We start from the raw sequence: 72,089 nt of genomic DNA on the forward strand, positions 1-72,089 counted from the left end.
TATAGAAATTCCTTGGCACATTCTTATCTCCCTCCCCTTCTGTCCCTGGCAACAAAGCTTTGGCAAACAGTGGTGGCAATTGTGGCACAGCATGTGGCCAAAGTTGATACTGGATAGAGAAGGTTAACCCACTAGTGGCAAGAAGCTACTAAGCGGGTTCCCTAAACTGGGTCCAATCCATTTTGAAAGCCCTTGATAACACTTGTGTCTCCCTCCCCTTCCGCAAAATCCTGGGGAATGAAGCCTTGCAAGTAGCTTGAGCCAGTGATGCTAGTCACTTGGGAAAAGTGGAAACAGGGTTTGCACTGGGAAGGTTCAGTACTCTGGCTGGCAGAGACTCCTAACTGATTCCTGTCCCTTTAGATACCCCCCTCCAGTGTGGTGTAGTGGTTAAGGTGTTGGACTACAACCTGGGAGACCAGGGTTCAAATCCCCACATAGCCATGAAGTTCACTGGGTGACCTTGGGCCAGTCACTGCCTCTCAGCCTCGTGAAAACCCTACTCATAGGGTCGCCATAAGTCAGAATCTACCAGAAGGCAGTACATTTATATTTTTTCTTGTTTTTCCTTTTGAGAGTCAATCTGGCAGGAGAAGCTGGTGGCAACAGCTTTCCTCATGAGTGACTTGATTCAGGAATGTGGCATTTGAAGGTGGCTCATCCCTGAACTTATTTTGAGACTAGGCGTGGTTGTTTGTGTGTGCAATGTTGTACTCTTTGTATTTTGCTTTTGGTGTTAGAGACTTCTAAGCTATGGCAAAAAAGGCAGCCGTCGAGGGAACAAAATGCTTTATGTGTCCAGTAGAGCGCCTATCGAAAATAGAGAAATGATTGATTAAGAAAGGAAGGTTTGTGTGGGGTGATCATTGTTTTAAAATGGATGACCCTATAACAGCATTGAATGATGCATATGAGAGATATTGTAAAGACTACAAGCCTTCAAAATCAAAGAAAAGTACTGCAGCTGCTTGGGGACTTTATAATGCATATCATGATTTGTCAGATCTGTTAAAGGAAGACTGCAAGAAATACCAGGAGTCAAGGAGTAAGTTGGCTCAGGCAGAGGAGGCATTTGATCAGGAAAGAGAGGCTTTTGCAAGAGAGCTAGCCAGTTTGAATGAGAAATTTGAAAGAGAGAGCATCTCTTTGACTGAAGCATTTAAAAAGGAATGTGTGGACTTGAATGAAGGGTGGAGAAATGATTGTGATCATTTTGCCCATGAACGAATGAATGTGGTAGCAGAAAATATCTTTAAGACAAATGGAGAGGGAGCAAGATGAGGTATCAGCCCAGGCTGAGGTGGCGTGTCAGGGTATGAAAGAGAAGGAGGAGGAATGTACAAGGGCTAAACTAGCAGCAGAACATTTGGTGCTTCATATGAGACAGCAGAATGAGACAGTCAGCCATGATAAGTGCCAGGCTCAAATTAAGGAACTGGAGAAAAAATTACAGACTTAGCAAGGCATAGCAGCAGTGGTCCACCTTCTGGGTGGTGGGCAGTTTTGGGGAGATTCCTCTCTCTTCCCAGTCTCCCGGAAGATGCTGTATCATCTGCTCCTTTAAATCCTGAATGGAAGGAGTCACAAGTACTTGCACCCATTATGATGAAAAATGTGGTAGAAACCACTGGGAATGGGCCAGCTCATAATAAAATTGTCCAAGAAATTGTATGTTGGTCCCCTCCCCAGACAAATGCAGTGGCAGATAGTTTAGGTTCTTTGAATAAGGACACAGTTTTGACTTGGTTAACTAGGGCAGATGAAATGTATCCTACTGCTGATGCTCAAGATCTAATGCAGGTGGCAAGATATTGTGCCACTGAGCACAATGCAGCTTCCATTGAAGCAACTTTCAGAATGGTGAATGCAAGGAATGTTTATGATGGGATGAGAATTGTGATTAAGGCTCTGTTGCCTGGGATGAATGTGTTAAACGCATATGTGATGGAGAGTCGAGGTGTAGAGGAAAGCCCAGAGGTTTGTGTGAATTGGAAGAAATTTCTTGCACATTTATCAGACCATGTGAGACTATGACAAGTTGGACAGTATGGGTATAATGACAGAGAATTTCTGGAAGCTGTACACATGGGGTTAAATGCTCAAACAAAGTTAGCAATAGGGAGAATGGATCTTGAAGGTGTTACTTGATGGGAATTAAGTGTGGCTATTTTGCAATTCTCCACTACACAGAAGTTTCAGCTTGAGCCAATTCAAACTGTCACATATACCAATCAAGGACCTCATTCATCTGTTGTACCCAATTCAAATCAGGGACCCCAGGGAAGAGGAAACTACCATCCTTTCTTGGCCTCTGGTTCCAATCAGGCTAATTTAGCCTCAACAGGGGTAGATAGGAGACCTGGGTTCAATAACTCCAGCAGCAATCACAGCAACTTTTCTCCCTCCCAACAAGGCCATGCTCAGACCTGACAGGGGAATGAAGTGGTGGATTTTGGGGGTCTCTTCTGTAATCAGCTTTGGTACATGCTTAGAAATTTGGGAGAAAATATGGATCAATATCACAAGCAACCCACTGAAGTTTTGCTGAATGCTTTAAACAGGAGAGCACAGGCACAGGCTCCTGGTATGGCCCCCTCCACCTCCTCTTCTGTTTCCACCCCCACTGCCCCTACTGCCGCTATCCAGCTTCGCTTATGGCAAATCAGGCCATAATTGGCCCTACAAAACAAAACATTAATGTCCGGAAAGAGAAGCATAACAAAACGTCCTCTGATGGTGCAGGCCCTCATTTAAATGCTTCAGATTTCCTTGAAAACACACAAGATGTGCCTACTTCCATGGAAAGAAATACTGATTTGGATGTTTCTCTTGGGTCTACTAAGCCACAGTTTCTTGCTAATGACATTCTTTTCCTAATGAACAATCTGTTGCTTGCAAACAGCCTTTGGATCAAAACAAAACTAGAAGTATAGAGCTTCTAGCTTCAGGAACAGTCTATCTGGAATTTGAATTTACTTTGAAAATTAATACAATTTGGCTTTCAAAACAGCAGCTGATTTCTGATGCCATCTGCATGAGAATGGACCAGTTGCAAAGCCCTTATTCAAACAGGAAACTCTTTCTTCATTGTCACCCTTTGTGTGTGCAAATTCCGGCATTGATGCAAATGTGTTATGCATACAGTCTGCAGGTGGGGTAGGGGGAACTGGGCAGGACTAGTGAAGAGCGTTAGCTGGGGAGAGTCCTGAGGCCTAGGTGCAGCTTATTTGGCCGCTGGTCCTGAGGTTCCCCACCCCTGATGTAAATGAATAGAAGCACAATAAAACAACACAAATACTGTAAATAAATAAAAAAGAAAAAGAGTGGTAGATCCATGCTATGCCATGGACTTTGATTCTTCCCTTTACCTCTTCATTATGTCGTACATGTACCTAAAATCGGTGAAATCACATATTCCCATATTCCCATCCCAACTCATTCCTTTTGGATGAGAAGTAAAACACATTTATGTATTTATTTTCTTTCATTTACAATATATCCCACCCGTCCTCCCAGCAGGAGCCCAGGAAGGAAATGCAAAATGAAACCCCACAGCATCCCTTTTCAGACCTCCTGACCAACATGCACAAGATCTGCATTCATTCCATACAAGGCTCACTTCTGTAACTCCGGCACTCCTTGTACTCTAATTTAGATAAGAGAGAATACCAATGGAGGCTTTGTGTGTGTGTATGTGTGTGACAGAGAGAGAGAGACTGTGTGTACTTACGGATGTTACTTGAAGACTGAGCTAAAGGAAGAGTGTCAGGAAGAGAAGAAAAGTCAGCTAGGTCCTCTTCAAAGGCATGGTTGGGAAAAACTTCCCATGGACTTTGATTCTCCCCTTCATCTCTTCAGTATGTAGTACATGTACCTAAAATCTGTGAAAACACATATTCCCTTCTTCCCATCCCAACTCATTCCTTTTCGATGAGAAGATGAACAAGTTTATTAATTAATTTTATTTCATTTACATCCCACCATTCCTCCCAGCAGCAGCTGGGAAGGAATCTGGCAAAATTAAACCCCAAGGGTCTCATGTTTGCATTTTATTGAGGATGGCAAAGATTACTGAGGCTTTGCATGGAAACATCACTGTTCATCTTTATTGCTTTCTGCATACACAGACACCCTTACAAGACATGAACAAAATCTCTATAAGAATAAAGGTTTTCTTAAACAATGTGGTAAAATTACCACAAATCCAAAAACAATGAGAACTTTCACACACACAGTGCTTCAATAAATGGTACCTTGAATTAAGTGTCTATTAAGCCAGGGCTTTTAACTTCATGAGTCTTAATGAGAAAGTCTGAAAAAATGAAATGAACGGCCTTCAAGTCAATTCTCACTTATGGCGACCCTATGAATAGGGTTTGCATGGTAAGCAGTATTCAGAGGGGGTTCACCATTGCCTTCCTCTGAGGCTGAGAGGCAGTGACTGGCCCAAGGTCACCCAGTGTGGCTAAGTGGGGATTCAAACCCTGGTCTCCCAGGTCATAGTCCAACACCTTAACCACTACACCACACTGGCTCTCTTTAATGACAGAGTTTAGATTAAAAGATGGATAAATAAGCCACATTCACACCATACATTTATTCCACTACTATTCCACTTGAAATGTCATTGCTTCTCCCAGAGAATCCTATATTCTGTAGTTTGTTCAGAATACTGAGAGTTGTTAGGAAACCTTTATTCCGCTCACAGAGCTACAACTCGTAGAGTGGTTTAACAGCCAGACCCTTTTCCCAGAGAACTCAAGGAATGGTAGCTATATCAGGGAAATGGGTATCTCCTAACAACTCTCAGTATTCTGAACAAACTTCAGTTCCCAGAATCATTGGGGGAATCCATAACTCTTTAAACTGGAATAATAGTGGAATAGATGTATGGTGTGAACATGGTGAAAAAGAGAAAGATGAGCACTTGTAGGCTTCTTGTGGGGATTAGGCTGGCACTGAGCACATGATACTGGATTAGATGGGCCCTTGGCCTGATCCAGTACAGCAAGTCTTATGTTCTCCTCTTTTCTTATGAGCCTAGTGAAGATGCTTGAGGACTGTAATTTTTGCACTTCCAATATGAACTGACCTGATCTGAACTGAGGAATGCTTGAGGAATTCCGTTGATATGAACTCCAATGTAAACTACTCTAAACTGCAGACTGAAACATAGTTATCTTTCAGATTTCACCATTCTCCAACCTTTACAAAGCAAATACAGCTCACAGTTCCAGAAAGTACAAAGGTATATTACAAATGTGCATTTTAGGAAAAAAACTACTTTCAGAAAACTGTACATTGAGATGAAACATTCATTTAAATACTGTTCAATGATCCTACTGCTATTCCCACAGTAGAGAAGAGAAGGGGGAGTATCATTTGTGCGATGGGGGATGGCATGGTGGGACTTAAGGTCCCCCATTCTGGCAAGGTTGGGCCGGGGGGAAGAAGCTGGGAATATGCTTTGATTTATGCTTCCTCACACACACCCCAACCATTGACCACCACCCATGTAAGCCTTGAACTAAATGGAGCAGAGAGCAGGGACATTCCTGTTAGGTGTTAGAGATATACCAAAGCATCTTGTTGCAGGTTTCTGCTTGCTGTATTCTTCTTCTTGTTCCATTATCATTGCCCATGGCCCTTGGAGTATCATTTTCAAAAGACTGGATCCCAGGCCAAAGCAGTGTTCATCATTTCTCAATGAGAAGGGATGGACAAATCTGTCTTATTTATGGCCCATGCCAACTTTGCATATTTTTTATACATGATTCTATTGCATTTTCACATTAGTTTGAATTTTTTTAAAAAAAATCATCACAAAACATATGACAAAGTATCCCTCCCACCAGTATATGCTTTCACAGATGGGTTTTTAACCACTGAAAAGTGGGTCACAGTTGGAAAAGTACAACATCTACTGAATACCTAAATTCAAATCTGAACGTTAGTCTGGACTGGATTAAACAAATATTGAATTCCTCAAGCATCTCAGATCCATCAAGACACTGTGATGCTATGAAACCCTGTTTGGATCCAGTCATTTTATAGAGGAATTCACAAATATTGGATCCTCAAGTATCCCTGCTGATGGCAACGCCTTTCTTATTAGTTCATCTATATTTCTGTAAGCTTCACCAGATCCATCAAGGTATTGTGAAACTATGAAACCCTGTTTCTGAATTTTCTGAACGATTTGGACAGAGCTTCCTTCACCTCTCTGTTTCTCAAACTGTATATGAGGGGGTTGCACATGGGAGTCAAGATGGTGTAGAAGAAAGAGAAGGTTTTATGTAGCTTCTTCAGTGTTTCTGTTTCTGGGATGACATAAACAAAGACTAATGACCCATAGAAAACTGTCACAACAATCAGATGAGAAGAACAAGTGGCAAAGACCTTCTGCTGTGCGGCTTTGGATTTAATTCGCAAGACACTGAGAATAATACAGACATAAGAAGCCAAGGTCAGTAGAAAAGGGGGACCTGTTCCCATTAACCCTACAATAAAAGTTGCAAGTTTTACTAGATGGGTATTGCTGCAGGAGAGGTTTGCCACAGGATACACATCACAAAAGAAATCATCAATTTCATTGGACCCACAGAAAGTTAGTTGTACCAAAAAAGAAGTTACAATAATGGTGGTCAATAGTCCGCTTATCCAAGATGTGACTGCTAACTGGATGCAAAGTCTAGCATTCATAATAGATGTGTAGTGCAAAGGTTTGCTTATTGCCAAATATCGGTCAAAAGACATCATTGCCAGAAGATAGCATTCTGAGGCTGCCCAGAAACAAAAGAAATAGTATTGTGTGATGCATCCCATAATAGATATGGACCTATCCCCAGTGATGAAACTGCCCAGCATCCTTGGAAGGATGGTTGAAGTGTAGCAGATCTCTAAGCAGGCCAAGTTCAAGAGGAAAAAATACATGGGGGTATGAAGATGCTGCTCAACTACAATCAGCAAAACAATTAGGAGATTTCCAAAAATTGACAAAGCATAGATGACAAGGAACGATATGAAGAAGAGAATTCTCAGTTCAAAGTGATTGCCAAATCCCAGAAGGATGAACGTTGAAGGGTTTGACTGATTTTTTCCCATTACTGTTTCCAGTAAATCAGATGGTCATCCTGAAATACAATTTGAAGAATATTAGTGAGCTAGGAAACCGACCCCACCCCTTTCCCCTTCCATTGATGCTTGAAACTAATATTGACAGTGAAAGGGGGCACCCACTCTTGTTCTCTGTGTTCTGTACCACTTAATTGTCAAGGGAGGTTCAGATATTTCAATCAGGGCTGTGTGGTGGCTAAGTATGGGGGAGAAATGTGACTCAGTTCCCATTGAAACCAATTGAATGGGCTCTCTTGTAAGCGTACAGGATTGACAGTTCTTATGGACTCCACCTGTTGACTAACCAGTTTACTTAGGTGTTAGTCGTCATGCTCACCTAAGCTTGTACTGTCACCAACTGCAGTTAGTCTGAACAGGCAGGTTAATCATCAGAGATTCCACTCAAACATTTACATAGGACTGAGCATATATCACCAAAAAGGGGAGTTCGAAAACAATAATTTAACAAGTATTATGCTATTTTTTTCATACATCTAATCCATAAATACGGTTATCAATGGCTGTAGCCAGAGGATCAGAATCTATGATCCTACACATCAAAACATAAATCATGTTACCATTCATCACAGAGCATATCATACATTACTGTCTCAAATACAGTAGGTAATGGACTTGTCTCACCCTTGGTGCATGGATCAGCAGTGAACAGCAATCTCTGAGCAGCCATAAAACACTGGTGAAATGTATTGGGCTTTCTGCCTTTTTAATTGTTCTTTCTTAGGAAAAGGTTGCATCTGTAGATCTCAGAAGGATGGTGTATGCTTCTATGCGTGACTCTACACAAACCTCAATGAGATAATCTTCTGGACTCCCCTTGAGATAACAGGATTAACTAACTGTTGACATACGTACACCAGTCCAGACACTCTTGCTTTCTGGAATAGGCTGCAAACCTGTGTGCTGCTGAAGACACAGCTACAGCCTGCAAGGATAGGTCTCAGGGACAGCTAATAATTGGCAGACTTCCCAGCTTCTTTATCTTATGTTAACTTTAAAAGTGGGCACGCTGGCTGACTTCCTAGAAATGGAGAAATTGGGAGAAAAAAGAAAAAAGTTTTCTCTTTATAAAGGACCTTTTATGCCACACCAAGAATTATCATATATATTATGTTACATCAGAGAACACACAAGGGCCAATAAAATGAGGTCTATAAAATGAGAACAGCCCATAACCTAGTAACATTTAAAGCCACATCTATCATATTTGTACTTTCTGAAACAATATGAGAACTGAAACACAGCCAACCTTTGAAATTCAAACTTTTACAATGCAGTTCTCCAAATAAACGATATTTACAAAAATGCATATTTTAGGCACAGAGTGCATCAGAATGGATGTATTTGTGAAAACAACATATAAAATGCCTTTGTACATTAATAAAATGCTTTTTTACTTGGAAAAATCTTACAGTACTCAAAACAGCATACAGAAATGTGTTTATTATGAGAAATTCACACTAAAATGCTGAAGAATTTTCATGAGGATTTAAAAAAAAGAAATATAAATTACTGCAGAAATGTGGAGAACTGAGTTTAAGACTAGAAACATGAGAAATTGAGATAACCGAAATTAACAGACCCTTCCATTCCTAGTGCTAGCCCTCTGTGGGGTCTGAAACATGAGGCAAATCAGGGTAGTAAAGGCATCTCTTCCCCCTCACAATTCAAAGTATGATGTCAATAATCCCCCCCAAGGTTTTATATCAGGGCCCCCACAAATCTTCATGTTGCTCTGTTTTAGTGTACTTTTTGAACTTTTCTAACCATATAGCTCTATGTTATCCTGTATTCCATTTTTTTCTCTAGGTTCTTGGTCCTTGCTGTCTAAAATGTTGTCCGCAGAGCAGTGAAGAGCTCTGATTTGATTTGATTTGATTGCTAAATCACAGCAGCAAAATAATTTTTAAAAGTTAAAGGCTTCATTTAAGTTATTTTTTTTTTAAATCCTACACTGTTCTGCTTTTAAAAGAACACCACATAGCTTTTCAGAACCCTGTAGGTAGCATTCTTGGTAGTCTCATGTTGTAAGGCCAGGCTTGAAAGGTCTATTGGAGGAGACAAACAAGCACCAGAGAAGTCAGTGTGAAGCTGAAAAGTACTTTAAAATGTACAAGTACGAATACACACCACTCAGCTACTTCTTAATTCTTTCAGTATGAGAAAGAAGAACAGATAACACCTCTGTAAGGGATTACTGAGAGAATGAATCCCCTTTACTCCCCACCCGAAAAAAAATATCTCCAGGATTTATTTGTCTAATTTTTCAGGTTTAATTCAATCTGGAGGGGCTCCAGATTATATCCCTGTAAATTTTATCCGCTTCAGGCAAAAGAGGGGCAGAGTTGTAGCCATTTTTATATCCCCCATTAGTGTGACTGGGTAGCAAACAGCGTCATATTATATAGAGTGGATTAGAACCTCAGAGACAAAAAAGCAGGAGCAAACAACTGAGATTAGCATTTAAAAATAACTCACACATTCAGATACAAGGTGAATCGTGTGGCTCATGCAACAACAATTTGAAAGCTCTGCCACATTTTCATTTAAACATGGGGAAGGCAGATTCAGTGATGTCAGACAATTATTTTCTATTTTTCCCTGAATATATATAGAAAAACATGTAGGGTTGCCTATACTCTTACTTTGCAATCTTGTGTACATCTGCTCATCATAAGGAAGCCACACTGATTTCCATAGGACGTTCTTCCAGATAAGCATATGCGTAAGCCTGAACTTCCCACCCTATTCCAAATCCTGTTTCTGTATTGGAGTATCCCAACATCTTCACTAATAAAGCTCAGATTTGATTGTATTTCATCTAGAGAGTATAATAATGCAAGACAAGGAGAAGGGAAAACTGATAGTAGTAGTAACAGTAGTTGTAGTTGTTGCAGTAATATAGCAGCATAAACACTTAAGAGTTCTGCTGTCTCAGACCAGATCTATGGATGGCACAATCCTACACTTCTTTACTCATATGTATGTCCCATTAAATTAGGGTCCCAAGTAAGGGTCATAGGATTACATAGATTCGTTTTTCTCCAGTTGTCAACCAGTGGAAAGCCAACAGCTGGTATTCAGTTGTCTATTGACTCTGAAGCTGGAAGATTTCTATATCCATCATGATTAGAAGCATCTGATAAACTATCTCCCATGAATTTGTCTAACCCCTTTAAGCTCCTCTTGTCTAATGTTTCCCTCCCAATTAACTTGGGGCAGACATTGAGTTCCATAGATTAATGATATAGAAGTACTCCCTTTTGCCTCTCCTGAACTTCCATTCAAACATTTTCAGTGAATGAGTCTGAGCTCTTATAAGAGAAGGAGAAAAAATGTCCACCCACTTTCTTCATGCAGTTTTAGTTTTATAAAATAAATAGACAATGGTTTTATTGATGGCCTGCGGCATGATCTGAGGGGAGATGATGCAGCCACATTGCTAAAGTTAAGCAGGTTTGGGTCTGTTGAGTGCCTGAATGCAGAACTGCTGGGAACACCATAGACACCATCTTGAATTCCAGAATGGAAGATGAAATAGACATTTCCAAAATGAAATAAGAGAATATTTTTCTCTCTGGAACACATATTCTCTGAAATCCAAAATGTTGCTCCCAAGATCTCAAAGACCCTCACATTAATTGGCCCACTGATTTAAAAAAATCATTTCATTTCTTGCATGCATACCAGATAAATCTGCGTCTTTCCTCATAAAGCTTGGGACTGACCTACAGAAAGAGGAAGACAAAGATCACATCGGTCAGATTTACTAACTTCCACTTCCTGTCAGCCGATTTACCAAGGAAGTTGTATTCCTGGTCCGTGTGCATATCAAATAAATAAAACTCATAAAAATGGGGGGGGGAATACACTGCCCCAAATGAGCACAAAAGGCTAGCAGGATGGGTACATAAATATTTACCTCTAAAATGGTTATATTTCTGGCTGGAAACTCTGATGTGTTCCATTCAGGTTCCATATGTAGGATGAAAGTTTTTCTTTACTATCCCTGCTGTGCTCCAAACATGTCGTTCCAATGGTGGTCCTGGAGTCTTGTTTCCCTTTCGTAGCAAAATATCAAGATGCTCGCTTATTTAAAGTACAAGCAGCCTCATTCTCATTCAGTAGCAAAATAGCAGAATGTAAACTTGTTTAACGTGACTAGATGATGAAGAACAGACCATTTTTTTAAAATGGATATTCACAATGCCTGGGGAAAAGAACTAAACTGTGTTTGGCTTTCTGTATTTGTAGTACTAGGAGTTATGCCAAACATGGTAAACTATTATCATAGGCAGGCTCATCTAATAGGACACCAGTGACATTACAGATAAACCAACAGGAGAAATGTTTTCCAACAAGGAAGGCTACATGCTCAGGGGAATTCATTACACTCTTCCAAAGTCAAGGCAATTAATGTCTCCTCACTGATATTAAAGTACTCACAGATTGTCCTCAACAGCTTGAACAAGGGTTTTTCTAATCATGGCCTTGTGGATTTGCAGGCAAAAAAGTTTCATATCAAAATATCACACTTCGTCATGCTTAAAGCATGGATGTAGTCATCCAGGGTCTCAGGGGGTCTTAGAGGAACAGGGTCCCTATGTCTCTAGCATCCTGCAAGGCAATCAGCATGAAAGGAAAGTGTGTTAGCCACTGAGAAGAGTCTTCTAACATGCTTCCTTGTCCTTTCCTGTTGATTGAAGCCAATCAGAGAGAATATAGATGAGTCAGCCACTGAGAATACTCTTCTGAGTAGCTAACATTCTCCTCTTTCATGCTGATTGGCTTCCAGGGACATCTTTTGTTGTGGGAGAAGGCATTAACAAGGATCTCATTCTCAACACCACAGCAAAAAAGGGGGAGGGGCTGGTTGTGCTTGTGAGTAACATAAAGGGACCCTGTACTTTGGAATCTGGCACTGCATTACTGGCTTAAAGTTGTCAAATATAATTTTATATGCACACTATGGGTTGGGTCAGGACTAATCCTGCAATCTAACACACACTTCCCTAGGTGTAAGTCTCACTGAACTTAAGGGGACTTATTGCTTAGACACGTACTGTGTTCGGTTGTGGCTGAAACTGTAAGTTACACCTATTTTTCAGTCCCAATGCAAAACAATTGGACTTAAGTTAGTCATCTCTAATTCATTCGCCAGATTTCTTACCTGTCCTTTAGCACAAGATCCCAGGGTGGGTTACAACAGTACAGTATACAGTTATAAAAACAGATAAAACCATTACAATTATAAAACAAGTAAAACCATTCCAAACAGAACATTAGAGTTTTCAGGTCAAGTAAAAAGTGGGTCCCACAAAACAAAATATTTTAACTGTCAAAGGTGAACATGAAGAGGTGTGTCTTCAGCATATGGCAGAAACTGTACCATGAACATGCTAGATGCACTTTTGTGAAGAAAAGAGTTCCACAATGTTGCAGCTGACACAGAGAAAGATCTTTCCTGGGCCACCATTCCCCACATTTCTGAAGGTGGCAGATCTACCAAGAGAGCCCCCTCTTGCCAATCTTAACACCTGAGCAGTCTAGCTGTTTGTACTGACTAAAAACTAAAAACTAAATATGAATAACTTAATCTGGTCCAATCCTATGTTAGGTAGTTCTATATTCACCACTCTGTTAAGTGACAGTGTGATATATCATCACCTCTTCTATACTCAGCCAAAGATAATTTATCTTGGTATGGAACCTCACCCATGATTTTCACGAAAATCTTTGTTCTCTGCAAAAACATGCAGGTGGTTTCTTCCTGCCTTTTTTTGTGCAGAGCAGAAGAAGCTTGAAGGCATTTTGGAGTGTTCAAAAGGTTCATTTACTTTATTAAAAGTATGTAGTGGCCCAGTGGTCTCTTTTACTGTTTATGGAGAAGACCCTTTCTCCTATCCACATGTATTGCACGGTGGGACTCTTTAGTCACCAGCAGTGCTTTCTGCAATGATCCCATGAACACATGATGTCACATGGTTGTGTGATCATTGTAGGAACCCTGCCAGCGACTGAAGCCGTTGTCAAAAGTTCCCAGCTGCTCTGTCTGACCCCAGGACTTCAGCCAGACTCCTCCCCAACCCTGACTTGATAATGCCTCTTCCTTGCCTGGATACAGAAATGTGTAGGGAGATAGGAGTGTGTGGAAAACTCCAACTTTTTCATAGCTGAAACATAGCCTACTATACTAGGGTTAAGTGTTGCGTCTTTTATTCAGTACACTATTACCTCTGGACCCACCCACACCTGGCATGAAGCTTCTGGAAGTTTTCCCATAGGAAAATATGGCTCTGAGACTGAGAAGGGTTCCAGATTTAAAATATCAGCAACATAAACAAAAACAAATAACAGGCCCATCAAGACAGGGGGATAAGGTTTCAATTGCTCTCTGTGTCTCACGCACATCTGAACAAAGCAGGTTGTGAGTTTTTTTAATCAGACATCTAAAGATCAGCAGAGACGGGATGATGGAATGAGAAGGCCCTTTCCTATATTTCCATTGAATACACTGGTCTGTGATGGTACATAGAGCCATGTCAGGATAATGTGGGAGAAGATGGTCCTCTGGGATATCCTGGTCCCAAACCCTTTTGGGATTTAAACAGAATGATCATCCCTTTGGAGTGGACTCAGAAGCAGACGAGGAACCAATGAAAGTTGTACAATATTTCAGTTGTATTCTGGGGGGGGGGATATCAAAACTGTGGCTGTAGCATTTTGTACCACCTGAAGTTGCCTAACATATTTCCCCCAAAGGGAGCCTCACTTAGAATGCACTGCCAAAAACCAGGTTAGTTTCAACAAATTTGTTCATTTAAAAAAAAAAAACATGACGTGGATTGTTGGCATGACTGTGTCAGAGTATGAAAAGAAAGATATGAGTATGACTGAAAACTAAAAAAAAGAATGTATGAATGAAAGATCTTAGTAACCAAAGAGTGAGGCAAATTCTCATAATTCATTGTCAACAAGAAAACAAGCCTTTTCAGTGGTGGCTCTCTGATTATGGAATATTCTCCTCAGGGAAACATGATTGGTGCCAACATTGTCAGCCTTTAGGTGCTAGGCAAAACCATTCCTGTTTACTCTGGCTTAATGACGCCCCGCTCGCCGCACAGCTGACGGGCGGGGCATAATTGCAGATGGGGGCGAAGCTGCTGCCTCCATCTTTAAATGGGGCAAAGTCGCACGTCGCACCTATGTGTCATGGCCCCGTCAGAGGACTCCTCAGATGAGGACGACTCGGGAGTAACAGCAGCAGACCCAGGAGCAGCAGGAGACACGGAGGAGCCTCCTGAGAATCCAGCTCCTTCTGCCCCTCAGCTGCAGAGCACCCCAGGGACAGCAGAGGCCCTGCAGCCAGACACAGACAGTGAACAGGATACTCCCCCCTCACCTGCAGAACGTAGACAGCAGAAGGTCAGGCAGAAGAGAGGCAGGCCTGTCTCCTTAAGGCCCAAACGCTGAGGGCTCACACCTGCTGTCCATCCTGTTCTTTATAAGGCACACCTTGGCTGCAGCTTGTTGCTGACTGCAACGTCAGATGTGGCTTTGTGTAGACCTAGTTTCCCTGCAGCATCTCTTTGACTGACCTCCTTGGCAATTGATCCCGGACCTCCACTGACTTCGCTTCTGGACTTCTGACTCGGCAAGTACGCTTCGGATCGGCCTGGCAGATTTACAACCCGACTGCTGGCTAAGGACTTTCCTTCCCTGCCAAAGACCCAGGAATTTCCAGCCCCCCCGACACTGCTGATGCAGTGTAGAGCTGACAGTTTGCAGTCAGCCCAAACAAAGCAGGCAACAAAGGAGTGGGGGAAGTGCTGACCATGCAGCAACTCCAGCAGGAAAACTTGCTCCTGCGCTCACAAGTAGACCAGCTGCTGTTGGCCGTCCAAGGCTTGCAAACCCAGCTAGCAGCAGCCCCACCCCCTCTCCCTACAGGGAGAGCCAAGTGCCCTGTGACTCTCCCAGAGAAATTTACTGGGGCTTCCGACCAGCTCTCAGTCTTCTTGGCCCAGGCCCAGCTCTTCATGGAGTTACACCCAGAGGCCTTCCCAGATGATAAGACCCGGGTGGGATTCTTGATTAACCTCTGCACCGGGGCGGCAGCTAGATGGGCCACGCCCCTGCTCCTCGAGCGGAGCCCCGTGCTCAATGACCTAGCCGCCTTCACCAGAGAACTGAACGTTATGTTCTTTTTTTTTACAATAATTTTTATTCAAATTTTCATAAAACATAGAAAACAAAATCATAAAACATTCAAAGACAAAAAACAAAACAAAACAAAAATGATTAAACAAAAAAATAAAATAAAATAAAATGTTGACTTCCCATTTGTCACATATCAAATCAGTTATAGGTCTACAATATATAACAATCCTGTCTCTTAAATCATATTATAAAATCACTTTCCTCCAGTAGTTATCTTAATTAATCATCAAATCTCATAAACATTACTTTATTCTTTCCACAAAAAGTCAAAGAGAGGTTTCAATTCTTTAAGAAATATATCTATCAATTTTTCTCCAAATAAACATGTCAATTAATCCATCTCGTTAATAATTATAATAAACTTATTGTCATAACCATAGTCCAAATAAACATTTCGATTAATCCATCTCATCAGAATCTGTTAGGTCCAATAATTTCAATAGCCATTATTCCATTATCCCTATTAGTTCCATCTTCCATCTTCAATAGTCCTGTTAAGTCCAGTAATTTCAGTGTCCAATCTTCCATTATCAGTATTCCATAATAATCTTGCTGTTGTAGCCATAGTCATATAATAAGAGTCTGATGGGAATTTCCTCTATCCCAAATATTTTCTTGCCATCCATTCTAAATAAGTTGCTGAAATACTGTTGTAAAGTCATATCTGTGTTCTTCTTTTTTACAAAATGCACTGGCTCATCTCTTAAGAGTTTTTCCATTGTCACATGGCTGCAGTTAATTCCATAGATTTTCTCTATATTAAGCTCCATCACATCATTCCAGTCCAGAAGATTATCCAAGCCATTGATAACTTTATCTCTAATATCTTCATTAATTTCTTCAGAGATAATGTTAAATTCCAAACAGTAGATTTTATTTCTAAAATCCATAAACTCCAGATCTTTTTCCAATTCCACATTTGTTCCAATCTCCAGGGCTTGTATCTTCCCTTTATTTTTTCTTTTCTCATCTCTGATCTCATTCTCCTCTCTCACAGGATCCCCTATTTCTTTAAGCTCCTGCGTCATTTTGCTCAGTTCAATTTTCAGCTCCTTACTACCCTGTCGCAGGGTTTGTTTCGTTATCTCAATCTCATCCATTATTTTCTGAAACATAATTACTTCCAGATTCTCAGCCACTTTCTTGATTGCCATTTTTAAAACCACGAAAACAAAGCAAAACAAAAATAAAGAAGAACCACTTCTTATTTCAGCAACAATTGGGTTAATATTCCAGGCTTGATGACATCACAGTATAAACAGAGCAACCTGCCTTATCTCTCTTGTTCAAGAATGCAAAACAAATTTAGTTCCCAGCATCAAAACAGTTAGTGGCGTCGTGAAGAAGCAGATTCGTCAAAATAAAATAGACCAAAAAGAGAATAGTCCCAAACAATATAATATTCCTCGGAATAGAAATCAGGAATAGAAATCCCTCTTCTGTTTATTATCTTTAGAATGCACTTCCAGGACAGCTTTTTGCGACAGAAACAGAGATAAGCTGTTAATTTCGTGAATAACAGAGAAGAGCTATATCTCACCCAGAAGTTGTCCAAAGCCGATCAATCTGACAAATCTCCTTTTGCTGCAACAATTTAAACCAAGTAAAAAAAATAATAGAAAGAAGGGTGCTTGCCTGTTAGTCCGTTCTCTCTTTGAAGAAAAGATAAACGTATCGCTTAAGCAGATAGAGCTTGTTAGAAAGTCCGTCCGGCATTGTTGGCTGGACCTTATCTCATAAATTAATGAAATCCAGTCCTCCCAACAAAAACAGGCTTTGAGGTTGATCTCTACGTTTCTCCCTGCCCGGGAGAAATTTCATCAGTCAAAAAAAAAAATGTTCTGACTGATTTATATCTGAATAAGCTTCTTTTGAGGTGGGAGCCCGTCCCAAAAGCAGGCACAAGCGAAGTCACCCTTCCCGGAAGTCCCCAGAACTGAACGTTATGTTCAAGGACCCAGTCCAATCTGCCACAGCCAACCGCCGGATACGCAGGCTGCGGCAAGGCCGACGCCCCCTGGGGGAATATGTAACAGACTTTCGTCTATTGCAACAAACCCTGGGCTGGAACGAAGCCGCTCTCATGGACCAGTTTCAGGAGGGGCTGTCGGATGAGCTCCTGGATGAGCTAGCTAGGGTGGAGCGCCCTGGAACCCTGCAAGCCCTCATACGCCTGTGTCTCCAGATTGACGGGAGGCTGGAAAGCAGGCGTGCTGCCAACCGACCCCAGCCAGTCTACAGAGCATCAGCCCCAGTGGCTGGGCCCTTGGAGCCTGTCGGCAAGGACCCTACACCCCTGGCAGAACCAATGCAGCTGGGAGGGGCTCAGCCACGTCTCTCTGCGGCCGAAAAGCTGCAACGCCGGCAACAGGGCCTCTGCCTGTATTGCGGGACCCCGGGACATTTTGCAGCCCAGTGTTCCACGAAACGACCCACAGCCCCTGCCTCGGGAAACGCCCATGCCCCGGGCTTCACAGGCCCCTGAGCCGGGGCACCCTCATGGTTCAAGGGGCCTGCCACCTCAGTTCCTCACCGCCCAAGCATCTGACCGTGTTGATCACACTGACAGTCCCCGGAAGGGGGACCCTACAAGTACCCACCATGCTGGACTCAGGATCCACCAGCAATTTTATGGACGTGTCCTTTGCCAAGCTCCACCGGGTTCCTAGTCAACCCATTCACCACCCCCTCCTGGTGGAGACTATTGATGGCCGGCTTCTCGCCTCGGGCCCTGTAGTACAGGAGACAGTGCCGCTCGACATGGCCCTGGGGGAGCACGAGGAAAGCCTCCAGTTCTACCTGGCTGCCGCACCCCACTTCCCGGTCGTGCTGGGCCTGGCATGGCTCCAGCGGCACGACCCCATCATCCAGTGGTCCATGGGCCGACTGACCCTCGGATCCCCCCATTGCCAAGCCAACTGCTGGAGGCCGAAGGAGCGCATCCTGATGACCCAGGAGGCAAGCTCCGTGCCTGAGGCCTTACTGGAACAGTACCGGGAGTTCGCGGATGTGTTTGGGAAGCAAGAGGCAGACCAGTTGCCGCCCCATCATCCTTACGACTGTCCCATTGACCTGCTCCCTGGAGCCAAGATTGCCGTGGGCTGGCTTTATTCCCTGTCAGAACCCAAACTGGCAGCCCTCAGAGAGTTCCTCGACAAGAACCTGCGCTGAGGGTTCATTCGCCCTTCCACGTCCCCTGCAGCCGCCCCTGTCCTCTTTGTCAAAAAGAAATGTGGGGAACTCCGGTTGTGCAATGACTACCGCACCCTCAACCAGATTACAGTTCGGAATCGCTACCCTCTGCCCCTGCTCCCAGAACTGTTAGAGCGGCTGCGGGGCGCTCGCATTTTCACCAAACTAGACCTGAGAGGGGCCTACAACCTGGTGCGTATGCGGGAGGGCGATGAGTGGAAGACGGCCTTCCGCACCCGTTATGGGCACTTTGAGTACACCGTGATGCCATTTGGCTTGTGCAACGCCCCTGCCATCTTCCAGCACTTCATGAACGACATCTTCCGGGACCTCCTAGACCGCTTCCTGGTGATCTACTTGGATGACATCTTGATCTACTCGCGGAACCCCTCGGAACATAAGGAGCACGTTCGAGCGGTGCTGCAGCGCCTGCGGGAGCACCGCCTCTTTGCCAAGCTCGAAAAATGCTCCTTTGACCTCACGACCGTGGATTTCCTAGGCCATCGGATCTCGCCCTCGGGTATCCAGATGGACCCCGCCAAAATTGAGACCATCCTCCACTGGGCAGCTCCGTGAAGCCCCAAAGATGTGCAGCGCTTCTTGGGCTTCGCCAACTATTACTGCCGGTTCATCTCCCACTTCTCCGAACTCACCACGCCCATATCAGACCTGCTTCGAGGCAAAGAGAAGTATATTTGGACTGAGGCCGCTCAACAGGCCTTCCGGCGCCTCCAACACGCCTTTACATCTGAACCCATCCTCTGGCAACCCGACCCTACCCGACCTTACATAGTGGAGGCCAATGCATCAGATAAGGCAGTGGCAGCGGTCCTACTTCAGCCGGTGGGGAGCAAGCAGTCCCTGCTCCCCTGTGCGTTCCACTCCCGGAAACTCAACGCTTCGGAACAGAACTACACCATTTGGGAGAAGGAGTTACTAGCCATCAAAGTAGCCTTCGAGACTTGGCGTCATCTCCTGGAAGGGGCACGCCATCCGGTCCAGGTACGAACAGACCACCGAAACCTGGAGCACCTGCAAAGCACCCGATGGCTGAACCAACGCCAGATCCGGTGGTCCCTGTTTTTCTCCCGGTTCCAGTTCACGGTCACCTACCTCCCTGGCTGCCAAAACACCCTAGCAGATGCGCTCTCTCGCAAGCCAGAATACCGAGCCGAGCAGGTCGATCGCCCCCTTCGCCCAATTCTTCACCCAGAGAACTTCGCTGCTACCCACCAGCTGCAACCCCTCCTGGACCGGGTGCAGGAACAGCAGCAAAAGGACCCCTATGCCCTGGCCCAGCAGCGAGAGCTCCAGTCAGGGATGCCCGCCCGGGACAGCCCCTTTTCCTTGCAGCAGGGCCTCTTGTATCACCAGAACCGGTTGTACGTTCCCCCAGGAGCTCTGCGGGGAGAGGTGCTCCACCTCTGCCATGACAGCCAGCCGGCAGGGCATTTTGGAATGTATAAAACCCTCCACCTGGTCCTACGGGATTTCTGGTGGCCCCGGGTCCAAGCGGACGTCAAGGACTATGTAGCGGCCTGTGATACATGCCAGCGAGCCAAGAGCCACCCCGGCAAGCCCCCGGAGCTCCTGCTCCCACTGCCTAACCCCCCGGGCCCTGGTGCTCGGTCTCCCTGGATTTTATCACGGACTTACCGGCCTCCCGGGGAATGACCACCATCCTCGTAGTCGTAGACCTGTTCACCAAGATGGCCCATTTCCTCCCCTGTGCCGGCCTACCCTCTGCCCCAGAAACTGCGCAACTGTTCTTGACCCAGGTTTTCCGGTTACACGGCCTCCCCGACCACCTGATCTCTGACCGAGGAGCCCAGTTCACCGCCCGGTTCTGGCAGGCCCTGTTTCGGGCCCTGAACGTCCAGATCCTCTTGTCCTCCACCCACCACCCTCAATCAGATGGACAAACAGAACGTACCAACGCCACCATCGAACAATACCTGCGGTGTTACACCTGCTTCCAACAGGACAATTGGGTGGATCTGTTACTGCTGGCGGAGTTCGCGTATAATAACTCCGTGCATGCCTCCACGCGCCAGACCCCGTTCTTTGCCTCTTACGGCTACCACCCCCGATTCTTCCCCTCAGTGCGACCCCCGTCGCCGGTCCCCGCTGCGGATGTCATGCTGCAGGAGTTGCAAGCCCTGCAGGCAGTCCTGAAGGAGCAGCTGGAGCAGGCCAAGGACGCGTATAAGCGCTTTGCTGACCGCCACCGCCAACCAGGCCTGCTGCTGAAGGTAGGCGACCGGGTATGGCTCTCAACCAAATTCCTGCGTTCGCAACGGCCGTCTCAGAAGCTAGAGGCTCGGAAGGCAGGTCCCTTCCGGATCACCCAGCAAATTAACCCAGTGGCATTCCGGCTCCAACTCCCTGCCTCCTTCCGCATTCACCCTGTCTTCCATAGATCACTGCTGACTCCCGCTCTCCCACCTCACCCCTTGGGTAGTCAACCATGGCCCCCACCACCGATACAAGTCAACGGGGAAGAGGAATTCGAAGTGGCGCAGATCCTGGACTCCCGGAGGCATCGGGGCCGCCTCCAGTACTTCATAGACTGGCAGGGGTACGGCCCTGAGGAACGCTCATGGGAAGATGCGGCGCAGGTGCATGCCCCTCGTCTGGTCCGGCGCTTCCACCAGCGCTACCCGGATAAGCCGGGCCCCGGCGGGAGGCGGAGGGTTGGTCGTGGGGCAGGGGATAGTGTCATGGCCCCGTCAGAGGACTCCTCAGATGAGGACGACTCGGGAGTAACATCAGCAGACCCAGGAGCAGCAGGAGACACGGAGGAGCCTCCTGAGAATCCAGCTCCTTCTGCCCCTCAGCTGCAGAGCACCCCAGGGACAGCAGAGGCCCTGCAGCCAGACACAGACAGTGAACAGGATACTCCCCCCTCACCTGCAGAACGTAGACAGCAGAAGGTCAGGCAGAAGAGAGGCAGGCCTGTCTCCTTAAGGCCCAAACGCTGAGGGCTCACACCTGCTGTCCATCCTGCTCTTTATAAGGCACACCTTGGCTGCAGCTTGTTGCTGACTGCAACGTCAAGCGTGGCTTTGTGTAGACCTAGTTTCCCTGCAGCATCCTTGGCAATTGATCCCGGACCTCCACTGACCTCGCTTCTGGACTTCTGACTCGGCAAGTATCGGCCTGGCAGATTTACCACCCGACTGCTGGCTAAGGACTTTCCTTCCCTGCCAAAGACCCAGGAATTTCCAGCCTCCCCTGACACTGCTGATGCAGTGTAGAGCTGACACTATGACGCAGTGCAACTTGGCTGAAGGGAGGGGCGAGGCTGGAGGACTTATTTAAGCCCAGCTGCCCCTCCTACATTCCTCTTTGGAATTGCGACAGTTGGCTCAGGCAGAGGAGGCATTTGATCAGGAAAGAGAGGCTTTTGCAATAGAGCTAGCCAGTTTGAATGAGAAATTTGAAAGAGAGAGCATCACTTTGACTGAAGCATTTAAAAAGGAACGTGTGGACTTGAATGAAGGGTGGAGAAATGATTGTGATCATTTTGCCCGTGAATGAATGAATGTGGTAGCAGAAAAAATATTTAAGACAAATGGAGAGGGAGCAAGATGAGGTATCAGCCCAGGCTGAGGTGGCGTGTCAGGGTATGAAAGAGAAGGAGGAGGAATGTACAAGGGCTAAACTAGCAGCAGAACATTTGGTGCTTCATATGAGACAGCAGAATGAGACAGTCAGCCATGATAAGTGCCAGGCTCAAATTAAGGAACTGGAGAAAAAATTACAGACTTAGCAAGGCATAGCAGCAGTGGTCCACCTTCTGGGTGGTGGGCAGTTTTGGGGAGATTCCCCTCTCTTCCCAGTCTCCCGGAAGATGCTGTATCATCTGCTCCTTTAAATCCTGAATGGAAGGAGTCACAAGGATCGCCCTGGTGCGCCCTCTCCTCTGCAGAGCTCAATTGGCTCCTTGGTATACCTCAGAGCTAAGAGTGATGAAGCAAGATAGGAGACGGCTTGAGTGCAAATAGAGACGAACTCCCAACGGCTATAATCTTGCACTTGTGAAGGTCTCTACCAAGCTCTATGTGAAGGCGGTGAGGGCAGCAAAGAAGCAATACTTTGCTGCCTCCATGCAGTCATCTTCTAACCGCCCAGCAGAACTTTATAAAATTGTCCGGGGACTTTTACACTCTGGTCCTCAGGACGCAATAATACCATCAATAGCCCGCTGTAATGAGTTTGCGAGACATTTCCAAGGCATGATCATGACCATCCGCCGGGACCTTGACTCCAACATTGTTGCAGTTGAACCTAATGAGGTGTCCGGAGCACAGTCTTGTCCTGTTTTATTTGATGAATTTCAGTTGGTACAGCTCAAGGATGTGGACAAGGTGCTTGGACAGGTGCGGGCAACCACTTCTGCTCTGGATCCTTGCCCCTCGTGGCTAATAAAAGCTAGCAGGAATGGAACAGCTGGCTGGGCCAAGGAGGTGATCAATGCCTCTTTACGAGAGGGAGTGGTCCCACTCTGCCTAAAACAGGCGGTGGTGAGACCGCTCCTAAAGAAACCCTCCTTGGACCCCGACAACCTTGACAACTATAGACCGGTAGCAAATGTTCCATTCCTGGGCAAGGTCCTAGAGCGCGTGGTCGCTCGCCAGCTCCAAGCTCTCTTGGATGAAACTGATTATCTGGATCCATTTCAATCGGGCTTTCGGCCGGGGTTTGGTACAGAAACGGCCTTGCTCGCCCTGTATGATGACCTCTGTCGGGAGAAGGACAGAGGGAGTGTAACTCTGTTGGTTCTCCTTGATCTCTCAGTGGCTTTTGATACCATTGACCATGGTATCCTTCTGGGGCGACTTGCGGATTTAGGAGTTGGAGGCACTGCTTGGCGGTGGCTGTGCTCCTACCTCAAGGATCGTCTCCAGAAGCTGGTGCTTGGGGAGCATTACTCGAGTCCCTGGGTACTCCAATATGGGGTCCTGCAGGGTTCAGTTCTGTCCCCCATTCTCTTTAATATCTATATGAAGCCGCTGGGCAAGGTCATTAGGAGTTTTGGAGTGCATTTCCAGCAATATGCTGATGATACGCAGCTCTACTTCTCCTTTTCATCTTCTTCAGGTGAGGCTGTCAATGTACTAAACCACTGCCTGGTCGCGATAATGGACTGGATGAGAGCTAATAAACTGAGACTCAATCCTGACAAGACTGAGATGCTGTTGGTGGGGGGGCTCTCTGCCCAGATGGTTGATGTTCGACCTACCCTAGATGGGGTTACACTCCCCCTAAAGGAGCAGGTCCATAGTTTGGGGGTCTTATTAGATCCGCTCCTGTCACTGGAGGCTCAGGTAGCTTCGGTGGCACGGAATGCGTTCTACCAGCTTCGGCTGGTAGCCCAACTACGACCCTATCTGGAGAGGGAGAACCTTTCCTCAGTTATCCATGCTCTGGTAACCTCTAGATTGGACTACTGTAATGCACTCTACGTAGGGTTACCTTTGAAGACGGTTCGGAAACTTCAGCTGGTGCAGAATGCTGCGGCCAGAATTCTTACTCGGACTAAAAGATCTTACCATATAACACCTATCCTGGCCCAACTGCACTGGCTACCAATACGTTTCTGGGCCAGATTCAAAGTGTTGGTTCTTACCTATAAAGCCCTTAATGGCATCGCACCGCAATACCTGATGGAACGCCTCTCCCGCTATGAACCTACCTGTTCGCTGCGCTCGACGTCGAAGGCCCTTCTCCGGGTCCCAACTCATAGGGAGGCCCGGAGAACGATAATGAGATCTAGGGCCTTCTCAGTGGTGGCCCCCGAATTATGGAATGCCCTCCCTGACGAGATACGCCTGGCGCCTTCTTTGTTATCTTTTCGGTGCCAGGTAAAGACCTACCTCTTTGCCCAGGCATTTTAATCTTAGTTTTAATTTTAATTTTATATTTAATTATAATTGTAATTATATTAATTTTGTTTTAATCTTGTTCTTAATAGTGTTTTTATAGTTATATATTGTAACCCACACTCGCTTGTATTATAAATGTGGTTTTATTCTGCTGTACACCGCCCTGAGAGCCTGTTGCTAAAGGGCGGTCTAAAAGTGCAATAAATAAATAATAAATAAGTACTTGCACCCATTATGATGAAAAATGTGGTAGAAACCACTGGGAATGGGCCAGCTCATAATAAAATTGTCCAAGAAATTGTATGTTGGTCCCCTCCCCAGACAAAGGCAGTGGCAGATAGTTTAGGTTCTTTGAATAAGGACACAGTTTTGACTTGGTTAACTAGGGCAGATGAAATGTATCCTACTGCTGATGCTCAAGATCTAATGCAGGTGGCAAGATATTGTGCCACTGAGCACAATGCAGCTTCCATTGAAGCAACTTTCAGAATGGTGAATGCAAGGAATGTTTATGATGGGATGAGAATTGTGATTAAGGCTCTGTTGCCTGGGATGAATGTGTTAAACGCATATGTGATGGAGAGTCGAGGTGTAGAGGAAAGCCCAGAGGTTTGTGTGAACTGGAAGAAATTTCTTGCACATTTATCAGACCATGTGAGACTATGACAAGATGGACAGTATGGGTATAATGACAGAGAATTTCTGGAAGCTGTACACATGGGGTTAAACGCTCAAACGAAGTTAGCAATAGGGAGAATGGATCTTGAAGGTGTTACTTGATGGGAATTAAGTGTGGCTATTTTGCAACTCTCTGAGCTCCTTGGAGAGGTTGGAGGAAGGCAAAAAGCAACCACTACACAGAAGGTTCAGCTTGAGCCAATTCAAACTGTCACATATACCAGTCAAGGACCTCATTCATCTGTTGTACCCAATTCAAATCAGGGACCCCAGGGAAGAGGAAACTACCATCCTTTCTTGGCCTCTGGTTCCAATCGGGCTAATTTAGCCTCAACAGGGGTAGATAGGAGACCTGGGTTCAATAACTCCAGCAGCAATCACAGCAACTTTTCTCCCTCCCAACAAGGCCATGCTCAGACCTGACAGGGGAATGAAGTGGTGGATTTTGGGGGTCTCTTCTGTAGTCAGCTTTGGTACATGCTTAGAAATTTGGGAGAAAATATGGATCAATATCACAAGCAACCCACTGAAGTTTTGCTGAATGCTTTAAACAGGAGAGCACAGGCACAGGCTCCTGGTATGGCCCCCTCCACCTCCTCTTCTGTTTCCACCCCCACTGCCCCTACTGCCGCTATCCAGCTTCGCTTATGGCAAATCAGGCCATAATTGGCCCTACAAAACAAAACATTAATGTCCGGAAAGAGAAGCATAACAAAACGTCCTCTGAAGGTGCAGGCCCTCATTTAAATGCTTCAGATTTCCTTGAAAACACACAAGATGTGCCTACTTCCATGGAAAGAAATACTGATTTGAATGTTTCTCTTGGGTCTACTAAGCCACAGTTTCTTGCTAATGACATTCTTTTCCTTTTTTTTTTTTAATAATTTTTATTCAAATTTTTCCAAAAACAAACAAAACAAAGTAAAAAAAAACATAACAATACAACAACAAAAAATGAAAATAAAATAGTTGACTTCCGATTTGTCGCAGATCAGTTATAAGTATATAATATACATCAAACCTGTCCCTTAATGTATACATACAGAATCCCTTTTCTCCATAGGCTGTCTTAATTAATCGTCAAATCCCAGTATCATCATTTTATTTTGATCTTTCAACAAAAAGTCTGAGAGGCTTCCATTCCTTAAGAAATGTATCTGTCGATTTTTCTCTAAGTAAACACGTCAATTTATCCATTTCTACTAAGTCCATTAATTTCAATAGCCATTCTTCCATTGTTGGTGTTGATTCCATTTTCCACTTTTGTGCATATAATAATCTTGCTGCCGTAATCATATATAATATTATTCTTCCATATTTCTTTTCTATTTGTTTATCCATAAAACCCAATAAAAAAAATTCTGGTTTTGACTGAATATTTATCTTTAGAATTTTTTGCATCTTCCTACCTATCTGTGCCCAAAATGATTTTGCCTTTTTACATAACCACCACATATGATAAAATGATCCTCCTTGTTGTTTACATTTCCAACAAACATTAGAAACATTACTATACATTTTTGACAACTTTTCTGGAGTCATGTACCATCGGTACATCATTTTATAAAATTTTTCTTTAAGATTATAGCATAGTGTAAATTTCAAACCTTTTTTCCACATATTTTCCCATTGATCCATTTGTATATTATAACCAAAATTTTTTGCCCACTTTACCATACAGTCTTTTACTTGTTCTTCCTCCATATCCATTTTCAATAAGAGTTTATACATTTTCGCAATTATATTTTCATCATTTGTACACAATCCTATTTCAAAATCAGATTTACTTATTTCAAACCCATACATTTTCTTGTCCATTTTATATCTTTCTAACAATTGTAAATAGGCAAACCATTGAAAACTATATCCTTCCTTTGTCAGTTGTTCTCTCTCTTTCATTGTATATTCTCCATGTACATTTTCTAATAGTTCTTGATAAGTTAGCCATTTCTCTTTTCCAGCCATTTCTCTTCTATAAAACGCTTCTTGACTTGAGACACATAATGGTATTTTCGAATAAAACCTTGGTTTATATCTATTCCATATTTTCAACAGAGGACGTCTTATAAAATGATTGTTAAAGTCTACATTTACTTTTACTTTGTCATACCATAGATATCCATGCCATCCCCACTTCAAATTATGGCCCTCCAAATCCAATAGTCTTTTATTCCTCAATAAGATCCATTCCTTTATCCAGACTAGACAGCAGGCAGCAAAATAAAGTCTCAGATTTGGTAATCCCAGTCCTCCTCTTTCTTTGGCATCTTGTAGTAGTTTAAATTTAACTCTTGGTTTTTTTCCTTGCCATACAAATTTAGAGATATCTTTTTGCCATTGTTTAAAAGGTAAATCAGAGGATATTACAGGTATTGTTTGAAACAAAAACATCATTCTCGGTAATACATTCATTTTTATCACAGATATTCTACCCATTAATGACAGTTGTAGTTTATCCCATTTTAGCAAGTCTTTCTTAATCTCTGTCCATAATTTTTCATAATTATTATGAAACAACTTTGAATTTTTATTTGTCATAATAATACCTAAATATTTCAACTTTTTCTCTATTGTAAAATCTGTCTTGTCCATTAACTCTTGCTGTTCCCTTAAAGTTAAATTTTTCACCAACATCTTCGTTTTTTGATTGTTGATCTTAAATCCTGCTAACGGTCCAAATTCTTTTAATTTGTCCATCAATACATTAATTCCTTCCAAAGGATTTTCTAGTACAATTATCAAATCATCAGCAAATGCTCTCAATTTATATTCTTCTTTTTTTATCTTTAATCCCGAAATTCTTTTATCTTGCCTTATATCTCTAAGCAGCACTTCTAAGACCAGAATAAATAAAAGGGGAGATAAAGGACATCCCTGTCTTGTACCCTTTTGTATTTCACATGAATCCGTTAAATCTCCGTTAACAATTATCTGAGCCTTCTGAGATGTATAAATCGATCTAATCCATTTTATAAAATTGTCTCCAAAATCCATTTGCTCCAAAACCTGAAACATAAATTTCCAATTCAAATTATCAAATGCTTTTTCAGCATCTAAAAAAATCAAAGCTGCTTGTTTATCATTTCGTTGTTCTAAATATTCCAAGACGTTCAAGACATTCCTGACGTTGTCACGTAATTGTCTTTTAGGTAAAAACCCTGATTGATCTTCCTGAATAAATTGTTGCAATATTATTTTCAATCTTTCTGCCAAGATCATTGTAAAAATTTTATAGTCATTATTCAATAGAGATATTGGTCGATAATTTTTTGTTTTAGTTAAATCTTGCTCCTCTTTAGGTATTAATGTTATATTAGCATTTTTCCAACTATCCGGTATCTTTCCCTCTTGCAAAATAAGATTCATTGTAGACTGTAAAGGTAGTAAGAGTTCTTCCTCCAAACATTTATAATACATTGCAGATAACCCATCTGGTCCTGGTGCCTTTCCTAATTTAATTTTGTTTATAGCTTCAGATATCTCTCTTGACGTAATAGGGCTATTAATAGCTTGTCTCTGAAAGTCTGTAATTTTAGGCAAATTCTGTTTAGATATATACTCTTCTATTTTTTCAGATGGAATTTCCTGACATTTGTACAATGTTGAATAATATTGATGAAAAATCTTTTTAATTTTTACATTATCTGTCAACGTCTCATCTCCTTCTTGTATCTTTAAAATGATATTTTTTGACGTTCTTTTCTTAATTTATATGCTAACCATTTCCCAGGTTTATTTGCAAATTCAAAAGTCCTTTGTTTAGCAAAATTTAGTTTTCTTTCAATTTCTCTAACTGTCAGCATTGATACTTGCTTCTGTAACATTTTGATTTGATTTACAATAGAAACTTTAGTTGGATTCTTTTTCAATTCTTCCTCTTTTTGTTTTATTTCTTCCAAAATTAATTGCATTTTCTGTTGTTTCTTTTTTTTTAATTCAGAGTTACATTTAATAAGATATCCCCTCATAAATGCCTTACTTGTATCCCAAACGATATTTTCACTTGTTCCTTTATGTAAATTATGTTCAAAAAACTCTTTTAATTTCTTCTTACATTCTTGTACTACTTTGTCATTCTGTAATAAAGATTCATTTAGTCTCCATCTAAATCCAAGATTTTTCTTTTTTAAAGTTAATATCACAGGGTTATGATCCGAAAAAGTTTTTGGTAATATATCCATTTTAAAAGTGTCCTTCGCTAAAATTTTAGACATCCAAATCATATCAATCCTCGAGAATGTTTTGTGTCTTTCTGAAAAATAAGTAAATTCCTTTGCATTATCATTTATATATCTCCAGGTATCCACCAATTCTAAATGTTCCATCAGTTCAAAGCAAATCTTCGGTAATTTACCCTGTGTCTCTTTGATATTTTTTTCAGAAAGCCTATCAACTTTTGGTGAGATTACCCCATTCCAATCACCCATAACGCACCAATGGTCATATGAAAACTCTGACAATTTTTCCATAAGTCCTGTGTAAAACCTTGTTTTATCTTCATTGGGGGCATAGATACCCACTATCAAAATGTTTGTACCCTGTAGAGTAATTTCAACCCCCACAAATCTACCACTATCATCCAGTAATACCAATTTAGGAAGCAATTGTGGGTTAATGTAGAGAACAACTCCATTTTTTTTTTTTGGTCCAGCCGAAATAAATTCTTCACCCAAATTTTTACAAATCAAATATTTGGAATCTTTCTTCTTAATATGAGTTTCTTGTAAACAAATTATATCCAATTTTAATTTTTTCAAATAATGAAACACTTTCTTTCTCTTCTGCGCCGTATTGGCTCCATTTATATTCCAAGTTAGATATTTGTAATCCATCTTTAAGCGTGTATTTTAAAATGTGCCTGATGCTCCTTTTAATCCATCATCTTCCTTCCCTTCCTCTGCATATCTTTGTTGACTTTGTTCCCCAGGAATTATATCCATATCTTTGAGTTTATCTTCATCCATATCTTTTGAAGCTTTTCTCAAGAAGTCCCTTGCTTTTTGAACAGTATTCAATCTATATTTCTGTTGTCTGAATGTAAAGATCACTCCTTCTGGAACATCCCATCTAAATTGAATTTTGCGTTGCTTAAGTTTCTCTGTAAGGAAAGCATATTCTTTTCTCTTACGTAAAAGTCTAATAGGAATTTCTTTCATCACCAGTATTTCCTTACCATCAATTTTAAAGGTATTTTTAAAGTGTTGCTGTAATACCATATCTCTGGTCGTCTTCTTTATAAAATGAACAAGCACATCTCTTGGAATTTTATTCATTGTTGCATATCTGGAATTAATTCTATACACTTTGTCTATTTCAAATTCCATCCTATCTTCATTCAAATCCAGAAATTTTGCTAGAGCATTAACAATTTTATCTCTGATGTCTTCACCTGTTTCCTCAAGAATTGCACGGAATCTCAAACAATGTTCTTTATTTTTCATTTCAGTCACAGCCATGTAGTCCAAATTTTTTTCTAATTCCAGATTTAATATATCTGTTCTATTCTCCAAGATTTGTACCTTTTCTTTAGTGTTTTTTGCATCCTCCTTTATTTGCCCAATTGTCCCTTTAATCTCATCCACTTGTGTTTTAATATAGTCTTTTATATCTGTCAATTCAGTTTTCATTTCCTGTTTTATATCATTAATCCCTTCCATTATTTTTTGAAATATATCTGGGGGTATAGCCCCTTCCTGTGGATCAGTAGAACCTCTTCGCTCCTGGGCCTTAGTTGCTTTTTTAGTTGTCATTTTCAAGAGAAGCCTTTAATTTCTGATATTAATCACTGTTCCAAAACCTAGAGGCAGTCTATTTCTTTTTTTTTTTCCTCCACCAACAAAAGAGTTAATATTCCAGGCCTGTTATTGAAGTCCAGCCAGCACAGCACAGTTCTTATCTACATCCAAGAATGCAAAACAATTCTGGTTCCCAACACCAAACAATTAGTAACATATACGAGCAGCAGATTCATCCAAAAAGAAATAGTCCAAAGAGAAAAATAGTCCAAAATATAATAATTACCTCTCATCCGTTTTTAAACTTTAAAACTCCAAATTCAGGCCAGCTTTTTGTCGTAAAAAAAGTATATAAGTTGTTTAGATTTTCTTTCTTCCTTAATTATATTTAAAAGAGAAAAAGTATGACTCACCCAGGTTTCTCAGTTGCTGATTCGTAAACAAATCCCTTTTATTGTAGTAATTTAAGCCGAATGATAAGATTTAGACAGAAGTAGGCTCGCTGGTTAAGAACGTTTTTTTTTAAGAAGAAAAAAAGAACGCTTCGCTTTTTTCCAGTACAGCTTGCGTGGAAATCCTGACTCCGTCTTCAGCCGATCGGCATGCCTTCTTATCTCAGGGATTTCCTGATCAATTCCAGCCGCCGACAGCTCAACGAAGTCTTGTGGAAAATCTGATCGGTTCTCCTATACCTTGGAGAACATTTAAGCCAGTCCAAGATTCCTCTTGGCTGGCTTTTAACCTGAAAAAAGCTTCCTCTGAGGCAGAGCTCCCTCAGAGACAACCACCAGCCAGCACTCCTTCCGGGAAGTCCTCTAATGACATTCTTTTCCTAATGAACAATCTGTTGTTTGCAAACAGCCTTTGGATCAAAACAAAACTAGAAGTATAGAGCTTCTAGCTTCAGGAACAGTCTATCTGGAATTTGAATTTACTTTGAAAATTAATACAATTTGGCTTCCAAAACAGCAGCTGATTTCTGATGCCATCTGCATGAGAATGGACCAGTTGCAAAGCCCTTATTCAAACAGGAAACTCTTTCTTCATTGTCACCCTTTGTGTGTGCAAATTCCGGCATTGATGCAAATGTGTTATGCATACAGTCTGCAGGTGGGGTAGGGGGAACTGGGCAGGACTAGTGAAGAGCGTTAGCTGGGGAGAGTCCTGAGGCCTAGGTGCAGCTTATTTGGCCGCTGGTCCTGAGGTTCCCCACCCCTGATGTAAATGAATAGAAGCACAATAAAACAACACAAATACTGTAAATAAATAAAAAAGAAAAAGAGTGGTAGATCCATGCTATGCCATGGACTTTGATTCTTCCCTTTACCTCTTCATTATGTCGTACATGTACCTAAAATCGGTGAAATCACATATTCCCATATTCCCATCCCAACTCATTCCTTTTGGATGAGAAGTAAAACACATTTATGTATTTATTTTCTTTCATTTACAATATATCCCACCCGTCCTCCCAGCAGGAGCCCAGGAAGGAAATGCAAAATGAAACCCCACAGCATCCCTTTTCAGACCTCCTGACCAACATGCACAAGATCTGCATTCATTCCATACAAGGCTCACTTCTGTAACTCCGGCACTCCTTGTACTCTAATTTAGATAAGAGAGAATACCAATGGAGGCTTTGTGTGTGTGTATGTGTGTGACAGAGAGAGAGAGACTGTGTGTACTTACGGATGTTACTTGAAGACTGAGCTAAAGGAAGAGTGTCAGGAAGAGAAGAAAAGTCAGCTAGGTCCTCTTCAAAGGCATGGTTGGGAAAAACTTCCCATGGACTTTGATTCTCCCCTTCACCTCTTCAGTATGTAGTACATGTACCTAAAATCTGTGAAAACACATATTCCCTTCTTCCCATCCCAACTCATTCCTTTTCAATGAGAAGATGAACAAGTTTATTAATTAATTTTATTTCATTTACATCCCACCATTCCTCCCAGCAGCAGCTGGGAAGGAATCTGGCAAAATTAAACCCCAAGGGTCTCATGTTTGCATTTTATTGAGGATGGCAAAGATTACTGAGGCTTTGCATGGAAACATCACTGTTCATCTTTATTGCTTTCTGCATACACAGACACCCTTACAAGACATGAACAAAATCTCTATAAGAATAAAGGTTTTCTTAAACAATGTGGTAAAATTACCACAAATCCAAAAACAATGAGAACTTTCACACACACAGTGCTTCAATAAATGGTACCTTGAATTAAGTGTCTATTAAGCCAGGGCTTTTAACTTCATGAGTCTTAATGAGAAAGTCTGAAAAAATGAAATGAACGGCCTTCAAGTCAGTTCTCACTTATGGCGACCCTATGAATAGGGTTTGCATGGTAAGCAGTATTCAGAGGGGGTTCACCATTGCCTTCCTCTGAGGCTGAGAGGCAGTGACTGGCCCAAGGTCACCCAGTGTGGCTAAGTGGGGATTCAAACCCTGGTCTCCCAGGTCATAGTCCAACACCTTAACCACTACACCACACTGGCTCTCTTTAATGACAGAGTTTAGATTAAAAGATGGATAAATAAGCCACATTCACACCATACATTTATTCCACTACTATTCCACTTGAAATGTCATTGCTTCTCCCAGAGAATCCTATATTCTGTAGTTTGTTCAGAATACTGAGAGTTGTTAGGAAACCTTTATTCCGCTCACAGAGCTACAACTCGTAGAGTGGTTTAACAGCCAGACCCTTTTCCCAGAGAACTCAAGGAATGGTAGCTATATCAGGGAAATGGGTATCTCCTAACAACTCTCAGTATTCTGAACAAACTTCAGTTCCCAGAATCATTGGGGGAATCCATAACTCTTTAAACTGGAATAATAGTGGAATAGATGTATGGTGTGAACATGGTGAAAAAGAGGAAGATGAGCACTTGTAGGCTTCTTGTGGGGATTAGGCTGGCACTGAGCACATGATACTGGATTAGATGGGCCTTTGGCCTGATCCAGTACAGCAAGTCTTATGTTCTCCTCTTTTCTTATGAGCCTAGTGAAGATGCTTGAGGACTGTAATCTTTGCACTTCCAATATGAACTGACCTGATCTGAACTGAGGAATGCTTGAGGAATTCCGTTGATATGAACTCCAATGTAAACTAATCTAAACTGCAGACTGAAACATAGTTATCTTTCAGATTTCACCATTCTCCAACCTTTACAAAGCAAATACAGCTCACAGTTCCAGAAAGTACAAAGGTATATTACAAATGTGCATTTTAGGAAAAAAACTTCAATAAATGGTACCTTGAATTAAGTGTCTATTAAGCCAGGGCTTTTAACTTCATGAGTCTTAATGAGAAAGTCTGAAAAAATAAAAAAATACTAAAATAAAAAATAAATCTGCCCCACTAACAGATGAACACCAAGCCAGAATCATACCATATTATGAATAAATTAAGATTCATTAGCCAGAGTAAACAGGAATGGTTTTCCCTAGCACCTAAAGGCTGACAATGTTGGCACCAATCATATTTCCCTGGGGAGAATATTCCATAATCAGGGAGCCACCACTGAAAAGGCTTGTTTTCTTGTTGACAATGGATTATGAAAATTTGCCTCACTCTTTGGTTACTAAGATCTTTCATTCATACATAGTTTTTTAAAATTTTCAGTCATACCCATATGGTTCTTTTCATATTCTGACACAGTAATGCCAACAAACCACGTCATGTTTAATTTTTTTTTTAAATGAACAAATTTGTTGAACTAACCTGGTTTTTGGCAGTGCATTCTAAATGAGGCTCCCTTTGGGGGAAAAAAGTTAGGCAACTTCAGGTGGTACAAAATGCTACAGCCACAGTTTTGACACTCTCCCCCCCCCCCAGAATACAACCAAAATATTGTACATATTTCATTGGTTCCTGGTCTGCTTCTGAGTCCACTCCAAAGATGATCATTCTGTTTAAATCCCAAAAGGGTTTGGGACCAGGATATCCCAGAGGACCATCTTCTCCCACATTATCCTGACATGGCTCTATGTACCATCACAGACCAGTGTATTTCATGGGCGTATAGGAAAGGGCCTTCTCATTCCATCGTCCCATCTCTATTGATCTTTAGATGTCTGATTAAAGAAAAAACCACAACCTGCTTTGTTCAGATGTGTGTGAGACACAGAGAGCAACTGAAACCTTATCCCCCTGTCTTGATGGGCCTGTTATTTGTTTTTGTTTATGTTGCTGATATTTTTAATCTGGGGTGGGGAACCCTTCTCAGCCTCAGAGCCACATTTCCTATGGGAAAACTTCCAGAAGCTTCATGCCAGGTGTGGGTGGGTCCAGAGGTAATAGTGTACTGAATAAAAGACACAACACATAACCCTAGTATAGTAGGCTATGTTTCAGCTATGAAAAAGTTGGAGTTTTCCACACACTCCTATCTCCCTACATATTTCTGCATCAAGGCAAGGAAAAGGCATTATTAAGTCAGGGTTGGGGAGAAGTCTGGCTGAAGTCCTGAGGGTCAGACAGAGCAGCTGGGAACTTTTGACAACGGCTTCAGTTGCTGGCAGGGATTCCCACAATGATCACACAACCATGTGACATCATGTGTTCATGGGATCATTGCAGAAAGCACTGCTGGTGACTAAAGCTTTTGTTAGAAGAGCCCCACCGTGCAATGCATGTGGATAGGAGAAAGGGTCTTCTCCATAAACAGTAAAAGAGACCACTGGGCCACCACATACTTTTAATAAAGTAAATGAACCCTTTGAACACTCCAAAATGCCTTCAAGCTTCTTCTGCTCTGCATCTTTTTGCAGAGAACAAAGATTTTCGTGAAAATCATGGGTGAGGTTCCATACTGTTCAAGATAAATTATCTTTGGCTGAGTATAGAAGAGGTGATGATATATCACACTGTCACTTAACAGAGTGGTGAATATAGAACTACCTAACATAGGATTGGACCAGACTAAGTTATTCATATTTAGGTTTTAGGTTTTAGTCAGTATAAACAGCTAGACTGCTCAGGTGTTAAGATTGGCAAGAGGGGGCTCTCTTGGTAGATCTGCCACCTTCAGAAATGTGGGGAATGGTTGTCCAGGAAAGATCTTTCTCTGTGTCAGCCCCAACATTGTGGAACTCCTTTCTTCACAAAGGTGCATCTAGCATGTTCATGGTACAGTTTCTGCCATATGCTGAAGACACACCTTTTCATGTTCACCTTTGACAGTTAAAATATTTTGTTTTGTGGGACCCACTTTTTACTTGACCTGAAAACTCTAATGTTCTGTTTGGAATGGTTTTACTTGTTTTATAATTGTAATGGTTTTATCTGTTTTTATAACTGTATACTGTACTGTTGTAACCCACCCTGGGATCTTGTGCTAAAGGACAGGTAAGAAATCTGGCGAATGAATTAGAGATGACTAACTTAAGTCCAATTGTTTTGCATTGGGACTGAAAAAGTGTGTAACTTATAGCATCAGCCACAACCGAACACAGTACGTGTCTAAGCAATAAGTCCCCTTAAGTTCAGTGAGACTTACACCTAGAGAAGTGTGTGTTAGATTGCAGGATTAGTCCTGACCCAACCCATAGTGTGCATATAAAATTATATTTGACATCTTTAAGCCAATAGTGGAATGGTAGATCCAGAAGTGCAGGGTCCCTTTATGTTACTCACAAGCACAACCAGCCCCTCCCCCTTTTTGCTGTGGTGTTGAGAATGAGATCCTTGTTAATGCCTTCTCCCACAACAAAAGATGTCCCTAGAAGCCAATCAGTATGAAACAGAAGAATGTTAGCTAATAAGAAGAGTCTTCTCAGTGGCCCACTCATCTATATTCACTCTGATTGGCTTCAATCAGCAGGAAAGGACAAGGAAGCATGTTAGAAGACTCTTCTCAGTGGCTAACACACTTCACTTTCATGCTGATTGGCTTGCAGTATGATGGAGATATAGGAATTCTGCTGGGACCCTGTTCCCAAAAGTAAGGCATCTAAGACCACCTGAGACCCTGGATGACTACACCCATTCTTTAAGCATGACGAAGTGTGATATTTTGATATGAAACTTTTTTTCTGCAATTCCACAAGGCCATAATCATAAAAACCCATCTCTTTTTTAAAAAAACCCTTAAGAATTAAAATGTAGGCTGGCATTCCTTGTTGAGGCTGTTGAGGACAGCCTGTGAGTACTTTAATATCAGTGAGGAGACATTAATTGCCTTGGCTTTGGAAGAGTGTAATGAATTCCCCTGAGCATGTAGCCTTCCCTGTTTGAAAACTTTTCTCTTGTTGGTTTATCTGCCATGTCATTGATGTCCCATTATGTGAATCTGACTATGATAATAGTTTACAATGTTTGGCATAACTTCTAGAGCTACAAAAGATAGCCAAACACTGACAGACTGCTTAGTTCTTTCCCCCAGGCATTGTGAATATCCATTTGAAAAAAATGGCTTGTCCTTGATCATTTAGTCACATTCAAACAAGTTTACATTCTGCTATTTTGCTACTGAATGAGAATAAGGCTGCTTGTACTTTAAATAAGCGAGCATCCCGATATTGTGCTACAAAATGGAAACAAGACTGCAAAACTACAATCGGAATGAAATGTTTGGAGCACAGCAGGAATAGGGAAGAAAAACCTTCATCCTACATATGGAACCTGTATGGAACACATCAGAGTTTCCACCCAGAAGTATAACCATTTGAGAGGTAAATATTTATGTGTCCATCATGCTAGCCTTTTGTCCTCATTTGGGGCAGTATATCTTATTTATTTGGTTCATATGCACACCAATCAGGAATACAATCTTGGTGGTAAACTGGCTGACAGGAAGTGGAAGTTTGTAAATCTGACCAATCTGATCACTGTCTTCCTCTTTCTGTAGGTCAATTTCAAGCTTTATGGGGAAAGGGGCAGATTTATCTGGTATGCATGCAAGAAATGAAATGATTTTTTTAAATCAGTGGGCCAATTAATGTGAGGGTCTTTGAGATCTTGGGAGCAACATTTTGGATTTCACAGAATAGGTGTTCCAGAGAGAAAAATATCCTCTTATTTCATTTTGGAAATGTCTATTTCATCTTCCATTCTGGAATTCAAGGTGGTGTCTATGGTGTTCCCAGCAGTTCTGCATTCAGGCACTCAACAGACCCAAACCTGCTTAACTTTAGCAATGTGGCTGCATCATCTCCCCTCAGATCATGCCGCAGGCCATCAATAAAACCATTGTCTATTTATTTTATAAAACTAAAACTGCATGAAGAAAGTGGGTGGACAGTTTTTCTCCTTCTCTTATAAGAACTGAGGCTCATTCACTAAAAATATTTGAATGGAGGTTCAGGAGAGGCAAAAGGGAGTACTCTTAGAACATATTATTAATCTATGGAACTCAATGTCTGCCCCAAGTTAATTGGGAGGGAGACATTAGACAAGAGGAGCTTAAAGGGGTTAGACAAATTCATGGGAGATTAGTTTATCAGTCGCTTCTAATCATGATGGATATAGAAATCTTCCAGTTTCAGAGTCAATAGACAAATTGTATTTTAATTTATTTTAATATTTTTGTGATTTTACTGTTTACAATTTTATTATGTACGTGTTTGATTTTATTTTTGTAAGTCGCCCTGAGTGCCCTATTATAGGGTAGAAGGGCGGGATAGAAATATTTTAAATAAATAAATGCCAGCTGCTGGCTTTCCACCGGTTGACAACTGAAGGAAAAGGAAGCTGGGCTAGGGATGTAATCGTATGTCCCTTACTTGGGAGTAAGTCCCATTGAGTTTAATGGGACATAGATATGAGTAAACAAGTATAGGATTGTGCCATCCATAGATCGGGTCTGAGACAGAACTCTTGTTTATCCTGCTATACTGCTACAAGAGCTACAACTACTATTACTACTACTATGAGCTTTTCCTTCTCCTTGTCTTGCATTATTATACTCTATAGATGAAAAACAATCAAATTTGAGCTTCATTAGTGAAGATGTTCGGATACTCAAATACAGGCACTGGATTTGGAATAGGGTGGGAAGTTCAGGCTTACACATACACTCATCTGGGAGAAAGTCCTATTGAACTCAATGTGGCTTCCTCATGATGAGCAGATGTACACAGGCTTACAAAGTAAGAATATAAGAAAACCTACATATTTTTTCTATATATATTCAGAAAAATTGAAAATAATTGTCTGGCACCATTGAGTCCACCTTCCCAATGTTTAAATAAAAAAATGGAAGAGTTTTCAAATTGTGGTTGTATGAGCCACAAGATTCACCTTGTATCTGAATGTGTGCGTTATTTTTCAATTCTGATCTGAATAGTGTGCTGTTTGCCTTTTTGTCTCTGTTTTGGGTTCCAGTCCACTCTATATATAATATGATGCTCTTTGCTACCCATTCACTCTAATGGGAGATCCAAAAACGGCTATAAGTCTTCCCCCTCTTGTCTGAAGTGGATAAAATTTACAGGCTCAGGAGCTCCTCCACATTGAATTAAATCTGTAAAATTAGACAAATAAGTTCTGGAGATTTTTGGGGGGGGGAACGGATTCATTTTTCTCAATAATCCTTTATGGAGGTGTTATGTGTTCCTCTTTCTTATCTTGAAATAATTAAGTTGTAGCTGAGTGGTGTATATTCTTACTTGTACATTTTAAAGTACTTTTAAGCTTCACACTGACTTCTCTGGTGCTTGTTTGTCTCCTCCAAAAGACCATTTGAGCCTGGCCTTACAACATGAGGCTATCAAGAATGCTGCCTACAGGGTTCTGAAAAGCTATGTGGTGTTTTTTTTTAAAGCGGAACAATGTAGGATTTTTAAAAAGAAATAACTTAAATGAAGCCTTTAACTTTTAAAAATTATCTTGCAATAAAATCAAATCAGAGCTCTTCACTGCTCTGCGGACAACATTTTAGACAGCAAGGACCAAGAACCTAGAGAAAAAATGGAATACAGGGTAACATAGAGCTATATGGTTAGAAAAGTTCAAAAATTAGACTGAAACAGAGCAACATGAAGATTTGTGGGGACCCTGATATAAACCTTGGGGGGAATTATTGACATCATACTTTGAATTGTGAGGGGGAAGAGATGCCTTTACTACCCTGATTTGCCTCATGTTTCAGTCTCCACAGAGAGCCAGCACTAGGAATGGAAGGGTCTGTTAATTTTGGTTAATTACTCATTTTTCCAGTATTAAATTCAGTTCTCCACATTTCTGCAGTAATTTATATTTCTTTTTAAAAATCCTCATGAAAATACTTCAGCATTTAAGTGTGAATTTCTTTTAATAAACACATTTCTGTATGCAGTTTTAGCTATTGTAACATTTTTGCAAGTAAAAAAAAAAGAATTTTATGTAAAATGCATTTTTATGTTATTTTTACAAATATGTCCATATTTATGTACATTTTGCCCTAAAACACGCATTTTTGTAAATATTGTTTAGTTAGAGAACTGCATTGAAAATTCAGATAAGTTTAAATTTCAAAGGTTGGCTATGTTTGAGTTCTCATATTTTTTCAGAAAGCATGATTTTGATAGATGTGTCCTTAAATATTGTTATGGGCTGTTCTCATTTTATAGACCTCATTTTATTGGCCCTTGTGTGTTCTCTGATGTAACTTAATATATATGATAATTCTTGGTGTGGCGTAAAAGGTCCCTTATAAAGAGAAAACTTTTTTCCTTTCTTTTTTCCAATTTCTCTATTTCTGGGAAGTCAGCCAGCATGCCCGCTTTTAAAGTTAACATAAGATAAAGAAGCTGGGAAGTCTGCCAATTATTAGCTGTCCCTGAGACCTGTCCTTGCAGGCTGCAGCTGTGTCTTCAGCAGCACACAGGTTTGCAGCCTATTCCAGAAAGCAAGAGTGTCTGGATAGGTGCACATATGTCAACAGCTAGTTAACCTTGAGCTAGTTGGTCATGAGCTACAGTAATACCTCGCATTAATGTACTCAATGGGACCAGAGCGAGTACGTAAACCGAAAATGTCCTTAAAGTGAAGCACCACCTTTTAAAACTTTTTTTACCTCTCTTTCATGTGGAGCCTCAAAGCCCCGCGCTAAAGCCTCTGCTGCTGCGCTGCCACGCCTCTCAGCTGATCATGATCACACCTCCCAGCTGATCTGCGGTGGCGCGATCGGGTCTATTTCCACCCCCACGTGCTAAAGCCTCTGCTGCTGCACTGCGTTTCTGGAGAAATACAGGCATATGGAGCATGTACGTTATAGCAAGGTGATGTTAAGTGAAGCAACGTTAAGCGGGGTATGCCTGTACTTAATTCCTGTTATCCCCTGGGGAGTCCAGAAGATTATCTCATTGAGGTTTGTATAGAATAGCCCATAGAAGCATACATCATCCTTCTGAGATCTACAGACGGAATCCTTTGATAAGAAAAAACTATAAAAGAAGCAGAAAGCCCATTACATTTCACCAGTGTTTTATGCCTGCTCAAAGATTGCTGTTCACTGCTGGTCCACGCACCAAGGATGAGGCAAGTCCATTACTTACTGTATTTGAGAGAGAAATGTACGATATTCTGTTATGAATTGTAATATGATTGATGTAAATCCACTGTAATGTGAAGTGTAGGATCATAGATTCTGATCCTCTGGCTATGGCTCTTATTAGCATTATTAATGGATTATGTGTAAGAAAAAAATAGCATAATAGTTGTTAAATTATTCTGCTGTTGACCTCCCTTTATTCCTGATATGTCTTCAGTCTTAAATAAATCCTTAGGTGGAATCTCCTACTGTTAGATTACCTGTTCCAACTAACTGCTGTTGGTGACTGTACAAGCTTAGATAAGCACAACGACTGACAAAGTGGAATCCATAAGAACCCTCAGTCCTGTGCGTTCACAAGAGAGCACATTTAGCAAGTTTCAATGGGAACTGAGTCACATTTCTCCCACATTCCTAGCCAACACACAGCCCTGATTTAAATACCTGAATCTCTGTTGACAATTAAGTGGTAGAGAACACAAAGATAAATAGTGGGCGTCCTTGGTCACTGTCAATATTAGTTTCAATCATCAATGGAAGGGGAAACAGCTGGGGTGGGTTTCCTAGCTCACTAATGTTCTCCAAATTGTATTTCAAGATGACATCCTGATTCATTGGCAAACAGCAATGGGAAAAAATCAGTCAAGCCCTGCAACGTTCATCCTCCTGGCATTTGGCAACCTACTTGAATTGCGAATTCTCTTCTTCATATTGTTCCTTGTCATCTATGCTTTGTCTATTTTTGGGAATCTCCTAATTGTTTTATTGGTTGTATTTAACCAGCATCTTCATACCCCCATGTATTTTTTCCTCTTGAACTTGGCCTGCTTAGAGACCTGCTACACTTCAACCATTCTCCCAAGGATGCTGGGCAGTTTCATCACTGGGGATAGGTCCATATCTATTATGGGATGCATCACACAATACTATTTCTTTGGTTTCTGGGCAGCCACAGAATGCTATCTTCTGGCGATGATGTCTTTTGACCGTTTTTTGGCAATATGCAAACCTTTGCACTACACATCTATTATGAATGCTAGACTTTGCATCCAGTTAACAGTCACGTCTTGGATAAGCGGACTATTGACCAACACTATCATAACTTCTTTTCTGGTACAACTAACCTTCTGTGGGTCCAATGAAATTGATGATTTCTTTTGTGATGTGTATCCTGTGGCAAACCTCTCCTGTAGCAATACCTACCTAGTAAATCTTGCAACTTTTATTCTAGCGTTTATGGGAACAGGTCCCCCTTTTCTACTGACTTTGGCTTCTTATGTCAGTATTATTTTCACTGTCTTGCGAATTAAATCCAAAGCCGCACAGCAGAAGGCCTTTGCCACTTGTTCTTCTCATTTGATTGTTGTGACAGTTTTCTATGGGTCATTAGTCTTTGTTTATGTCATCCCACAAACAGAAACACTGAAGGAGCTACATAAAACCTTCTCTTTCTTCTACACTATCTTGACTCCCATGTTCAACCCCCTCATATACAGTTTGAGAAACAGAGAGGTGAAGGAAGCTCTGTCCAAATCGTTCAGAAAATTCAGAAACAGGGTTTCATAGTTTCACAATACCTTGATGGATCTGGTGAAGCTTACAGAAATATAGATGAACTAATAAGAAAGGCGTTGCCATCAGCAGGGATACTTGAGGATCCAATATTTGTGAATTCCTCTATAAAATGACTGGATCCAAACAGGGTTTCATAGCATCACAGTGTCTTGATGGATCTGAGATGCTTGAGGAATTCAATATTTGTTTAATCCAGTCCAGACTAACGTTCAGATTTGAATTTAGGTATTCAGTAGATGTTGTACTTTTCCAACTGTGACCCACTTTTCAGTGGTTAAAAACCCATCTGTGAAAGCATATACTGGTGGGAGGGATACTTTGTCATATGTTTTGTGATGATTTTTTTAAAAAAAATTCAAACTAATGTGAAAATGCAATAGAATCATGTATAAAAAATATGCAAAGTTGGCATGGGCCATAAATAAGACAGATTTGTCCATCCCTTCTCATTGAGAAATGATGAACACTGCTTTGGCCTGGGATCCAGTCTTTTGAAAATGATACTCCTAGGGCCATGGGCAATGATAATGGAACAAGAAGAAGAATACAGCAAGCAGAAACCTGCAACAAGATGCTTCGGTATATCTCTAACACCTAACAGGAATGTCCCTGCTCTCTGCTCCATTTAGTTCAAGGCTTACATGGGTGGTGGTCAATGGTTGGGGGGGGTGTGAGGAAGCATAAATCAAAGCATATTCCCAGCTTCTTCCCCCCGGCCCAACCTTGCCAGAATGGGGGACCTTAAGTCCCACCATGCCATCCCCCATCGCACAAATGATACTCCCCCTTCTCTTCTCTACTGTGGGAATAGCAGTAGGATCATTGAACAGTATTTAAATGAATGTTTCATCTCAATGTACAGTTTTCTGAAAGTAGTTTTTTTCCTAAAATGCACATTTGTAATATACCTTTGTACTTTCTGGAACTGTGAGCTGTATTTGCTTTGTAAAGGTTGGAGAATGGTGAAATCTGAAAGATAACTATGTTTCAGTCTGCAGTTTAGATTAGTTTACATTGGAGTTCATATCAACGGAATTCCTCAAGCATTCCTCAGTTCAGATCAGGTCAGTTCATATTGGAAGTGCAAAGATTACAGTCCTCAAGCATCTTCACTAGGCTCATAAGAAAAGAGGAGAACATAAGACTTGCTGTACTGGATCAGGCCAAAGGCCCATCTAATCCAGTATCATGTGCTCAGTGCCAGCCTAATCCCCACAAGAAGCCTACAAGTGCTCATCTTCCTCTTTTTCACCATGTTCACACCATACATCTATTCCACTATTATTCCAGTTTAAAGAGTTATGGATTCCCCCAATGATTCTGGGAACTGAAGTTTGTTCAGAATACTGAGAGTTGTTAGGAGATACCCATTTCCCTGATATAGCTACCATTCCTTGAGTTCTCTGGGAAAAGGGTCTGGCTGTTAAACCACTCTACGAGTTGTAGCTCTGTGAGCGGAATAAAGGTTTCCTAACAACTCTCAGTATTCTGAACAAACTACAGAATATAGGATTCTCTGGGAGAAGCAATGACATTTCAAGTGGAATAGTAGTGGAATAAATGTATGGTGTGAATGTGGCTTATTTATCCATCTTTTAATCTAAACTCTGTCATTAAAGAGAGCCAGTGTGGTGTAGTGGTTAAGGTGTTGGACTATGACCTGGGAGACCAGGGTTTGAATCCCCACTTAGCCACACTGGGTGACCTTGGGCCAGTCACTGCCTCTCAGCCTCAGAGGAAGGCAATGGTGAACCCCCTCTGAATACTGCTTACCATGCAAACCCTATTCATAGGGTCGCCATAAGTGAGAATTGACTTGAAGGCCGTTCATTTCATTTTTTCAGACTTTCTCATTAAGACTCATGAAGTTAAAAGCCCTGGCTTAATAGACACTTAATTCAAGGTACCATTTATTGAAGCACTGTGTGTGTGAAAGTTCTCATTGTTTTTGGATTTGTGGTAATTTTACCACATTGTTTAAGAAAACCTTTATTCTTATAGAGATTTTGTTCATGTCTTGTAAGGGTGTCTGTGTATGCAGAAAGCAATAAAGATGAACAGTGATGTTTCCATGCAAAGCCTCAGTAATCTTTGCCATCCTCAATAAAATGCAAACATGAGACCCTTGGGGTTTAATTTTGCCAGATTCCTTCCCAGCTGCTGCTGGGAGGAATGGTGGGATGTAAATGAAATAAAATTAATTAATAAACTTTCCCTATTTTAGTAGGGTAGATTTCATTCTTTTTATTTTTTGATGGATGAATATTTTGTTTCATTCTCTCTTATGGATTGTAAATATTCGATAATTTCCTTTGAAATTTAATGTTTTGTACATGACTTTGTGACATTTTATAAAAAGCAATGAACAAATAATAATTCCAACTGCTTCTAGATCAACAGTTTATATTTTGCCACAATATCATTAAGTACTATTGCTTGTTGACCTGCTGCATCTTATTAATGGGGAAGCATTGTTTTGGAAAGTGTGGATTTGATACATTCATCTTTAAATGCAAACTGAATTGAATGTCATTATTATTGTTATTGTTACTGTGATTATTTTAATGTATTATTAAATGTATCCTTCACTCGGAGGTGTCATAATGGGTACAACAGGTTAATATATATCCTTTAAAACAATTTAAAACATCTTTTTTATCATTAATTTTTATTCAAAATTTCAAAAACAAAACAAAACAAAACAAAAATACAAATTAAACAATAAAATAAAATGTTGACTTCCGATTTGTCGCAGATCAGTTATAGGTCTACAATATATAACAAACCTGTCTCTTAAATTATATTACAAAATCACTTTCCTCCTGTAGTTATCTTAATTAATCATCAAATCTCATAAACATCACCTTATTCTTTCCACAAAAAGTCAAAGAGAGGTTTCAACTCCTTGAGAAATATATCTATCAATTTTTCTCCAAATAAACATGTCAATTAATCCATTTTATCAAATCTGTTAGGTCCAATAATTTCAATAGCCATTCTTCCATTATCAATGCTAATTCCATCTTCCATCTTCCATCCTTGCACCCATAATAATCCTGTTAGGTCCAGTAATTTCAGTAGCCATTCTTCCATTATCAGTGTCCCATAATAATCTTGCTGTCATAGCCATAGTCATATAATAAGAGTCTGATATGAATTTCCTTTATCACAAATATTTCCTTGCCATCAATTCTGAATGTGTTGCTGAAATATTGTTGTAAAGTCATATCTCTATTCTTCTTTTTTACGAAATGCACTGGCACATCTCTTGAAAGTTTTTCCATTGTCACATATCTGTAATTAATTCTATAGATTTTTTCTATGTCAAACTCCATCACATCATTCCAGTCCAGAAATTTATCCAAGACATTGATAACTTTATCTCTGATATCTTCATTAATTTCTTTGGAGACAACGCTGAATTCCAAACAGTAAACTTTATCTCTAATATCCATAAACTCCAAGTCTTTTTCCAGTTCCACATTTGTTCCAATCTCCAGGGCTTGCATCTTCCCTTTAATTTTTCTTTTTTCATCTTCTAATGCTTGACCATTTGTATCTCTGATCTCATCAACCTCCTCTCTCACAAAATCCCCTATTTGTTTAAGCTCCTGCTTCATTTTGCCAAATTCAATTTTCATCTCCTGTCTACCCTGTCTCAGGGTTTGTTTCATTATCTCAATCTCATCCATTATTTTCTGAAACATAATTACTTCCAGGGTCTCAGTCACTTTCTTGATTGCCATTCTTAAAACCACGAAGAAGAAGAAAAAAACCACTTCTTATTCCAGCAACAAAGGGGTTAATATTCCAAGCCTGATGACATCACAGTGTAGCCAACACAGCCTGCCTTATCTCTTATATGTTCAGGAATGCAAAACAAATTTAGTTCACAGCATCAAGACAGTTAGTGGCATCCAGAACAAGCAGATTCGTCAGAATGAAATAGACCAGAAAAAATAGTCCCAGACATATAATACTCAAAAGCTCATAAATCAGATTTATTTATTTTTTTCTCCTCGGAATAGAAATCCCTCATCCGTTTGTATCTTTAAAATGCACAATCCAGGCCAGCTTTTTGCAATAAAAAACAAAGATAAGCTATTACAATTTATTTCCTCCTTAATTTCGTGAATGAAAGAGAAGAGTTATAACTCACCCAGGGATTCTTTATAGCTGATTCATTGACAAATCTCTTTTTGTTGCAACAATTTAAGCCAGATGATAAAAATAGAAAGAAGGATGCTTGCCTGTTAAAATCCGTTTATCTTTAAAGAAAAGATAAACGTCTCGCTTAATCAGTTAGAGCTTGGTTGGAAGTCCGTCAGTTGCTGGCTGAACCTTCTCTCATAAACTAATGAAATCCAGTCCCCCCAACAAACACAAGCTTCTGTGGTTAATCTCTACATTTCTCCCTTCCCGGGAGAAAGTCTTTACCAGTCAAAAAAAAACATTCTGACTGATTTTAAAACTGAAAAGCTTCTTCTGAGACGAGAGCTCGTCTCAAAGGCAGGCACAGGCGAAGTCACCCTTCCCGGAAGTCTCAACAATTTAAAACATCTTAAAATCACGAACATCACAAGAATAGGGTGTATTCTAAAGATATACATCTCAGATGTCAAAGGCCAGGGTAGAGAGGTAAATCTTCAGCATTCACCAAAAACTGGATAGTGCAGTTGTCAGGTGCACGTTTGTGGGGAAGGTGTTTTATACAACCATAAGAGTAGCTGTATACTATAGTCACCATGGATTTTTCACATTCTGCAATGTTAAATTGAAAATATCCCCCATGCCATTCTGATGCTACCTGTAAGCTCATTTCAAAATAAAACCTTATAAAACTTATATTACTGAACTCGAAAAAGCTTGCTTAACAACCCTCTAAATTTTCATGGTGATACACAAAACAGAGAGAAGCGAGAGTTCAAAGTGTAAAAAGAAAGAGAAAAACCAGAGCCCTTTCGGCCTTTTTTCTGTCAGAGTTCTCATAATTTGTTGAAATTAATTAAAAATCAGCCATGTTCACAGAGTACCTGTAATCTTATTACTGACCTTGGCCCATACTCTGACCTTCATCTTCTGCAGTTTAAAAGTTAAAAAAAAATGTCTGGCTGATCTTTAATTAATTTTAGAAATTTAGCATTGAACTCAATGATGTCGGACATGCTCAGTAAGAACCGACTGTCAGTGTTCTAAAAGCCAGAGTCACAGCTGCTTGACTTGGCTAATCAGAGGGCCACACCCATGCCAGACCTTTATTTCACTTTAGACAGTCATGGCTTCCCCCAAAGAATCCTGGGAAGTGTAGTTTGTGAAGCGTGCTGAGAGGAGACTCTTATTCCCCTGAGAGAGCTCCAGTGGCCAGAGTGGTTCAACAGACCATATGCTCAGAGGCACATGTTACCAAATTCTTCCAAGCTACATAGCAAGTGGATTGGACTGTGAAAGACCAACCCAAATTGTGTTTGCATTTTGACAAATGTACAATATCTCAGAGAGGAGGTCAGGTGCTCTGCACCCCTGGTGCATTCACTATAGCTGCCCAATTTCCCCTTTTTAAAACGTTTGATAGAAATATTTGTTGGCTATAGGTACATTCTTAAAACGCAAGGTTTTTTACCTATTAGTGAATACTAAATATAGGTGAGGCTAACGGCTCATTCTTCCAAGAGCAAATGTGTGTGTTTTTCCATTTTGCCAAAAGGACAAACAATGCTTGTCAATGGAAATAGCCTTCATCAAAGAAATATTTCTGGTTAACGTAACATCCAAGCCATTATTATGACTTTGAAATGACGTACAAGTAGGGATGGGGGAGAAATTTGATTCAGTTTGCATTTAAGCTGAACTTCCCTAATTCGCAGAACAGAAACACAGCCTTCCTTCCATATACAAACTTGTCTGAATTTTGCAATACATTTCTCTAGCCAAGTAATGTGTGCAAAAATGCAAATTCTCGAGGTAATTGTGCCTGTAAATGCACATATTAGTGAAAATAACATAAAAATATGCATTATAGGGAAATTGTTGTGCAAGAAAATGTGTATATTAGGCCAAACTGCATACACATATATCCAGTGCCTGCAAGGGAAGAGGACCATCACCGCCCAGGGAGGGAGAGCCATCTGCCTGCTTTGCTGCTGCTGCTTGGCCAACATCTCTGCTCTCTCCTTCTTGGGCTCCTGCTCTGCACGTGGGCACCTTGCAGGACCAGGCTCCAGGTACTCAGCCAGCTGTGCCCGATACTGTTCCACCTGTCCCTTCTCTGGAGGGGATATATAAGCCGGCTGGCTGAGGGGGCTTGGGAGATCCAGTGCCTGCAAGGGAAGAGGACCATCACCGCCCAGGGAGGGAGAGCCATCTGCCTGCTTTGCTGCTGCTGCTTGGCCAACATCTCTGCTCTCTCCTTCTTGGGCTCCTGCTCTGCACATGGGCACCTTGCAGGACCAGGCTCCAGGTGGCGCTTTTCCCGGGAAGAAGAACCGTTTGAGAGCTGCGCTGGTGCGCATGGAGCACGGGACTGTGGTTGTTGTGTAGACCTGAATGGAATGAGAGGATGTTTGTATGACTGTATGTTGTGAGTGTGTGTGTATTTTTATTTTATTTTATTTTATTTTATTTTATTTTTATTTTATTTTAGTATGTGCCTGGGCGGGAGGATAGGGTATTGGGAGGGGGGACCAGAGGGGGCCCCTGTTAGCGTAGTGACGGGTAATGGGAGGTATGGCGTTGTGAGGAGGACATGCCGGTTGAGGGGAACTCAGCCCAGACAATTGGTGGCTGTACCGTGTTCCGGTCCTCCCCACATCTACAGGATTGCTGGTAGTTCTATCAGCCATCTCTTGGATCTCCAGTTGCTGCTTCTTAATGCCAGATCGGTAAATAATAAAGCTTCCCTCATCCATGATTTAATTGTGGATGAGGCAGCCGATCTGGCGTTTATTACTGAGACATGGGTGAGCGATCTGGGAGGCATTAATCTCTCCCAGCTGTGCCCACCTGGGTACTCGGTTCAGCATCTGGGTAGATCCGAGGGTCGGGGAGGGGGAATCGCTGTGGTCTATAGAAGTTCCATCCCTCTCATTAGGCACCCTATCCAGGTAGCTAATGGTCTGGAGTGTCTCCATATTACGTTGGGTCAGCGAGACAGACTGGGAATACTGTTGGTGTACCGTCCACCCTGCTGCCCAACAGCCTCCCTAACTGAGCTGACGGAGGTGGTCTCGGGTTTGGTGTTGCGATCCCCCAAATTTATGGTATTGGGGGATCTCAACATTCATGCCGAGACCGCTTTGTCTGGGGCGGCTCAGGACTTCATGGCCTCCATGACAGCCATGGGGCTGTCTCAATTTGTTACTGGCCCTACGCATATTTCGGGGCACACTCTAGACTTAATTTTTGCTACTGGAGCAGGGGATGGTGATCTGGGAGTGAGGGATTTTACATCTATTCCTCTGTCATGGACAGATCATCGCCTATTGAGGTGTAGGCTCACAATGTTTTCTCCCCTCTGCAAGGGTGAACGACCAATTAAGATGGTCCGCCCCCGGAGACTAATGAATCCTGAAGGTTTTCAGAAGGCTCTGGGGAGTTTTCCGGCTGATAAAACTGACGCTCCTGTCGAAACCCTGGTCAATCTGTGGAATACGGAAATGACCCGGGCAGTTGACACGATTGCCCCGGTGTGCCCTCTCCTCTGCAGAGCTCAATTGGCTCCGTGGTTTACCCCGGAGCTAAGAGTGATGAAGCAAGAAAGGAGACGGCTTGAGTGCAAATGGAGACGAACTCCCGACGGCTGTGGTCTTGCACTTGTGAGGATCTCTACCAAGCTCTATGTGAAGGCGGTGAGGGCAGCGAAGAAGCAGTACTTTGCTGCCTCCATTCAGTCATCTTCTAACCGCCCAGCGGAACTTTATAAGGTTGTTCGGGGACTTTTACACTCTGGTCCTCAGAACGCAATAATACCATCAATAGCCCGCTGTAATGAGTTTGCGAGACACTTCCAAGATAAGATCACAAACTCCGCCGGGACCTTGACTCCAATATTGTAGCAGTTGAGCCTAATGAGGTGTCCAGAGCACAGTCCTGTCCTGTTTTATTGGATGAATTTCAGTTGGTTCAGCTCGAGGACGTGGACAAGGTGCTTGGACAGGTGCGGGCGACCACTTCTGCTCTGGATCCTTGCCCCTCATGGCTAATAAAAGCTAGCAGGAATGGAACAGCCGGATGGGCCAAGGAGGTGATCAATGCCTCTTTACGAGAGGGAGTGGTACCACCCTGCCTGAAACAGGCGGTGGTGAGACCGCTCCTAAAGAAACCCTCCTTGGACCCTGAAAATCTTGACAACTATAGACCGGTAGCAAATGTTCCATTCCTGGGCAAGGTTTTAGAGCGTGTGGTCGCTCACCAGCTCCAGGCTCTCTTGGATGAAACTGATTATCTGGATCCATGTCAATCGGTCTTTCAGCCGGGGTTTGGTACAGAAACGGCCTTGCTCGCCCTGTATGATGACCTCTGTCGGGAGAAAGACAGAGGGAGTGTAACTCTGTTGGTTCTCCTTGATCTCTCAGCGGCTTTTGATACCATCGACCATGGTATCCTTCTGGGATGTCTTGCGGACTTAGGAGTTGGAGGCACTACTTGGCGGTGGCTGTGCTCCTACCTCAAGAATCGTCTCCAGAAGCTGGTGCTTGGGGAGCATTACTCGAGTCCCTGGATACTCCAATATGGGGTCCTGCAGGGTTCAGTTCTGTCCCCCATGCTCTTTAATATCTATATGAAGCCGCTGGGCAAGGTCATTAGGAGATTTGGAGTGCGTTTCCAGCAATATGCTGATGATACGCAGCTCTACTTCTCCTTTTCATCTTCTTCAGGTGAGGCTGTTAATGTACTAAACCACTGCCTGGCCGCGATAATGGACTGGATGAGAGCTAATAAACTGAGACTCAATCCTGACAAGACTGAGATGCTGTTGGTGGGGGGGCTCTCTGCCCAGATGGTTGATGTCCGACCTGCCCTAGATGGGGTTACACTCCCCCTAAAGGAGCAGGTCCGTAGTTTGGGGGTCTTATTAGATCCGCTCCTGTCACTGGAGGCTCAGGTAGCCTCGGTGGCACGGAATGCGTTCTACCAGCTTCAGCTGGTAGCCCAACTACGACCCTATCTGGATAGGGAGAACCTTGCCACAGTTATCCATGCTCTGGTAACCTCTAGATTGGACTACTGTAATGCACTCTACGTAGGGTTACCTCTGAAGACGGTTCAGCTGGTGCAGAATGCTGCGGCCAGAGTTCTTACTGGGACAAAAAAATTTGATCATATAACACCTGTCCTGGCCCAACTGCACTGGCTACCAATATGTTTCCGGGCCAGATTCAAAGTGTTGGTTCTTACCTATAAAGCCCTTAACGGCATCGGACCGCAATACCTGGCGGAACGCCTCTCCCGCTATGTACCTACCCGGTCGCTGCGCTCGACGTCGAAGGCCCTTCTCCATGTCCCAATGCATAGGGAGGCACGGAGAACGATAACTAGAGCTAGGGCCTTCTCAGTGGTGGCCCCCGAACTATGGAACGCCCTCCCTGATGAGATACGCCTGGCACCTTCTTTGTTATCTTTTCGGCGCCAGGTAAAGACCTACCTCTTCGCCCAGGCATTTTAAAAATTTTAAAAATTTTAAAATTCGAATTTAAAATTGAAAATTTTTAATTATGTTTTATTGTGTATTGTATTTACATCCACTTGTATTTTAACCTGTTTTATTATGCTGTGCACCGCCCTGGGAGCTTATTGCTATAGGGCGGTCTAAAAATGTAATAAAATAAAATAAATAAATAAATAAATAAATATATTAGGACCAAAAATGCTGATGAATTTTCATGAGGACATTTTAAAACCACACACACAAACTGATGTGGAAATGTGAAGAACTGAAAACTAAAAAAGTGAGAAACTGAAAGAAACTGAAATGGACAGATTTGCCAATTCCTATGTACAAGTTAAAATAGTTTTGTTTTAAAGAGTAGAGTCCGAAGGGGCCTAATAAGGCCATCGAGTCCAGCCTCCTGCTCAATGCTGGAATCTAAGTTTATAGGCAAAAACTGTTCTGTTTAAGTACATGCCTCTAGCCAACAGATATTTCTATCAAACTTTATAAAGCAGGGAAATTGGGCAGCTATAGTGAATGCACCAGGGGAGCAGGGGACCTGATCTTCTCTCTGAGATATTGCACTGACCTACAAATTTGTAAAAATGCAAACACAATTTGGGTTGGTTTTTCACAGTCCAATCCACTTGCTGTGTAGCTTAGAAGAATTTGGTAACATGTGCCTCTGGGCATATGGTGAGTGGTGGCAACACTTGCAATCAGGACTGCAACTCCAGAGATGAAGAACGGCATTTTTTGTATGTTTGTTGGTGTTCTTACTCTGCTTCTTTCCCATATTACTACTGTTTCTACAGAGGATCTAACCTAGAAAACTATATTTCATTCATTATTCATCCTCAAAATCTTTGTCAAATTTATTTTTAGTAATTTTGATGCTTTTTTATTGGTCAATATCATGTGATGATGAAGAAAGCCTTTTGTGCTTCAAACTGGAGCTTATGTTCTATTTCTATTTTGGGTGCATTAACAGATGAATTTGAAACTGCAGCTTTGATATAAAATTAGACTGATAATAGATTGCTATTTAAGCAATGATGAATTAACTCCCCTTTCCTCCCATACCCTCTCCCCTCCTATCCCCTCCCTTTCCCCCTCCCTTTTACTCGCCCCTCCTCTGCCCCCTTCTCCCCTCCACACTCCAACCCTCCCTCCCTCTCCTCATCAAAGTATCCTGGGAAGTGTAGTTTGTGAATGGTGCTGAGAGTTGTTAGGAGACCTCCTATTCCTCTCACAGTCATCAGAATTCTCTGGGAAGAGGGGCTGACTGTTAAACCATGCTGGCCACTGGAGCTGTGTCAGAGGAATAGGGGTCTTGTAACAACTCTCAGCACCCTTCACAATAAACACTTCCCAGGATTCTGTGGGAGAAACCATGACTGTTTAAAGTGAAATAAATGTCTGGCGAGGGTGTGGCCCCCTGATTTAGCCATGTCAAACAGCTGTTAATCTGGCTTTTAGAACACTGACAGTTTGTTCTTCTTGAGCATGCCTGCACTATCATAGACTCCAACCTTAATTTTCTTAAATTAATTAAAAATCATCCATGTGTTTTTTTAACTTTGAAACTGAAGAAGATGAAGGTCAGAGTATGGGACAAGTTTAATAACAGGATTATAAGTACTCTGGCAACATTGCTGTTTTAATTAATTTTAACAAATTACAAGACCAAATTCAATATGGCTCTGGATTATTTTACTCTTGTTTAGACTTTAAATTGTGGATTCTCTCTGAGTGTTTTGTGTATCACCATGAAAGAGGGTTGCTTAAGCAAGCATTTCTGAGTTCAGGACTATAACGTTTGGTAAGATTTTGTTTTGAAATGAGCTTATGGGAAGCAGCAGAATGGCATGGGAGTATTTTTAAGTTAACATGGCAGAATGTGAAAAATTCACGCTGGTTATAGTATACAGCCACTATTGTGCTGTATAATACACAATTATACATAATTATTGTACATGATGGCCTTAGCAAGTATACTCTAGGCCAGCCTTTCCCAACCTTTGGGTCCCCAGATATTGCTGGACTACAATTCCTAACCATTGGCCATGCTGGCTGGGGATGATAGGAGTTGTAGTCCAACCACATCTGAGGACCCAAAGGTTGGGAAAGGCTACTATATGCTAAATAGAAATTAATGGACATAACAAAATCTAGCTTCTTTAATTTCAGTGGATCTCCTCGGAGTGAAACTTAATTGGTGACAACCCTAAGACTGGAAGGCATAGCGATGCACCAGATAAAGAAAAACTAATACACAAATTATGGGAGCAGCTGAGAATGATAAAGTTAACAGTAACAATGCACAAACCTTTAAAACTCTGATGAAGTAGTATGCCATGGTATAACATATCAAGAAAGAGTTTAGAATAATGAGCAATGGAATATTTACATAAGGAGTTCTTACTAAATTAAGCTCTTTCTGATGCTCCCTCCCCATAATTCAGATTTAACCATTCAGAATGTTTTGTAAGGTTTTGAAGATATTTGAAAATACCTGGATATATAATATTCAATATCTTATAACACATTCTTATCATGAAAACCCCGTTCATAGGGTCGCCATAAGACAAAATCGACTTGAAGGCAGTCCATTTCCATGTATAACACATTATGAATTCCTAAATATATTTAAAAGAATCACTATAAGTCATGTGTAAGACATGCTTATGTATAAGATTTGACTTTCGATGGGCGATTTATGCTGTTTTAAATTCTAGACACATATCTCTCCATTCAGACAAGCACACGGCACTATCAGGAAAAATGTCCTAACTGACAGAGCGGTACAACAATGGAACCAATGACCCCAGGAGATGGTGGGCTCTGCCACACTGGAGGCATTCAAGAGGCAGTTGGACAGCCACCTGTCTGGTGTCCTTTAAGATGGATTCCTGCACTGAGCAGGGGGTTGGACTCGATGGCTTTAGAGGCCCCTCCAGCTCTACTATGCTATGATCACAATTCTATCCAGGCAAGAGTACTTGGGGTGGGGTGGAGGGAACTGGGCAGGGCTAGTGAAGAGCCTAAGCTGGGAAAGTCCTGAGGGCTAGATAAAGAGGCCTATGCACAGCTCATTTGGTCCCTGGTCCTGAGTTCCCCACCCCTGATGTAAAACGATACAAGCACAATAAAATAATACAAAGACTGTAACTAAAAATAAAAAGGGAGAGGCAGATCCATGCTATGCCATGGGCTTTGATTCTTCCCCTCACCTCTTCAGTATGTAGTACATGTACCTAAAATCTGTGAACCTAAAATCAGTGAAATCACACATTCCCCTCTTCCCATCCCAATTTACTCCTTCTGGATGAGAAGTAGAACATATTTATTTATTTTATTTCATTTACAGTATATCCCACCTGTCCTCCCAGCAGGAGCCCAGGAAGGAAACTGGCAATAGAAACCCCACAGCATCCCTTTTCAGACCTCCTGACCAACATGGACAAAATATTCATTCATTCCATACAAGGGTCAGTTCTGTAACTCCAGCAGCTCTTGTACTCTAATTTAGAAATGAGAGAATACCAATGGAGGCTCTGTGTGTGTGCGTGTGCGTGCGCATGTGTGCATGTGTGTGTGACAGAGAGAGAGTAGTTATGGATGTTACTTGAAGACTGAGCTAAAGGAAGAGTATCAGTAAGAGAAGAAGAGACAGCTAGGTCCCCTTCAAAGGCATGGTTGGGAATAACTACCCATGGGCTTTGTTTCTTCCCTTCACCTTTTTCGTATGTAGTACATGTACCTAAAATCAGTAAAATCACATATTCCCCTCTTCCAACACCAACTCATTCCTTTTAGATAAGAAGATGAATAAATTTATTAATTTATTTTATTCATTTATATCCCACTATTCCTCGCAGCAGGAGCCCAGGAAGGAATCTCGCAAAGTTAAACCCCAGGGATCTCATGGTTGCAATTTATTGAGGAAAGCAAAGATTACTGAGGCTTTGCATAGAAATGTCACTGTATATCTTTATTGCTTTCCACATACATAGACACCCATGCAAGATATCCACAAAATCTCTGTAAGAATAAAGGTTTTCTTAATGTGGAAAAATTACCACAAATCTAGAAACAATGAGAACTTTCACACACCCAGTCCCCATGGCCCTTGGAGTATTATTTTCAAAAGACTGGATCCCAGGCCAAAACAATGTTCATCATTTCTCAATGAGAAGGGATGGGCAAATCTGTCTTATTTATGTCCTATGTCAACTTAGCATGGCTTTTTATCCATGAGTCCATTCCATTTCCACATTAGTTTGAAAGCTTTTAAAAAAAAAAATCACAAAACATATGAAAATGTATCCACCCCACCAAGATACCCTTTGTTAACCACCGAGAAGTGTGTCACAATTGGAGAAGTACAACATCTAATGAATACCTAAATTCAAATCAGAACATTAGTCTGGATTGGAGTAAACAAAGATTGAATTCCTCAAGCATCTCAGATCCATCAAGACACTGTGATGCTATGAAACCCTGTTTGGATCCAGTCATTTTATAGAGGAATTCACAAATATTGGATCCTCAAACATCCCTGCTGATGGCAACTCCTTTGTTAACACTTCATCTATATTTTTGAATGCTTCACCACATCCATCAAGATATTGTGAAACTATGAAACCCTGTTGCTCAATTTTTTGAAAGATTTGAACACAGCTTCCTTCACCTCTCTGTTTCTCAAACTGTATATGAGGGGGTTGAACATGGGAGTCAAGATAGTGTAGAAGAAAGAGAAGGTTTTATGTAGCTCCTTCAGTGTTTCTGTTTCTGGGATGACATAAACAAAGACTAATGACCCATAGAAAACTGTCACAACAATCAAATGAGAAGAACAAGTGGCAAAGACCTTCTGCTGTGCGGCTTTGGATTTAATTTGCACGACAGTGAAAAAAATACAGACATAAGAAGTCAAAGTCAGTAGAAAAGGGGGGCCTGTTGCCATAAACCCTATTATAAAAGTTGCAAGTTTTACTTGGCGGGTATTGCTACAGGAGAGGTTTGCCACTGGATATACATCACAAAAGAAATCATCAATTTCATTGGACCCACAGAAGGTTAGCTGTACCAAAAAAGAAGTTATGATAGAATTGCCCAATAGACCACTTATCCAAGATGTGGCTGCTAACTGGATGCAAAGTCTAGCATTCATAATAGATGTGTAGTGCAGAGGTTTGCATATTGCCAAAAAACGGTCAAAAGACATCATTGCCAGAAGATGGCATTCTGAGGATGCCCAGAAACCAAAGAAGTAGTATTGTGTGAAGCATCCCGCAATAGTTATGGACCTGTCCCCAGTGAAGAAACTGCCCAGCATCCTTGGGAGAATGGTTGAAGTGTAGCAGATCTCTAAGCAGGCCAAGTTCAAGAGGAAAAAATACATGGGGGTATGAAGATGCTGGTTAAATACAACCAATAAAACAATTAGGAGATTCCCAAAAATAGACAAAGCATAGATGACAAGGAACAATATGAAGAACAGAATTTGCAATTCACGGAGATTGCCAAATCCCAGAAGGATGAATGTTGTAGGGTTTGACTGATTTTTCCAAATTGCTGTTTGCCAATGAATTGAAAGGTCATCCTGAAATAAAATTTGAAGAACATTAGTGAGCTAGGAAACCCACCCCACCCCTGTTTCCCCTTCCATTGTTGCTTGAAACTAATATTGACAGTGACCAAGGACACCCACTATTTATCTCTGTGTTCTCTACCACTTAATTGTCAACCGAGATTCAGGTATTTAAATCAGGGCTGTGTGTTGGCTAGGAATGGGGGAGAAATGTGACTCAGTTCCCATTGAAACCACCTGAATGGCCTCTCTTATGAATGCACAGGATTGAGGTTCTTATGGACTCCCCTTTGCCTGCTAACTATCCAGATGACTTATATATCAAGTATTGTCACCACAGCAGTTAATCTGAACAGGCAGGCTAAGAGTAGGAGATTCCACCTAAGGAATGCAAGTAACAATGCAAATAACAAATAATAATTCTATTGGAGGTCCCTGATTCATAGGGTCGCCATAAGTCACAATTGGATTGAAGGCATATAACAATGGTGAAATGTGTTGGGCTTTCTGCCTTTTTTATAGTGCTTTCTCATCAAAAGATCCCATTTGTAGATTTCAGAGGGATTATGTATGCTTCTATGGGCTACTCTATGCAAACCTCAACCTCATGGCTACTAGCCATGATGGCTATGCTCTGCCACCCTAGTCAGAGGCAGTATGTTTCTGAAAACCAGTTGCCGGAAGCCTCAGGCGGGGAGAGTGTTCTTGCACTCAAGTCCTGCTTGCAGGCTTCCGCCAGGCACCTGGTTGGCCACTGTGAGAACAGGATGCTGGACTAGATGGGCCACTGGCCTGATCCAGCAGGCTCTTCTTATGTTCTTATGTTCTTAGATAATCTTCTGGAATCTGCAGGGAATTAATGGGTCACCCTTGCACTGTCGTTTGTATGGACACAGGCCTACCTTACAGGGTTGTTGTAGCATGGTTCAAAGGAGCGCTCACAAGGATGAACCTACCATTGCAGAGGTAGGGCTCTTCAAAACATTGCCAAAGAAGGCATTCTCAAAAAAGTAATGTCACCTTTCTACTGTGTACCCAGAAGCTGAGAAGAAAACAACTGTGGATTGCTCATCTCTGTGCAACTCTCATATCTTCCTCAAGTGTCATGCATCAAAATTAGACACACCTGATGGTCAAACTCATAATGGCTGCCTCCCTTAGAATCTGCTGGTAGAAGCAGTTGCATCACATGGTTTTATGGTAACACAGACCTGTAATACTCTAGATCAGGATGGTTAGACTTCAGATTTTTGTTATTGATCTTTTTATTATTATTAAAAAACCCAAGATCCACCAACCAGAGCAAACCACAAAATACATACACTTAGAATTAAATAATTCTTAGCCTAGGAATTGTTTTCAGTTCCAGAATTTAATTGACTTCACAGTATTTCCACACAGAAATCCACTCCTGATTACCTACCCCCAACTTCCTTATTTTCAGCAGGATAATTTTCTTGTTTTCATTGTGAAACAGTTAGGAGTCTGAAATCCTCACTGATCTTCTGCAGGTCACCCTGAGATATGCCAATACATTTTGATCTACTTTCTGCCCACGCTGCATTTAAAGTGCTATCCAAAAGCTAAACATTATGATATTGATCATAAAAAGAGATACTGATGATCACTTTTTGACACTGAGCTGCAAACATTTCCACTGAAAAACCATAAAAACAACAGCCCAGAGCTGTCCTCTTTCCCAAATACCTAGGAAAGGCTTTCCAGGGGACAAAGGATTGTTTTGGGTTTAGGTTGATATAGATGATTTCTATGAGTCCCTTTCTAACCTCTGATTTGGAACTGTACACCTGGAGGTGGGCCAAAACCATATAGGGCTTTAAAGGTCAACACCAACACCTTGAATTGGGCCTGGTAGACAACTGGTAACCAGTGTAGCTCTACTAACACCGGAGTGATATGATCACGGCGATGGCTGTTCTTAATCAAACGTGCTGCCGCATTCTGTATCAGCTGTAATTTCCAGACCATTTTCAAGGGTAACCCCACGTAGAGCGCATTACAGTAGTCTAAGCGAGAGGAGACCAGAGCATGTATCACCCATGGGAGCAGATGGGCAGGAAGGTAGGGTTGCAGCCTCCATATCAGATGAAGTTGATACCAAGCCGCCCAGCTCACTGCCGAAACCTGAGCCTCCATGGATAGCTGGGAGTCAAGAATGACCCCAAGGCTGCGGACCTGGTCTTTCAGGGGCAATCTTACCCCATTAAACACCAGGTCTATATCTCCCAACCTTCTCTTGTCCCCCACGAGCAACACCTCGGTCTTGTCAGGGTTCAGTTTCAGCCTATTTCTTCCCATCCATTCACTTACGGAGTCCAGGCACTTGGACATGGTGTCCACAGCCAATTCTGGTGAGGACTTAAATGAGAGATAGAGCTGAGTGTCATCCACATATTGGTGACACTGCAGCCCAAATCTCCTGATGGTGGCCCCCAGCGGCTTTACATAGATGTTGAATAGCATGGGGGGAGGATAGAACCCTGTGGCACTCCACAATTGAGAGGCCAAGGGTCTGAAACCTCATCCCCCAATGCCACCCGTTGGTGCCTGTCTGAGAGATAGGAACGGAGCCACCGTAAAACAGTGCCCCCTATTAACAGTGCCCCAAATAAACTCATAAAAATGAAAAAAAGAATACACTGCCCCAAAAGGCTACCATGATGGATACATAAATATTTACCTCTAAAATTGTTATATTTCTGGCTGGAAATTCTGATGTGTTCCGTTCAGGTTCCATATGTAAGATGAACTTTTTTCTTCACTATTCCTGCAGTGCTCCAAACATTTAATTCCAGTGGTAATCCTGGAGTCTTGTTTCCCTTTTGTAGCTAAATATCGGGATGCTCGCTTATTTAAAGTCCTAGCAGCCTTATTCACATTCAGTAGCAAAATATCAGAATGTAAACTTGTTTGAATGTGATTAATGATCAAGGACAGACCATTTTTTTCAAATGGATATTCACAATGCCTAGGGAAAAGAACTAAGCAGTTTGTCAGTGTTTGACTTTCTGTGTTTGTAGTTCTAGGAGTTATGCCAAGCATTGTAAACTGTTATCATAGTCAGGCTCATATAATGGGACATCAATGACATTACAGATAAACCAGCAGAAGAAAAGTTCTCAAACAGGAAAGGCTACATGCTCAGGGGAATTCATTACACTCTTCCAAAGCCAAGGCAATTAATGTTTCCTCACTGATACAAAAGTACTCACAGGCTGTCCTCAATAACTTGAACAAGGAATGCCATCCTACTTTTTAATTCTTAAGTATTTTTTTTTAAAGAGAGGGGTTTTTTTATCATGGCCTTGTGGATTTGCAGGTGGAAATATTCATATCAAAATATCACACTTTGTCATGGTTAAAGCAGGGGTGTAGTCATCCAGGGTCTCAGGGGGTCTTAGACCCCTTCCTTTTGGGGAGCAGGGTCCCAGCAGGGTCCCTAACTACTGAGAAGACTCATTCTCAACACCACAGCAAAAAAGGGGAGGGTGGTGGGTGTGCTTGTGACTAACATAAAGGGACACTGCACTTCTGGATCTACCACTCCACTACTGGCTTAAAGTTGTCAAATATGATTATATATTTATTAGGGATCATTTCATCCATTCTTTCCACTTACCATATCTAATCCCAACTGATCTACTGTTATGCTGAGCCAGCAAGGGCTGCTCTGATAATAAGGATGCAATTTCCCAGTATGGACATTATGGAACCTACTACTCACATTATAATACAGTACAGTGACTGCTGCCTTTGAGAGGCTGACTGGAGCTTCTAATTATGGTCATATTTGGGGTTGGATTCCAACCAGTTTGGTACGCACTCTTTCCAGTTGGGTGCAGCTTCTATAGTAGCTACGTTGGGCTGTGGGAGCACAGCCATGCAGGCAATGAGGCACTGGCGGTAGGCCATTTAAGGGCCCTCCTTAACCGTTGTGCTGCTGAGCATATTGATAATTGTTTCTGTTTTAACAGGTTGGAGGGTGCTGGAGTCAAGGTCAGGGCCGGTTCTAAAGGGCAGCCAGGTTGGGCACTGGTCCAAGGGCCCCAGAGCTACAGGAGCCCCTGAGGGGCCCCTGAGGGGCCCTCTGCTCCCCTTCCATGATCTGCGCCCCCGACGCCCCCACTTACCTGTCAGCCAGCTTTTTAGCATTGCCCTTAATGAAGATGGCAGCCGCAGTTTCCCTAAGGTACTGAAACCGCTGCCACCATCTTAGTTGATGGCAGAGATGTGTGCACATAGCACGCACGTGTGCCATCAACAAAGATGGTGGCAGAGGCTTCATTCCCTTTAGGGAAACCAAGGCCACCATCTTCATTAAGGGCAATAGTAAAGACCAGACAGGTAGGGGGGCCGTGAGGAGTGTACGGGGGGGCATGCATGCACGCGTATGTGCACGCACACACACACACACACACCAACCGTGAGGCCAGGGCAAGCTGAAGCCCAAGGGCCCCCGCATGCCTGGAGCCGGCCCTGGTCAAGGTACTTATGTGTGGCCACAGATGGAGTCCTGGGCCAAGAGGAGGGTGTCACAGATCAGTCCCGAAATCCAGTTGGGGCTCAGCCATTGCGCTCTGGTCCAGTGGCTGGGTAGACGTGGCATGCTGTGGGAATGCCTTCTGCCAATGCTGTTTGATGCTTCGTTGGTGTAGCACCCTCCACAGGATTTGATTATACATTTGGGTGGCAATGGCCTGGGAATGTTGAAGAGGAAAGCCCTTATCATTCAGGCTTGCCTGGACTTTGCAGCCATATGCAGTAGGTGGCCTAGGACCATGATTGTTCGGTCTGATATCCTCCAGAGGAGGATTTGGAAGGGTGGGAATGATCCCAGAGGCCTGAATAAGGATAGTCAAAAGGTAAATAGGGAAGTTTGGCTCGCGCTTGCTGATAAGCAGGGTGAGGCAATACAACATCCACAGGTGAAGTGTGGCAGGGCTGATCTTTACTAGCCAGATGGTGCTCATATGTCTGACCTGGGTAATAATCTGGTTTTGACTGATCTGCAGAGTGCCCTGCACATATTTATTTGTCACAGGTGGAGGAAGAGGGACTAAGCTGAGGCTTGTCCTCTTGCTTGGTGGATAGGTGCAGGAATTTCACAGGATAGGGTTTGGTGACCACCCTTAGGCACCCTTTGAGATGATCAGTGGGTTCTGAGGCCTGCCTTCCAGGCTGTGTGGCCGGTTGGCAGGATAAGGCTCACCTTTGGGGCTAACCTGTAACACCCACTCAGAGGTTGTGAGGCCCTGAGGGGGGGGTGGATCTGGAAGGCCTCCCTAACCACCCTGCGGGGATGGGGTCCGGAAGAGGGGATTGGGATTGGACCACCCCCTTTCCCATGGCAGGGTGCCCTCACCTGATTGGGTAAGAGTTAGGTCCTGCACTTGTCTCTGCAGATCATTTATTATGCAATCAAGCATTTAATTGGCTTTACTTCAATAAACGTGGCCCTTAATTTACCCACACTTCATCTTGTCTTGCCTCTTCATTTCCCGGGTATGCACTACAATTAATGTCTCCTCACTGCTATTAAGGTACTCACAGGCTGTTCTCAACAGCCTGAACAAGGAATGCCATCCTACTTTTTAATGCTTAAGTATTTTTTTAAAGCGATGGATTTTTCTGAACATGGCCTTGTGGATTTACAGGAAAAAAATCATATCAGGCTATCACACTTTGTCATGCTTATTTATTTATTTATTATTTATTATCATTATTATTATTATTATTAAATTTAATTCCCACCCTTCCTCCCAGTAGGAGCCCAGGGCATCAAACAAAAGCACTAAAAACAGTTTAATGCATCATAAAAAGAAACTTTAAAATATATTAAAACAAAAACATCCTTAAAAACATATTAAAACAAAACATCTTTAAAAACATTTTTAAAAAAATTAAAAACATCTTAAAGAGCAATTCCAACACAAAGGCAGACTGGGATAAGGTCTCTGCTTAAAAGGCTTTTTGCAAGGGGAAGGTCTTCCATAGGCACAGAAAAGATAACATAGATGGTGCCTGCCTAATATTTAAGGGGAGGGAATTCCAAAGGGTAGGTTTCACTACACTAAAGGTCCGTTTCCTATGTTGTGCAGAATGAACCTCCTGATGAGATGGTGTTTGCAGAAGGCCCTCAACTGCAGAGCTTAGTGATCAGCTGGGTATATAAGGGATAAGACAGTCTTTCAGGTATCCTGGTCCCAAGCTGTATAAGGCTTTATACACCAAAACTAGAACCTTGAACTTAGCATGGTAGCTAAAAGGTAGCCAGTGCAATTCTTTCAGCAGCGGGGTGACATGTTGGCAATACCCTGCCCCAGTGAGTAGTCTCGCCACTGCATTTTGCACGAGATGCAGCTTCCAGACCAACCTCCAGCGTAGCCCCACATACAGCACACTGCAATAATCCAGCCTGGAGGTTACCAGTACATGGACAACAGTGGTCAGTCTATCTCGGTCCAGTAATGGGTGCAGCTGTCTTACCAACTGAAGCTGGTAAAAGGCACTCCTAGCCACTGAGGTCACCTGGGCCTCTATCAACAAAGATGAATCCAGGAGCACCCCCAGACCGCAAACCTGCTCTTTCAGATGGAGTACAACCCCATCCAAAGCAGGCAACTGACCAATTATCTGAACTCGGGAACCACCAACACTCAGCGTCTCTTTTGCTAGGATTCAGACTCAATTTATTAGCCCTCATCCAGCCCACCACCAAGCCCAGGAGGCAATTGAGGGCTTGCACAGCCTCTCCTGATTCAGATGTTATGGAGAAATAGAGCTGGATATCATCAGTGTACTGCTGACACCTCACCCCAAATCTCCTGATGACTGCTCCCAATGGCTTCATATAGATGTTAAACAGCATGGGGAACAAGATGTTACCCTGTGGCACCCCACAGCACTATTGCCAGGGGGCCAAAAGACAATAACCCAATGCTGTTCTCTGAAAACAACCCTGGAGATCGGATTGGAACCATTGTAAAACAGTGCCTTCAATACCCATCTCACCAAGGCAGCCCAGGAAAGTACCATGGTCAATAGTATCAAAAGCCACCAAGAAATCAAGTAAGAACAACAGGTTTGCACTCCCCCTGTCCTTCTCCCCAAAAAAGGTCATCCATCAAGGCAACCAAGGTCGATTCAGTCCTGTAACCAGGCCTGAACCCAGACTGGAATGGGTCAAGATAATCTGTATCATACAAGAGTACTTGCAATTGCTGCACCATAACCCTCTCAATCACCTTCCCTAAAATCAGGCTGTGCACCAGGGGAGCAGGAGCAATATCTCTGAGATATTGTACTGCCCTACACATTTGTAAAAATGTAAACACAATTTGGGTTGGTCTTTCACAGTCCAATCCACTTCCTGTGTAGCTTAGAAGAATTTGGTAACATGTGCATATGGTGAGTGGTGGCAACAATTGCAATCAGGACTGCATCTCCAAAGATGGAGAATTACAATTTTTGTAAGTTCATTGGTGTTCTTCTTACTCTGCTTCTTCCTGTATTATTACTGTTTCTACAGAGAACCAAACCTAGACAATTATACTTCACTCATTATTCATCCTAGAAATCTGCGTCAAATTTATTTTTCTTAATTTCAATGCCTTTTTATTGGTCAATGTCATATGATGGTGAAGACAGCCTTTTGTGTTTCAAACTGGAGGTTGTGTTCTATTTCTATTTCGGGTGCATTAACAGTTGAATCCCCCCTTTAGGATGCACACCTTAACATGGTGAGGGGGTTTGTTGAAGAAGCTAAGAGCAATGCCGTCAGGAGTCTAGACCGAGAGGCTAGACTCCTAGCAGGGACACCCAAGGCAGAATGGTCAAAGCTGAGACACCAGACTAAGATGCATCCAAACTCATAGGAAGGCAATGGTAAACCACCTCTGAATACCTCTTACCATGAAAACCCTATGAACAGAGTATCCAAAATGCAACACGAAATAGTGCTGGAAGATGAGACCCTCAGGTCAGAAGGCACTCAATGAGCTACTGGGGAAGAACAAAGGACAAGTACGAGTAGCGCTGTGACTAATGATGCAGCTGGGTCAAAGCCAAAAGGAAGCCCAGAGGCTGATGTGCACAGATGTGAAAGGAGAGTCCAGAGTTGTACAACGCACACAATAGGAACATGGAGTGTGAGAAGCATGAACCAGAGAAAGCTAAAAATTGTCAAGCAAGAAATGGAACATATCAACATTACAATACTTGGCGTGATTAAATTAAAATGGAAGGGAATGGGACATTTTCAATCAGGCAACAACAAAATACTTTATGCAGGAAATGAGAAATCAAGAAGAAACGGGGTTGCTTTAATAGTGGGAAGTGATGTAGCAAAAGCAATTAGAAGCTACAACACACGGTCTAAGCGAGTGATATCAATGAGATGAAACGGGAAACCTATTAACATAACCATCATCCAAGTCTACGCTCCAACATCAAATGTAGAAGAAGAAGAATTGGAGAGATTTTACACAGAAGTACAGGAAGAAATTGATCACACACCAAAACAAGATATGATGTTAATCATGGGGGACTGGAATGCAAAAGGAGGGAACAGAGAAGAACTAGGAATTGTGGGGAAATGGGGCTTAAGAGACAGAAATGAAGCAGGAGAAAGACTTATAGAATTCTGTGAAGCCAATAATTTGTTTCTTGCAAACACATTTTTTGAGCAACCAAAAAGACGACTGTACACGTGGACATCACCAGATGGTCAATATAGGAATCCAGTTGATTATATAATTGGCAACGGAAGATGGAGAAGTTCCATACTTTCTGCAAAAACAAGACCAGGAGCAGACTGTATGATGTCCCTGTATTTTAATATCTGTAAATATGGTAAGTGCGGGTTTATTGAGTGATATATGGTAAGTGACTGAGTAAGAGGGGGGAGTACATGGGCTAGAATGCTGGAGAATGTTTGATGATTGGCTGAGTGTTTGAATGGCTGAAGGTATAAATGAGAGAGTGACAGTTGAGTTGGGAGGAGTTGTTGGTGATTGGTTGTGGAGTGTGGATTGGAGTTGGTTGTGGGTTGGATTATATTTGGCTGGTGTTTAGGCAGAATATATAAGACTGGAAATATAAAGAGTGACACTATATGAAACCATACGCTTGTTGAACATTCCTAAAGTAATCTTGTTATTTCCTGGTGTTATCAAATAAATACTTTTATTGGTTTACCAAAAGCCTGATCCTTGACTGGGGATACACAGACCAGAAGGGAGGGCAGGGTAATTACCAAGGCTGGAGGGAAACAGTATCAAATAAATGGTGGCAGCGATGAAGGGAGATATTGTAACATCGTCAAGTATCCAGAGCAACCCAGGATTGTATGCTTTATAGATAAAGACACAAGAGAGTTGTGGACGGCAAGGGTACCCAGACACAAAGTAACAATAAGCCATAGGGAGACTATGCAAAGTCTCTAGCAGTATTGTTTACAGGGAGTGGCTGGTGGTGCTGCCTAGCAGTGGGATCTTGTGAGATCTGTGCTAGGGTGAGCTAAAGAAAAATAAAAAGTGTGATTCTGACTGCTGGTAGCCACGGGTGGGAGCCTGACAGGTGGTGCCAGTGGGAGGAACATTACAGACTGCAGTACAGATCATGAACTTGTCGTATCGAAAATCAGAGTAAAGCTAAAGGAGAAGAACAAAGCAATCATAATGCCAAAATACAATTTAAACAACATCCCAGAAGAATATAAAGATCAAATAAGGAACAGGTTTGAGGCTTTAAACTTAGTTGACAGAGAACCAGAAGAACTATGGAGTGAAGTGAGAGACATGATCAGGGAAGAATGCAAAAAGACAATACCCCTAGTTAAAAAGAGAGAAAGACCTCAATGGATGACTGACAAAACTCTTAAAATGGTTAAATAGAGAAAGCAAAAGCAAGAGATAGAAACATGGTCAGAACCCTAAATGCAACTATACAACGACTAGTACATAGAGACAAAAAAATCTATTACAATAGTTATTGTATAGAAATAGAAGAGGACAACGAAAAGAGAAGAACAATCCTATTCCAAAAGATTAGAGAAATGAAAGGGAAATTTAAACCACGAGTAGGGATGTTGAATAATCAACAGGGAAACACACTGACTGACCCAGATGCAATAAAAGGAAGATGGAAGCAATACAATGAAGAACTATATAAAAAACATGCAAGGATGATAGATTCATTCACGGAGGAACCATATGATGAAGAACCAGAAATTTTAGTATGTGAGGTGAAAGATGCTCTTAAAATTCTCGGAAGAAACAAATCACCAGGAATAGATGGCATACCAATAGAGTTGCTACAAGCTACTGAGACTGAATCTGTCCAAATTTTGACAAAAATATGTCAAGAAATATGGAAAGCTAAACAATGGCCCACAGACTGGAAGCGTTCAATATATATCCCAATTCCAAAGAAAGGGCATCCCAGGGAATGCAGTAATTATAGAACTATTGCCTTAATATCCCATGCAAGTAAAGTAATGCTTAAGATTCTACAACAAAGGCTTTTACCATATATGGAGCAAGAAATGACACCTTGCTTGCCGCGCAGCTGACAAGCGAGGCATAGTTGCGGATGGGGGTGAAGCTGCTGCCTCCATCTTTCAATGGGGCAATGTCGCGCATCGCAACTATTATGCACGTGTGATGTGCAGCATGGGGGGCCGAACTTATGGGTCTATTTAAGCCCAGCCGCCCCTCCTACCTTCCTCTTTGCTTGTGCAACGTGGACAGCGAGGGACAGAGCAGCTTGGAGACGGAGCTGCAGAACAGCGTTTTTTTGCGGCACAAGGAGCCTTTTGCGGGCTGATTTTGGCCTCCTTATTTCCCCATTAGGGGTGTGGGCTGCAGGCAGAGTGGTCGCCTGCCTGGAGGAGCGGCTGCGGCTGGAGTGGGCCTTGTTAAAGGAGCCTACTCAGCCAAACGTGGCTGGCACACACACACACACACACACAGCTGGTGGGGGAGGGAGACGCCTGTACTCTCCAGCAGCAGCACCTCAAGGCTGCCTTGGCAGCCAGTTAAACAAGACAACACAATTATAATCTGAATTACACAATTAGATTCTATTGAATATAAATAAATTATAGGTGCTGCATGGCTTATGATTAGGGGTTTTATACATTAAGCAGTGTATTATAATAGTTTAATAATAATATTGGTATTGCATTGTTTGACACTGATACTGTTTGTGTATTTATTGTTGTGAGCTAAGAACTGCAATAGATTAATTTCACCACACAGCATTTCTAATAATTATTATTATATAATTATATTCATAATTATAATTAGAAGCCAATGACTGGGAATAAGGGAATCACACATACAGTCATTGGGTATAATATTATTATTAATAATAATATTCATAATTATAATTATAAGTCGGGGTGGATTTAAAGCAATAATGCCACCCAAGAAAGGAAATGGTGTGTGTGTGAAAGGTCCCCTCATAAAATGCAGACCTTTGGGCATTTTTAAATCACCCCACCCATACGCCTGGGATAGGTTTTGGTGTAGTGGTTGAGGTTTGGACTGCGACCCGGGAGATCAGGGTTCAAATCTTCCCAACAGCCGTGGGCTGCAGGCTTAGAACTAATTATGGGAGAGGAGACTGCACAAGCCTTTCAAGCCTCAACAGGCCCTATCCCCCCCCTTTGGTTGCCAAGGCTGGGTGTGAGTTCAGCCTAGGTAGGGGGCACAAGACGGTGAAGGATGTGGTTGACACATTGGCAGCCTCTCTTGGCCATTGTGCAGGGTTCTTTGGTTAGGCTTACGGCCTTTGCATGACTCGGGCCTATATTAAGTTCAAGGTACTTTATTCTATTAATTTTATTACAAGATTCTACAACAAAGGCTTTTACCATATATGGAGCGAGAAATGCCAAATCAAGCTGGATTTAGAAAGGGAAGAGGCACCAGAGATCATATCGCAAACATACGTTGGATAATGCAACAGAGCAAGGAATTTCAGAAGAAAATCACTCTGTGCTTTATAATAATAATAATAATAAATTTAATTTCTTCATCGCCTATCTGGCCAATGGCCACTCTAGGCGACTTACAAAATTATTAAAATACAATTAATAAAATACAGTAATACAATAAAAACAATAGATCTACAACAACAATATTAAAACTGGGTAGGAGGCATTACAATTATATCGATTAACCCTCCCCGGATACCCCGAAGGCCTGCTGAAAAAGCCAGGTCTTTAAGGCTTTCCGAAATACATTTAGGGAAGAGGCATGCCGGAGATCTTGTGGGAGGGAGTTCCAAAGAGTGGGGGCCGCCACTGAGAATGCCCTCTCTCTTGTACCCGCCAATCTGGCTGTTTTTGTTGGCGGGATTGAGAGAAGGCCCTGTGTGGCCGATCTTGTCGGGCGGCATAATTGGTGGCGTTGAAGGCGCTCCGTGAGATAAACTGGATTCCAGATTACAGCAAAGCCTTTGACTGTGTAGATCATGAAAAACTATGGAATGCTTTAAAAGAAATGGGGGTGCCACAGCATCTGATTGTCCTGATGCGCAACCTATACTCTGGACAAGAGGCTACTGTAAGGACAGAATATGGAGAAACTGATTGGTTCCCCATCGGAAAGGGTGTGAGACAGGGGTGTATTTTATCACCCTATTTGTTTAATCTGTACACAGAACATATCATACGGAAAGCGGGATTGGACCAAGATGAAGGAGGTGTGAAAATTGGAGAGAGAAATATCAATAATTTAAGATATGCAGATGATACCATACTACTAGCAGAAACCAGTAATGATTTGAAACGAATGCTGATGAAAGTTCAAGAGGAAAGCACAAAGGCAGGACTACAGCTGAACATCAAAAAGACTAAAGTAATGACAAAAGAAGATTTATGTAACTTTAAAGTTAACAATGAGGACATTGAACTTGTCAAGAATTATCAATACCTTGGCACAGTCATTAACCAAAATGGAGACAATAGTCAAGAAATCAGAAGAGGGCTAGAACTGGGGAGGGTAGCTATGAGAAAACTAGAAAAGGTCCTCAAATGCAAAGATGTATCACTGAACACCAAAGTCAGGATCATTCAGACCATGGTACTCCCGATCTCTATGTATGGATGTGAAAGTTGGACAGTGAAAAAAATGAATAACAGAAAAATCAACTGATTTGACATGTGGTGTTGGAGGAGAGCTTTGCGCATACCAAGGACTGCAAAAAAGACCAATACTTGGGTATTAGAACAAATTAAACCAGAACTGTCACTAGAAGCTAAAATGATAAAACTGAGATTATCATACTTTGGACACATCATGAGAAGACATGATTCACTAAAAAAGACAATAACGCTGGGAAAAACAGAAGGGAGTAGAAAAAGAGGAAGGCCAAACAAGAGATGGATTGATTCCATAAAGGAAGCCACAGACCTAAACTTACAAGATCTGAACAGGGTGGTTCATGACAGATGCTCTTGGAGGTCACTGATTCATAGGGTCAGCATAAGTCGTAATCAACCTGAAGGCACATAACAACAACAGCAACAGTTGAATCTGAAACTGAAGCTTTGATGTAAAATTAGACTGGTTACAATACATTGCTCTTTAACTGAGACACTAAGCAGCGGATTGAACTCAATGGCTTTATATGCCCTTCCAATTCTACTATGCTATGATCAAAATTCTATACAGGAAAGAGTACTTGGGGTGGGGTGGGGTGAGGTGGGGGAAACTGTTCAAAGCTAGTGAAGAGTATTAGCAGGGGAGAGTCCTGAGGGCTAGATAAAGAGGCATAGGTGCAGCTCATTTGGACCCTGCTTCTGAGGTTCCCCACTCCTGATGTTAACTGATACAAGCACAATAAAATAATACAAGTACTAGAAATAAAAATTAAAAGGGAGAGGCAAATCCATGCTATGCTACAGGCTTTGGTTCTTCCCTACA

The 72,089-nt window shown here is 42.0% G+C and overlaps 3 protein-coding genes across 3 annotated transcripts; 1 reads left to right on the top strand and 2 right to left on the bottom strand.

The window, feature by feature from the left end:
* Positions 1-5,988: 5,988 nt before the first annotated feature.
* Positions 5,989-7,104, bottom strand: LOC133367013 (olfactory receptor 5V1-like). The gene has a single exon (XM_061590615.1). It carries the CDS (start codon positions 7,102-7,104, stop codon positions 6,166-6,168), a length of 939 nt encoding a protein of 312 aa, XP_061446599.1. The 3' UTR covers positions 5,989-6,165.
* A 34,843-nt stretch (positions 7,105-41,947) lies between these two features.
* Positions 41,948-43,113, top strand: LOC133366275 (olfactory receptor 11L1-like). Its single transcript, XM_061589207.1, has one exon. It carries the CDS (start codon positions 41,948-41,950, stop codon positions 42,884-42,886), a length of 939 nt encoding a protein of 312 aa, XP_061445191.1. The 3' UTR covers positions 42,887-43,113.
* Positions 43,114-57,180: 14,067 nt separating this feature from the next.
* LOC133366274 (olfactory receptor 11A1-like) lies at positions 57,181-60,916 on the bottom strand. The gene is made up of 2 exons (XM_061589206.1): positions 60,839-60,916; positions 57,181-58,149 (listed from the first exon to the last, which is right to left on the bottom strand). The coding sequence occupies exons 1-2, from the start codon at positions 60,893-60,895 to the stop codon at positions 57,181-57,183; spliced, it is 1,026 nt and encodes a 341-aa protein (XP_061445190.1). The 5' UTR covers positions 60,896-60,916.
* Positions 60,917-72,089: the final 11,173 nt, after the last annotated feature.

This window comes from Rhineura floridana, chromosome 11 (assembly GCF_030035675.1).
Source record: "Rhineura floridana isolate rRhiFlo1 chromosome 11, rRhiFlo1.hap2, whole genome shotgun sequence".
Lineage (NCBI taxonomy): Eukaryota > Metazoa > Chordata > Lepidosauria > Squamata > Rhineuridae > Rhineura > Rhineura floridana.

What these genes read in the sequence shown, in the direction of transcription:
- LOC133367013 (XM_061590615.1), bottom strand. Translation starts at nt 7,104, where the DNA reads ATGGGAAAAAATCAGTCAAACCCTTCAACGTTCATCCTTCTGGGATTT.
- LOC133366275 (XM_061589207.1), top strand. Translation starts at nt 41,948, where the DNA reads ATGGGAAAAAATCAGTCAAGCCCTGCAACGTTCATCCTCCTGGCATTT.
- LOC133366274 (XM_061589206.1), bottom strand. Translation starts at nt 60,895, where the DNA reads ATGGAACCTGAACGGAACACATCAGAATTTCCAGCCAGAAATATAACA. An exon ending in GAAATATAACAATTTTAGAG is followed by an intron (nt 58,150 to 60,838) that starts GTAAATATTTAT and finishes ATTTTATTTCAG; the next exon opens with GATGACCTTTCAATTCATTG.